This window comes from Lactuca sativa, chromosome 2, assembly GCF_002870075.4.
Source record: "Lactuca sativa cultivar Salinas chromosome 2, Lsat_Salinas_v11, whole genome shotgun sequence".
NCBI lineage: Eukaryota > Viridiplantae > Streptophyta > Magnoliopsida > Asterales > Asteraceae > Lactuca > Lactuca sativa.
Genome location: NC_056624.2, coordinates 85,600,327 through 85,672,415, shown reverse-complemented (window position 1 = coordinate 85,672,415; position 72,089 = coordinate 85,600,327). Strand labels below are relative to the sequence as shown.

At 37.1% G+C, this 72,089-nt stretch overlaps 5 protein-coding genes across 5 annotated transcripts; 2 read left to right on the top strand and 3 right to left on the bottom strand.

The window, feature by feature from the left end:
* Positions 1-6,812: 6,812 nt before the first annotated feature.
* On the top strand, positions 6,813-10,899 carry LOC111915225 (pentatricopeptide repeat-containing protein At4g31850, chloroplastic). The gene is made up of 2 exons (XM_023910905.3): positions 6,813-10,403; positions 10,621-10,899. Exon 1 carries the CDS (start codon positions 7,048-7,050, stop codon positions 10,393-10,395), a length of 3,348 nt encoding a protein of 1,115 aa, XP_023766673.1. The 5' UTR covers positions 6,813-7,047; the 3' UTR covers positions 10,396-10,403; positions 10,621-10,899.
* A 26,272-nt stretch (positions 10,900-37,171) lies between these two features.
* Positions 37,172-42,071, bottom strand: LOC111915236 (protein DGS1, mitochondrial). The gene is made up of 14 exons (XM_023910916.2): positions 41,578-42,071; positions 41,299-41,413; positions 41,030-41,233; positions 40,819-40,956; positions 40,562-40,723; positions 39,858-40,052; positions 39,644-39,744; positions 39,475-39,564; positions 38,521-38,593; positions 38,411-38,439; positions 38,200-38,323; positions 37,980-38,090; positions 37,804-37,904; positions 37,172-37,589 (listed from the first exon to the last, which is right to left on the bottom strand). Exons 1-14 carry the CDS (start codon positions 41,865-41,867, stop codon positions 37,472-37,474), a joined length of 1,851 nt encoding a protein of 616 aa, XP_023766684.1. The 5' UTR covers positions 41,868-42,071; the 3' UTR covers positions 37,172-37,471.
* A 14,011-nt stretch (positions 42,072-56,082) lies between these two features.
* LOC111915247 (cysteine proteinase inhibitor A) lies at positions 56,083-56,907 on the top strand. Its single transcript, XM_023910923.3, has 3 exons — positions 56,083-56,243; positions 56,438-56,660; positions 56,748-56,907. The coding sequence occupies exons 1-2, from the start codon at positions 56,142-56,144 to the stop codon at positions 56,630-56,632; spliced, it is 297 nt and encodes a 98-aa protein (XP_023766691.1). The 5' UTR covers positions 56,083-56,141; the 3' UTR covers positions 56,633-56,660; positions 56,748-56,907.
* A 433-nt stretch (positions 56,908-57,340) lies between these two features.
* Positions 57,341-60,896, bottom strand: LOC111915257 (4-diphosphocytidyl-2-C-methyl-D-erythritol kinase, chloroplastic). Its single transcript, XM_023910932.3, has 11 exons — positions 60,561-60,896; positions 60,358-60,453; positions 59,737-59,805; positions 59,555-59,659; positions 59,413-59,469; positions 59,043-59,243; positions 58,841-58,933; positions 58,404-58,503; positions 58,219-58,318; positions 57,794-57,879; positions 57,341-57,555 (listed from the first exon to the last, which is right to left on the bottom strand). Exons 1-11 carry the CDS (start codon positions 60,786-60,788, stop codon positions 57,458-57,460), a joined length of 1,233 nt encoding a protein of 410 aa, XP_023766700.1. The 5' UTR covers positions 60,789-60,896; the 3' UTR covers positions 57,341-57,457.
* A 946-nt stretch (positions 60,897-61,842) lies between these two features.
* On the bottom strand, positions 61,843-65,028 carry LOC111915265 (uncharacterized). Its single transcript, XM_023910941.3, has 2 exons — positions 64,710-65,028; positions 61,843-63,848 (listed from the first exon to the last, which is right to left on the bottom strand). Exon 2 carries the CDS (start codon positions 63,830-63,832, stop codon positions 61,979-61,981), a length of 1,854 nt encoding a protein of 617 aa, XP_023766709.2. The 5' UTR covers positions 63,833-63,848; positions 64,710-65,028; the 3' UTR covers positions 61,843-61,978.
* Positions 65,029-72,089: the final 7,061 nt, after the last annotated feature.

Below are 72,089 nucleotides of genomic sequence, written 5' to 3'. Positions count from 1 at the left end.
CCATACAATCATATCACATACATACTGCCAGGCATTTCTTGGGTGCCCGACCTACCCGTACGACCATTCTGGGGTGCCGACCTACCCGTGTCAAGCCATTTTGGGGCGCTGACCTACCCATGTCGAGCCATTCTGGGGTGCTGACTACCCTTCGGTCCTAATAACCGAACCTCGGGGACTATTTCACCCCTACTACTACTATCAAATATATGTAACACCCAAAGTTTTGAAGGCCAAAAATGGAAAGAAAACCTTAATGTTAAGGGGCGACTCGGCGAGTCCAAGGAGGAACTCGGCGAGTCCGAGCGGGATCCGGGTCGAGGAGTAAGTGACCGACTCGGCGAGTCGGCCAAGGTAACTCGGCGAGTCTGGTCTGTGCGTGGAAAACCCTAAATTCGGGACTTGGAGCCTATATAAACGTCTTAATCTCCTTCCTAGGGTTCCTTACTGCCTCTTAAGCCCTGGATATCAAACCCTAGCCGCCATATCCTCTATTTGAGCCATTTATTGCCTTCAAGAGTGCATTAAGCTTGGAGAAAGAAGAAGAATCTTGAGAGTGCAAGAAGGGGGCTGTAGATCCGGGATTAGGAAGACATTTCTGAGCTTTTGGAGGTATAAACTAGTTCCTGGACCCTTTTTTCATCTAGATTTATGTGTGGTTGTTGGCTCTTTAGCCAAAATGATATTATCTTGAGTTAGGAGCCGGATCTGGAGTTGCTACTTCAGATCCAAGTGTGTTATGGACTGGAGAAGCATAAAGTATCAGCCCTTGAGTCGATTTTGAAGCCCCTTGGCCTTAAACCCTAGTTTATGGTGCTTTTTTACCTAGATCTCCCTCTCTACACGTAAGGTTTGCAACTTTACGTGGGGGATAGGCTTGGGAAGGGTAGATCTACAGTTTGGAGTCCATGCATGACTCGAAAGTCCTCTGCATGTATGTAGATCTGAATGGACTCGGCGAGTCCTTCGAGTGGACTCGGCGAGTAGCTTGAAGATGAGGAGTGGGATGAACAGCTCGTCGAATCGGATGAAGATGGGCATGAACTCGATGAGTTAGATGAACAACTCGGCGAGTTGGATGAAGATTGCCTTGTGCTCGACGAGTCTGCTCTTGGACTCGACGAGTCAGGTCGCGTAGCCCCAAACCCTTCGAGTTGATATTCGAATCAGTGAGTCGGGTGGAGACTCAGCGAGTTGGTCAGGTCAGGACTCGGAAATCGTGGGACTCGGCGAGTCATGTCGCGAATGGAAGGACCCTGAGTATGTGAACTCGGCGAGTCAGTAAGTGGACTCGACGAGTAGGGTTGACCTGGAAGGGTTGACTTTGACCAGGACTTTGACTTGACCAGAGTTGGCTTGGTTGTCTGTCAGGGGTCAGTTTGACTCAGTGTTGTATTGATATTGGTAGCTCGGGGAGCTAGTGGAGCAGCAGTTCAGAGTCAGTGGTCAGGTAGCGATCAAAGGGATTAGCAGCAGCAGTTCAACAGTATCAGGTGAGTTTCCCATTGTATGAATGGATCTACGGCCACAATGCCGGCCCATGTAGTTATGAGTAGAAGACCCGGGGGTTAGCCCTAGGCACAGTATGCTAGTATGATACTCGGGACGAGGTCCAATGATAGAGGGCGGATGCCCAAGGAATGGTTTATGTGATAGTTTATACTTATTGTCTGTGTGATACTTGTATGTGCCTGGTAGGGAGGTGAGTGTGGGCGAGGTCCCGTATCTCACCAATAGCAGAGTGTGGATGGTGTTCCACATCTCAGTAGCAGCAGAGCAGGGGTGAGGCCCAAGTCAGGAAAGGAGTGAGTGTGGGCTGGGCCTGTATCTCACTACCAGTAGGAGCATGGACGGGGTTCCATGACTCATCAGTAGCAGGTCAGGGGCGGGGCCCAGAGATAGGCGAGGCCTTAGGACAAGATCCGTTAGTATGTATTTAGCTTATGTGAGATGTTTATGTGCTATTATATGTTAGTGGGCGAGGCCCTGTGATAGGCGAGGCCTACGTGAAACAGATCTGTAACCGAGCGGGGCTCGAAGCCAGGCGGGGCCTGGAGCGGCGGGGCTGTTGTAGCGGGCGAGGCCCAGGATAGCGGGCGCGACCCAGTATGTGCAGTATGTGGTTATGCATGGTATGTGGTAGGGTGGGGAACTCACTAAGCTTCGTGCTTACGGTTTTCAGTTTTGGTTTCAGGTACTTCCGGTAGCGGATGATGGAGCTCGGGATGATCGCATGGCACACACCATAGCTTAGACAGCCTGGGAATGTTTACTCTGATAACGAATATGTATTTTGGAAACTAATACTTTGTTTATGATTGAAATCGATGAATTTGCTTAACGTAATGTTTTATTAAATGAAATTTTTAGTCTTGAATTTTGGGACGTTACAATATATCATAACATAATCTATTGTCAGACATATCTGGGGTGTCCGACCTACCCTTCGGTCCTAACAACCGAATCTCGGGGACTCTTCCCCTCCTACTACCTCTATCTCATATAACATGTCATGCTAGCAGCTAAACATATCATAACATACTGTTAGGCATATCTGGGGTGCCTAACCTACCCTTCGGTCCTAACAACCAAACTCTATCACTATCACATATCATATCAGGCTAGCATATAACATATCAGGCTAGCATATAACATATCAGGTAGTAACAACACAGATGAATATCACAAAGACAAACATCTAGCATACGATTCCTACTGGTGGGCCGACATTGTGGCCGTAGACCCACCGTTACTGGAAGGTAACTTACCTCATAGTAGCTGCTGAACTGCACGGGAATCCTCTGACTGCTGTTGCTGCTGCTGCTCCGGAAATCCTCCGGCTAAAATTCCCACAAAACACTTAGTCAGAAACTGACATCTACTCTTAGGGTAAAATGACCATTTTACCCCCTGACCAACTAAAAGTCAAAGTCAACTTCTAGTTGACCTGACTCGCTGAGTTGGCTCGCCAACTCGCCGAGTCCCTATCCTTCCATTAGACCTCATACCCATCTCTACTCGTCGAGTTAGGCGATGACTCGACGAGTTTTCCTTCTAAATGAACACCGACTGAATCCTCATCCGACTCGCCGAGTTGTATGAACAACTCGTCGAGTTTAGCATCAACTGATACTCAGGTCCTATCCTTGACTCCCCGAGTTGTATGAACAACTCGTCGAGTTCATCTTCATCCTTAAGAAGATTGCCTCGGATTCGCCGAGTCTGTTCATGCACTCGCCGAGTCCCATGAACTTCCAGAACCATGGCTTAGTCCAGAACGTTGGGTCACCCCTTGGGACCCCCTTAAAACCTTTCCACACTCAACTGGGTCCTTATGACCCTCAACTGATATGGGACAGAACCTTGGACTCGCCGAGTCCAAGAACGGACTCGCCGAGTTGGTCACAACCACTCACTTAATCTTCACTTTCTGATGTACAACACTTGATCAAAATGTAGATCTATGCTTCTACAATCGATCTAGCACGTAAAGTTACAACCTTTACGTGCTTGCATGGGACTTTAAGCTCAAAAGGTCCTAAAACAAGCTCTCACAATGCATGGGGCCTTCCTAGAGTGCAAAAGCCACTCCCTTCTGCCTTGTAACCCCTCAAAGGACCTAGATCTGAAACATCAGCCTCAAACCATGCTTGCAATCATGGTTGGTGACCAAAATGGCTTAGAAAAGCCCTAAAACTCTACAAAATGGGATCTATCAAAAGAGCAAGCAATGTATAGACTTTATACCTTCTGAAGTCAGCCAATGATGCTCAAAACCGAATCCTTCTAGCCTCCTCTTGATCCTTCAAGCTTTTCCTTCCTTCCTTGGATCACAAAAGCACCAAAATCACTCCAAAAGCCTTAGATTGTTTTAATAACGGCTAGGGTTTGCTATGGGAGTCTTCTGGGAGCAAATGGGACTAAGGAGGCCGAGTTAAGGTGTTTAAATAGGGTGCAAACCCTTGGATTAGGGTTTTTGCCCAAATAGGGTCTACTCGCCGAGTCCACAACTTAAACTCCGCGCCTCATCCCGCTTCTACTCGGCGAGTTGGTCCTTCAACTCGATGAGTCCAAGACCAAGTGCAAAAATACTAAAAGATTTAATAAAAGGAACACGTACCAAGAACCAGGTGCTACAGAAGTTAGGTATGAACTCCGACAGAAAGCAGTGGTTTTTTATATCTGGTGTCAATCGCTGGTTCCAGTGGCGTGGTGGTAATAATCGCCATAGAAAACGAAATGAAATCAAATGGAAGTAGAAACAGATTGAACCTTAATTAGAATCAGAATCAGAAGAACAACTAAATTAAAGGTTCGATTTGGTCTGTACCTGAACTAGCTGATACCCAAAAGCCTTTGCGCCAACAGCGATGATAGTTAACGAAGAAGGAACATAGACATAAGTCATCAGCGACGGATGGAAGCAACAGAAGCACCATCGACGGCGACGCAGGTAGAAGAAGGAGACTTACCCGAAACTCCTTCTCCGAGGAGACTGCGAGCTACACGACGCTCAATCAAGGAAGTGGGAAGCGAAAGACTTACATCGTTTGAAGAACACACTGAATTCCCCCGACCCCGAATCAGAGTTAATATCGGAAGCTGATCGATTGTCGTCTTCATCGGCCGTCGTGATTTCGTTCTGGACCGACAACAACGACACATCTGCTGCCTTCACCTTCTTCCTCGGCTCTCTCTCTCTCTCTCTCTCTCTAATTTCATCTCTAGGGCTTTGTGACATGAAGGTTACCTGAGGCGGTGCGTTTTTTTATGGAGAGAATGGAGAAAATGACATATAAATTGCCCACCATAAATGAAGGACGAAATCTGCCAAAAAAATCCATGTTTACTGTTAAAAGAGTAACAATAATACATGGACCATTCTTGCCAAAACTCCTACAGTTAAAACTTTTCACAATCTTATTATATATAATAATTATCATTCTTCATTTATTTCTAAAACCACAATGTATAGTCATCTTTCATCTTCACTTTTTAAGTGTCGTGTTAGTTTTCCTTTCACTTATCATTACTCATCAAAAGATAAGAAATGACCATCTTTCATTACCTTTATTTTTTTTAAAAGGTATATTTTATACAAATATTATATTTGTTTTGTAGAGAATTATAACTCATGAATTTTAATATATTTTTTTAGTAATATATATATATATATATATATATATATATATATAAATTAATAAATATTAAAAAACTAAAAAAAAAGTTAAAAAAGCTCACCAATCATAAAAGAAGAGAGAGGGAGGGTAGCCTCCCCTCAAACCTTTCCCCACACCCTCTATACAACAATGACGACATGGTGTGCCAATGTGTGGTTCAATAAAAATGTACCAATTAGCCTATATATTATACTTGACATTTATTATTATTAATATTATTAAACGCTAATAATTAATAATTTTCTATGATCCCGACTTTTAACCATGAAGCCTCTTACTATCTGCAATAAAAATATGTGATATACAACATATGAAAAACCGATCAATACATTTAAACATACATCCAACAAACATTTTTTTTTTTTTAAATTTCATCATCTTTGATCAATAGATTTTAAACACACGTCCAAGTAAATGCAAAATACAAATGGGGTAATTTATAATCACGAAAAGAACACCAATGAAAATATTAACTAAAAGACAAAACTATCATAACCAAACTATTCGTTGAAAAATAGCCATTCATGAAACTATTTGCTGAAAAATAGTCATTCATTGTCTTTTGCTATTTATTCATTGTAGCATTACATGTTTTCAAAAGAAATGATTTACTGAAAATAACTATTTCTCGTCATTGCTTTGTACAAGCATACATATAGATAATATAATAAATTGATATATAATATACTCTTGGTTGCTAATTCAATGGATGAAAATGACTAGTGGAAAAAACATAAAGAAAAAATAGTGTCATCGAATATACTGTTATAACCTAAAAAAAGCCTAAGTAGAATAACTTGCATTTCATAATTATTATAATTTTTCAAAGAGGCAACTTTTAATGAGTACTACATCGTGCCGCCAAAAAAGTATAATCATTTACTGCCTACAAGTTCTACAAGTTATATATATATATATATATATATATATATATATATTCTCCATTTTTTTTTGACTGAAATGAATCTACAAATAACAAAAGATTCTTATCTTGAAGATTTAAGCTCATGTTTTTTAACAAAATATGGTGAATGTTTTTTTTTAACAAATTGATATCTTATAAAATAAGCATTCAATACCATGTATAGATTTTTTATAATAGAGACTTTGATTTTCAAAGTCTGCATAATAATACATGTTTTTATCAGAAAAATAAAATTTAGTTAGATTTTCACAAATTTGTTAGATTTTTATGAATTGACATTTACTTGTTCTGTCCCAAAATTATAGTTTATCTTTTTTTTTAGTTTGTCCCAAAATAAATAGTCCATTTCTAAAAATAAATAACATTTTTATAAAAATATCCATCATTATTATTTAACCAACTAAGCATTTACTGGAACATTAAATCTAAAGTAAAAACAAAACTGTCATTTTATAGTATAAAGTTTAGTATGTTTTTTTTTTTTTTTTTTTATTTTATTTTATGTAGACAATAATTTTGAGATGGAGAAATTATAATAATGACTAAAATAATCAAAGTGTCTAATTTTTAATTAACTTCAAAAAATGATTTATAATTATGTGATTTGTTTTTTTTTTTTTTTGGGGGGTGGGTTTAACCCTACCTGGTCTTTGATTAACTGGATTGGTTATTCGGTTTTAAACATTTTTTCGAATATATATTAACCCTGCTACGAGAGCCTATGAAGCATGAACAAAGGATTTGCCCTAACCCAAACCACAAAATTACAAATGGCAGTTGTAATACTCACCCAGGAGATAAGGATTTTAAGTGGGGAAACACAGAAATATCTTCATCCCTTAGAACCCCGCCAATCGATTGTTATCCCTCTTCCACCGGTAAGTCTCCTACCTTCCGACTCTTCTCTTTCGGACTTTACAATTCTGCTCAGCTTTCTCTTACATGGCTGTCATTACACTTTGCTCCTCCACAATTTACTGTATAAATCCCCACTACACTACCCATACCGCTAGTGATACTTCAACAAGTTATACTTTATCGCTAAAGCACTCGAAATGCTTCACATTTTCAAAGAATTCGAGTGCCTCATCAGGGTCGATGGTAGAGTGGAAGAAGCACAGGAGAAAGTTTGTGGGTATTTGTGGGTGTGTGATTAGAAGTTCATTGGATGCTGACAATTTGGTGGAAATTAGGGACAGCAACATGTCTGATGAGGAAATTACTAGGGTTCTTAAGTCATTTTCAGACCCAAATGAAGCTCTCTCTTTCTTTAAATCAGCTTCCGAGCTTCCTAATCTTGTTCATAACACGGATTCCTGTAACTATATGCTTGAATTGCTGAGGGTGAATAGGAGAATCGGGGATATGGCTGTTGTGTTCGATGTGATGCAGAAACAGATCATTTACAGGAATTTAGGTACTTACATGATTATCTTTAAAGCGCTCGGAGTTAAAGGTGGGATACGACAAGCTCCATTTGCACTTTTCCAAATGAGCAAATGTGGGTTTGTTTTGAATGCGTATTCGTATAACGGCCTGATTGATTTGCTTTTAAAATCTGGATTCTGTAAAGAGGCTTTCGAGGTTTACAAAAGAATGTTATCCGAAAAGATTAAACCAAGTCTCAAGACTTACTCTGCACTAATGGTGGCATTGGGTAAACGAAGGGACACTGGAAAAGTTATGGGGTTATTAAAAGACATGGAAGCGTTAGGTCTCAAACCAAACGTTTACACTTTCACCATATGCATCAGGGTTCTGGGTAGAGCAGGAAAGATCGATCAAGCTTTTGAAGTTTTCAAAAGAATGGATATGGAAGGTTGTGGGCCCGATGTTGTCACTTACACTGTTCTAATTGATGCTCTTTGCAATGCTGGAAGACTCAATTGGGCTAAAGAAATGTTTCAAAAGATGAAATCCAGTAGTCATAAACCTGATCGTGTAACTTACATCACTTTGTTAGATAAATTCGGTGATTCTGGCGACTTGGATTCCGTTCAGTCATTCTGGATGGAGATGGAATCTGATGGTTATTTAGCAGATGTTGTCACTTTCACGATTTACATTGATGCATTATGCAAAGTCGGAAAGATCAATGAAGCATTTGCGACATTAAACCTCATGAAAAGTAAAGGGATTTCACCAAATCTGCAAACATACAACACCCTAATTCGTGGGCTTTTGAGAGATGACAGATTAGATGAAGCATTAGAGTTGTTTTCTAGCCTTGTTTCTTTAGGTGTTGAGCCTACTGCTTACACGTACATACTTTTTATCGATTATTACGGGAAATCTGGAGAACCCGATAAAGCTCTTGAAACTTTTGAGAAGATGAAGATTCGAGGGGTTGTTCCGAATCTTGTTGCTTGTAATGCATCTTTATACAGTCTTGCAGAGGTTGGGAGGATTGGGGAGGCTAAAAAGATGTTTTATGAGCTTAAAAAGAGTGGTCTTGCACCAGATTCTGTCACTTATAATATGATGATGAAGTGTTTTAGTAGAGCTGGGAAGATCGATGAAGCGATTCGGTTGCTTTACGAGATGATGGAATCGGGATGTGATCCCGATGTCATTGTCATTAATTCTTTGATTGATAATCTTTATAAGTCTGGGAGGCCGGATGAAGCTTGGGATTTGTTTAAAAGAATGAAAGAGATGAATCTTTCACCCACTGTTGTGACCTACAACACTTTGTTGTCGGGATTGAGGAAAGAAGGTAAAGTTGTTGAAGCTATTCAGTTGTTTGAAAGCATGAAGGAGATGAATTATTTGGCTCCAAACACGATTACTTTCAATACACTTCTTGATTGTGTGATCAAGAACGATGAGGTTGATTTGGCAATCAAGTTTTTGTTTGAAATGAGTCACGGGAATTGTCGGCCGGATGTTTTTACTTATAATACAATAATTTACGGATTAATTAAAGAAAACCGTGTTCTTGATGCGATATATTTCTTCCATCAAATGAAGAAAACCCTCAATCCCGACTGTGTAACTCTATGCACGATCCTCCCGAGCATCGTGAAGTCGGGAAAGATCGATTCCGGTTTAAAAATCGTCAACGAGTTTATTCATCGTGTCGGGAATAGACCTGAGAGGGTTTTCTGGAAAGATCTCATCGAGGGAATCACAAATGAGGCTGGAATTGGTGATTCCGTCCGTTTTGTGGAAAGATTGATATCTAACGGAACTTGTGTCAATGATTCGGTAATGATTCCTGTTATCAAAACTCTCTGTAAACAGAAGAAAACCCTTGAAGCTTATGAACTGTTTGTAAAGGTCACGAAAGATTACGGGATTCAACCAACACTGGAATCATACTTTCCGATGATCGACGGTCTTATCGATGACAATCTTTACGAAAAGGGCCGTGATTTGTTCAACGGAATGAAGGATTCCGGATGTGTTCCGGATGTCTTCACGTATAATTTACTGTTGGCCGAGCTTTCAAAGTCCGGGAGAGCAAACGAGCTGTTCGATTTGTATAACGAGATGATATGCCGGGGGTGTAAGCCTAACACGATCACTCATAATATTCTAATTACGGGTCTCGTGAAGTCAAACAGCTTAAAAAGGGCGATGGATTTGTATTATGATCTCATAAGTGGGGGGTTTTCGCCTACTCCTTGCACTTGTGGTCCTCTAATCGACGGTCTTTTAAAACAGGGGAAATTCCAAGAATCCAAAGATTTCTTTAACGAAATGGTGGAATACGGATGCAAACCCAACTCTGCGATTTACAACATCTTAATGAACGGATTCGGGAAGGCCGGAATGGTGGATTCCGCTTGTGAGTTATTCGATAAAATGGTGAAAGAAGGGATACGGCCGGATTTAAAGTCGTACACCATTCTTGTGGACTGTTTGTGTCTGGTTGGGCGGGTGGAGGAGGCGTTTGGGTATTTCAAGCGAATGAAGGAAACGGGTCTTGACCCGGATGTGATTTCGTACAATTTGATGATAAATGGGCTTGGAATGGCCCGCAGAATTGATGATGGGTTGGGTCTTTTTGATGAGATGCGGGCCCGCGGGGTGTCCCCGAACTTGTATACTTATAATGTGTTGATTCTTAACCTTGGAATTGTTGGAAGGATAGAGGAAGTGGGAAGGATGTATAAGGAGCTTCAGGTTATGGGTTTGGAGCCGAATGTGTTTACTTATAATGCTTTGATTCGAGGGTATAGTGTCTCCGGAAATCCCGGCCGTGCATACGCCATTTATGAGAAGATGATGGTTGGGGGTTGTAGCCCCAACACAGGGACATTTGCTCAGCTTCCTAATCAGTCTTGAATTCATAGGTTTTTCTCCCCCTTTTTTTAGATATATCAACCTACTTTCATTAATCTGTCGTTCATATAATTAGATAGGATTTTCAAAGTACAATAAAGATTGAAAATACATTGATGTAGTAGATAGAAATGAGAGTGTATGTTTGTATTTCATGCATTTAGCCTTTTTCTTAATGTGTAGTTTACGTACAGTTTTCCTTATACTATGTTAAGTTGTTCTTTCCAGGAGTTGGTTATTAACAGAGGTGGATATCTGGATCACTGAAGGGTGTTGATCCTGTACATGTTATGTTAGTCAAGCAGAAGGTGGTTGTGGAGAAAAAAATAATGCCATGTTAATAGAGCAAAGATACACAGTTTCATATGTGAATATCATATAATCCTAAGTTTTAGGCTCACAATTCGATATATATTGTAACATGTACATGGTATGTTCTCTATTCTTAGGCTCCGTTTGGTTGGAAGGAATGGAATGAACAAGGTAATTAAATGAATCATTACACTACATAGCTGGATTGAAACGAGTCATTATTAATTCATGCTGTTTGGTGTGTGGGAAAAGGCAAATGAGTGGAATGAAAATAGTTAATGACAAAAATACCCACCGAAACAGAAAATATATATAATTTTTGTTTTATATATAATCATTATACAACTTTTTATACAATCGTTGCAAAACCACAAAAAATAAGTGGACTTCTTTTACCACTATATTTTCTAAAGATTAATCTTCAACAACTTCTCAAATGAGTTGCCAATTTTTTTGTGCTCTAGTTCGTTGGGGATATGATACAAGAAAGCCTCGTTGATTGCACTCTTGTTGACAGATTGTTGTTTCAATTGGTTGAAACGATGGCCTCATGCCTCAAATCATATATAAACCTAATGCAACACGGAACACCTAAAACTCATTTAATCTACAAAATTTCGAAAATCATTTGATAAATGCTGCATTACGTATATAAGCCTCCTGTTTTACATTCAACTATATACTCTTTTTAATATAATAAATTTCATTTTTGAAATACAAAATAAGAGTTCCCTGAAGAGTTTCATCAAATGGTTGATGTGTATACAAATTACTAGTATGTTGCAAAGGTAAACTAAACTAGGATTGGAATCTGAAAGAGAAAAACAAAACATATTGGGAGTACCGAAGCGACAGCTCTTCAAGACCAATTCCCCAGCCGTTCTTCAACATTTATTCGTGACCAATACCTCTTCTCAAAATTTCTAGAATTTTATAGTTTAGTATTAATCCTTAATGCCTCATGGACATGCATAATGATTATAAACAATACATTTTTCTAAAGCATGGTATGCTTAATAAAATAAGCAAGAATGACAAAAGCATGTACCCCTTAGGGGATCTAGACATTTGCAAGAAAAAAGAGGAGTGTTCTACACTCATTTATTTCCCAAATGTTATTATGTACATATTTAAATGACAAAATCTTTTTAGTTCAAAAGGATATTATTGATAATATTATTCTAAAATATTCTAAAATGACAAAACCTTAGAGGAGGAGTCAGTCTTCATCCTTTGGTGATGTGGGTAGAAATTTTGACCAACTACTTTTATATATTGAACTTGTAGTAACATCCTAGGCAAACCCAAGATCATGAATTTAATCAGTATCTTGGTCTGCCATTGTACTTCTTGTGATATCTTATGCATTAACTTAAAAAGGAATAAACCAAGTTGACCAAGTCAACTGCATGTGGCCAATGGCTCATGAATGTTGAAGACTCTCGAGAAATCCAGGTCAAACAAAGATCAAGGAGAATCCCAAGAATGTCGGAATTATAGTTATTCTTGTTATATATAAAAAGACTAGTTGATCGATGCACATACAAACACTTCCACTACTTCTCTAATTCTTTCAACACTTGAGTACTTTCACACTATTTCTAAGATTAGCTAGCACTTGTAATTTTATTTCGATTTAATACAAGTTCTAAGCAAGGTGATTTCATCATCTTCCGAGGTTTTATGCCTGAGATCCAAAAGGATTAAGGGCTTTCCTCGTCATTCTCTGTGTTCTTGCACTTATTTTTGTTTACTTAATGCTGTTTGAATATCATATACTTTGTAGTATCTTGGTACCTTTTGAGTATCTTAAAGCTTCATCACCCATATTCATTTATTTATTAGTTTAACACTATCTTTGTCCCCAAAAAAAATTCATTTGCATCTCAAAAATACTACACTATAATTTAATAGATCTTTGAGTACCATTATTTTCCACCCCAAATCTTGGGTACTGCTGACATATTTCAAAATCTTAAGCACTCTAGTTTTTAACATCTTGTTTCTAACATCACACTACACTTACTATTTGGTTACAAATTTGTTTGTTAACTTTTGACCAAAACAATTTGGCGCCCACCGTGGGTTTAGTGGTGTTATTATATTTTTCTCCTTAAAGTTACTCATTTTTTTAGATTTTCAATCACTTACACATCTTTACACCAAAAAATGTCTTCTTTACCAAAATCCACTTCTAGCACCGTTCCATCCATCTTAGCTTACCAAAGCCTACCCCTACTTTTTGTAATCAACTCGCAAAGAAGGAATGTTAAGATCCCAAGAAGGATTGTTCCAACATCCTTGCCAATCCAATACTCGGGGAATGCAAATCAAGGAATACCCATTATGATCTTAAAAAATGAGATCATATCAATGCTGACCAAGATGGACTGACACATCACAGAGCAAAGCGAAACCAATAAGATGTTGTTTGAAACGATGGAGACATTAGGCTTAAGCTTGAGAATAACTATGGAAACTACCCTAAAACCATCACGATCTTACAACCCAGGATCCTGAACTTCGAGACTGGTACATCCTCAGAACGACAAGCCTGAGACTTCATATCCAGGCTCCCATCTTCACAGATGGAACAACTTCTAATACGAGAGGTACTGTTTCCCAAGATCTTGGAGGGATATTCAACAATCCGTCTAATACCCAAGATCCCGGGATAACTCCGATCATGGAAAAGGAACTTAGGAAGCTAAGAAATATGATCTGAAGTGTACCAGGTGTCATTCAACCAATACTAGAGGTGTCATCTGTCAGCCATATGATTTCAATATTTTCACCCCCAATATGCAACATTGAAGTTCCCTAGAGGTTTCAGGCACCAAACATGAAGATGTATGATGGGACCATAGATTCTAAGGAGCATATGGCCTACTACAGAGAATACATGGAGATAGTACGAATTCCACAACATCTTAAGGAAGCTTGCCTATGTAAGGATTTTGGTTCAACCCTTACAGGATCCACACGAAAGTGGCCCTTAAATGTTCATTCTTACTTAATTACTTCTTTCGCACATTTAGTTAACTTATTTAATAATCGGTTTTCGTGCAGTAGAACTTTTGAAAAGCTAACAAGTGATATTTATAGAGTAACTTAGGGCTTTAATGAAGCCTTGAGGTATTATGTGTGACATCCCCATTTTCACGGTCAGAAAAGACCGATTTTGTTTATGCTTTATAAAAATCAGAGTACCTCTTTAATAAAAATGTTACGGAATTTGTTCCTAGTAAAATATGATAAATACGTTATCAAGGCATTTCCGAAGAAAAATATTTTTATTCATTTAAAACATTTAGGATGTCATCGTCAATACAGAAACATAAGCATAAACAGAACTTACATTCATTATCACTAGTGATTTATATCTCCTTAATCTCTCAGTGTAATGTGACTTCATATCAACACATGTGATATAAATAAACTGAGTGGGTCAGGTTGGGAAACCTGGTGAGTACATAGGGTTTTCAACCCACAATAATATAATTATTATGTTTAATCTTTAAACAATTAATCAACCCAATTACTCATCCCCATTATCTTCTTTACTCTTAAGGATCTACCCTAAAAATCAGCTATTCCCCGTTCATTTATTCCTAAGGGTTATCCTAAGGAATTGGCACGAAGTCCATCATCACTGGGTTTAGGCACTAAGTCTGCATAGTCGCCAGGGTTTATACAACAGGCATTAAGTCTGCATAGTCGCCAGGGTTTAGGTACTAAGTTTGCATAATCACCAGGGTTTAGGCATCAAGTCTGCATGATCGCCAAGGTTTAGGCACTAAGTCTGCATAGTCACCAGGGTTTAGACATCAAGTTTGCATGATCGCCAAGGTTTAGGCACTAAGTCTGCATAGTCGCCAAGGTTTGGAGTACACCGAGTGAACACATCGTTCACAACACCTACAGGTTGCGAGCCTACCAGTGTTCCACTGGACTGTCTAGAACAGTCTGTGGTTGTCATCCATACTCTGCTAGATGACGAGTCCATCATTTGGGTAAAAGGCTTCTCTCATTGTTTGGCCTCTCGCCCTTATCTAATGGTCTATATCACCTCTCATCTCATCATCCGACTCATATTTCATCTACCCATGTTTTACCCAACATATTTTGTAGATATAAAAATACATTTACAGTTTAAATCATTTAAAACATGTATAAAATCATTCATCCATCATAGATAGCAAGTATACAGATAAGATGCACACATAGCATGTAATTTATATTAAATACTTCATATCTATGTGTAAGATGAAAGTAACTATGCACTCACAACACGTAATTTATATTAAATACTTCATATCTATGTGTAAGATGAAAGTAACTATGCACTCACCTGATAAGGTGGTGATGCAGTTCTCGGACAACACTTCATTTACTTTAAAACAATTTCCTTCGAAAAAACCTAGTACCACTACCACTAGAGTTTTGTCTAACGTTTTACCGAGACTAATTAATAGTCTAGCTATTATCACTATTATATAAGCGTTAAACAATACTATTCACCCACTACGTACAGATATGGGCCAGACATGAAACACCGGAGGGCAGGATCATTTTGGCATATAGCAATTCTGAATCCAGCAACCCAAGCGGCCCTCCAAACCAGATTTCCCGTACCGCGAGTGGTTAAAAAGATATTACAATAACACTTATAGAACCCATAATAATAGCCCAAATAATTACCATAAGGTCCTAATAACGTTACTATAATTAATTAAAAGTTATATTAAAAATAGCGTAGGCGTAGCTCACCTACAGCGGGTTTTCTCGAAAATCGAGCTTCGCTTGGAGCAGCGTTTCCGAACCGAAATACCCTTTTTCTCAGGACTCTGGGAGCCTTGTGGCTTCCTTCGGGTGCTAGGGGTTTACCTAGGCTTAGGGGGGTTAGTGGGCTTAGAGAGAGAGAGAGAGAGAGAGAGAGAGAGTAGAGAGAGAAAGAGAGGGTGAAATGTGTGAGAAATATGAAGGATTCACCCTTTATTTATAGGGGTTTTATCGTAGAGTAGTCTATAAGCTTCGTCCGTATCTTCCACGTACGAGCTCCGTTTTCTATGTTATTTATATCCATGTGTTGGTATTTATGAGTACTACAACTTTCGTTTAGACCTCGCCGGCTAATTCTCATTCTATCTATGATTTACAAAACTGGATCAAATTTATCGCGCTCAAAGAGTGGGGACTAAGTTTCGTCCATATCTTTCGCATACGAGCTCTATTATTGACGTTATTTATATCCACGCGTTGGTATTTACGAGTAATACAACTTTCATTTAGATCCCGTCGGCTAATTCTCAATCTATCTCAGATTTACAAAACTGTATCGAATTCGTCGCACTCGAAGAGTAGGGACTAAGTTTTGTCCATATCTTTCGCATACGAGCTCCGTTTTCGACTGTCGTTTTATCGTCGAACTCCTATTAACGATATCTTCATTTCTCATTTAGACATTTTTGGTTAAAAATCGACCGATCTAAAATTCAAATTTCGGGTTGTGCATTGCTATACTAAATTTAGAAAAATCATAACTTCCTCATACGAAGTTAGATTTGGACGTTCTTTTTATGCACACTCTCGGTTTAACATATACTATGAATTTCGTTTAGATTTATAAGGCTAGAAAGTATTTTAGCGTAAATTCACTTTTTACGAGTCCCGGTGTCATGCCGGTTTTGCCGTAAAACTTCGACATGTCATAACTTCTTCGTTATAACTCAGATTTCGGCGTTTTTTATATGTACAGAACCTTTGTTAAATATACTATAACTTGGTTAAAATTATTTATTCTAAATAATCTTTTATCAAAAAGTCATTTTTGACGCTCTTTGTCTCTAAATTGACTAGCCCGAATCTACAGGCGTTACATTATGTTAACATGTTTGTGAAAGAAGTCCTAGATATCCCACATCTACATGTGGCAACAACCATGAAAGCTTTCAAAATGCAATTAAAGAAAGATTATACATTTTTTGAGGATCTTTTCATCACCCCATGCAAGAAACTGGATGAAGTCAGAAATAGCCTTGAGATTCGTCATGCTAGAAGACGATAAGAAGATCCAGAAGAAGATGAACAAGTCATATGATCATCCTAAGAAGAATAATGAATCCTCTATCCAAAAATCCTATAGAGTTACTCAAGATCTAAGAACTATAAGGTCAATACCCTAGAGGATGAAGAGGAATATGAAATTTATCTTGAGATATATGATTACTATTTTTCTATTAATGTTTCAAGTCTACTCAATGCAATGCAGAATCTTGGGGACAATGCAAGATGACCTAAGAAAAGTGAGAAGACCCGAGGATGGAAACACAAGTCCAAGTGGTGTGCCTACCATGAAGACTTCGAGCATCTTACCAAAGACTAATTCAATCTCAAAAAATAGATTAGCTATCTATTGAGTAAGGGACATTTGAAAGAACTATTATGAAGAGAAATGACAAGACTGCCCAAGGATCCAAAGATAGAAATTCTTCTGCAGAAAATAGCATCTCCCCCCTCAAACGACAAGGTAATTAACTTTAACTCTCGTTGATCTGACATCTGTGGAACATCTTATTCTGCAGCCAAAAGATATGTAAGAAGTTCCAAGATAGAGAAAAAAGAAAAACCAATAAAGAATGCATTCTTGAAAAACAAGAATGAGATCTCCTTTGACGAAGATGACCGGGAGAATGTTCAAGATCCACACCATGATGGTCTAGTCATAACACTATATGTGGCTAACCACTTCGTTCGAAGAATCATAATAGATGGTGACAACTCAGTCAAATAATCCTATTAGAAACACTCAATACAACGAACATCCAAGAATTTGAGATAACCCAAAGATCCTCAGTCCTGGTAGGATTCAGTGACAAAACCAAGAACACCATTGGAGAGGTCAAATTGCCAATATACATAGAGGGAGTTAACTCTATCCAATGTTTTTGTGTTGTTGATTCTTTGTCTTGATTCTTGATATACTATTATCTAAGGCATGCACCGAATCCATGAAATGAAATTCATCCCCTCAAGTTACCATTAATGTGTGAAGATGCCAACACCATGGGGAGTTGTCAAGATCAATAACGACCAATAAGAAGATAAAGCTTGCTATACCACTTTAATGAAAAACTCAACTACTCCTACGCAAACATAGCAATTAAAGAAAAAGGAGTGAGATATTTTGGATGCCAAGGAAGGTGAAGTCAAAGAAGTTTGACTAAATCTTGAGGAACTTGACATCAAAGTGCTAGTGGGCATAGATATTAACCAAGATCCTGAGCAAGATCTTAAATAGTTCCTAAAATATAAAAAACCAACTTTCGCTAGGAAACAATGAAGATATGATAGGTATATCTAAGAATGTAACTGTTGGATTAGGTGTCTAAGCCAATAACTAAATTTGTATATACTTGAATTATTAACAAAGTCCTTATGGGTTTCCCTCAAATCTGGTAATTGAATATGATAACTTTTAGAGATAGAGATTGATTTATTGATTTATTATATGATAGCAAGAAGTGATTTATTAATATATTATGAGAGTAATATATTAATTATAAATAGCATTATTTAATTAAAAATTAATCAAAAATAATTTTGGGATTAATTTGATAAATTAATAGTGCAAGAACCTAAGCTGTAGTTATTCAATAGTTAAACAAAAGGGGTTCTAGAACCTTCCACATGAGGGTGGGTAGTTTGGGGTGTTTCTAGGGTTCTAGAATATCCCTTGGAGATAATTAGGAAACCAGATAATTACAAGAGTTAAGATATTATTATTTTAATAAAGTAAGGGTTATCTAGGCTTTCTTGGTCGGCATTAAATAGGGTCCTCCATCCTCTTAATTTCGGCCAACCCATAAGGTAAGAAGCCAACCAAAAATTTGTTTCTCCCTTGTCCTCTCTTCAAGTTTCCTAGCTGTTAGGGTTTGTGTAACACCCATAAAATTCAAGCCAATTTTAAAAAAATTTACCCATTCAAAAACATCAGGTTATTACAATTTGTTTTCAAAATAGTTTTAATATTAGAGCATTCCCAAAACCAATCACAAAACTATGGAATGTGAGGAGCGGTACGATCACGCATTTGCCTTGCCAAATTTTGAGTCATAAATATAAATAACCCAAATTCAAGGTTGAAAATAACATTTATTTTCAAACTGGACTAAAAATGTAAATTTTCCAAAATTAGGCCGAAAGTGTAAATTTTTACAAACAAGGGGCTGAAAATGTACTTTTTCTACGAAACAGGGTTCTAAATGTGAAAATATAACTTTTTGGGCTAAATCCGTGAACATACAAACATTTGGGGGGGCAAACTTACAATTTTTTTTATAAATTATGGACTAAAGTGTTATTTTTACAAAACTTTGGGCCCTTACTAAAAATTGGAGTATTATTGGCCAAAATGTCATTTTTACAAAATGAAAGCTTTTTATCATCAATCTATTAAACATCGAACTAAACAAACAACAAAATAAATCAAACGAACGAAATACGTCAATAAATATTTATTGGGCCCAATATTCACATTTCTTGGCCATTGGGCCCTAAGGGCCCAGGTAAGTGTATATTGGCTATTGGGCCTTAAGCGCAAGAGAGACAAATGATCGGGTGGCACCTGAGTCGAACAACACCTGTACTGGAATACCGTTCACATGGAACGATCCTAACGCATATATACAGAGCACATATCAATATCATAATATCATAAAAATAAAATAGAAGGAAAGAATCATACCCGTCACCACATCGGGTGCGGCGCGTGCCTCCTCGGTAGTCAGCTGAAATGCCCGACTCCTCACCACTGGAGCCTCTGCCTTGCCCTGCCAGCCATCAGTGATCCGCAGGGTCGCTGTAGCTGGCGCCTTCACTGGCGTTGATGCTGTCAACTGAGGCCAATTGGCCTTCTTGTGGCCCCTCTGGTTGCAGTGGAAACATAGCAACTCAGACGTCTGTATCACAGGTGCAGGGGCGGTACAATCCCTGCTGAAGTGCCCTGACTTGCCGCACTTATAGCAGCCTGACGAACCCAACTTGCACGCTCCCTCGTGCGTCTTGCCGCATTTCCTGCAGCGGCCTCGCCCCTGTTGGCCTTTTGGCCCCACATATGGTCCATTGGGCTTCTTCCCCGAAGCCCCATAACATGCCCCTCTTCCGCCTTCCTCTTCCGGATGTGCTCCAGATCTATCTCCCTCTCCGTTGCCCTGACAATCATAGAGTCCAGAGTAGGACAAGCTGAAAAACTTGTTGGAATAGTGTCTAAGGCTGCAACTATATTTGGCAAGTATTTGACCCGATTGTGCATGGTCCTTTTGGGTTGCCTTCACCATAGCAACTTGACAGGATGATTTATAATGAGAGAAGAAATATTATTAATATATTATGAGAATAATATAAGGAATAATAATATTGTTATTTGATTAATATAAGTCATAAATTAATTAGGAATTAATTTGGTGACTTAAAGAGATTAATTAAATAAAAGGGCATAAATTGTCAATTGTATGATAGTTGTACTTTGGGCTATAATTCCTTATGACTAAGGGGGTGGACGGTTTTAGGGTTTAGACGGACCTAGAAATCGTCCAAGGCTTATCAATAAGGAGATTGGATTGCTTAGGGCCTAAGTTATCCAATTAGGGTTTAAGGGTGAAACCCTAGGAGGCTCACTAGTATAAATAGACCCTTAAGGCTAAGAAAATTGACACTCTTGCTTTTGAAGAAACCCTGGCCGACTTTTCTTACCCTCCTCTCTCTCTCTCTAATCATCCTCTTGCTAAGTTGGTGTTTGTAAGCCATTAGAGGAGTGACAATTGTGACTCTAAGCTCAAAGGACAAGAAGATTCAAGCAAGTAATTCAAGGTAAACTTTCAGATCTGATTTCATGTGTTATGATACGAATGTTTTCATTAGATCTATCAATCAAAGTATTGGATACATTGCATGTTCAATTAGAGAAACCTAGATCCAAGCATTAGGGTTTGTATGTGCACATAGGAATGTTCTTATGGCTCAAACCCATCAGTGGTATCAGAGCCTTGATTGGTTTCTATTGAATTGATGCATTGGTTGCTTGATTGTTAATTGCAAAATTCGATTTTTGTCCTTCTGCCTGATGAACTTGGCGAGTTTCATAGTGGACTCGGCGAGTAGGCCTCAACTTGGCGAGTCCATTGTGGTACTCGGCGAGTTCGAGCGTCAGAATGAGCTAGTTTCGGGATTTCTTGCTGTTTATCTTATGGAAACTTGCCTTTATCTTAATAGGTCAATATAAATCCGATTTTAACATATATTTGAGTATATCCTTGACCTAATTCAAGATATTTATCAATCAATTGAATAATAATTTCCTTATATGATAATTGATTGATTATTTTAATTGAATTGGTAAATTGTTTTGCAAGAAACATTTAAATAAATCAAATATAGATAATTATGAGATTAAATGATTAATTTGAATTATCTGTTATTTGATCCCTTATGTTTTGAAAAGTTTAAAACTTGTCCTCAAGTTTTGAAATTTATGTTTTATGATTAAAAGTTAATTTAGACAATTTAAATTTCAAACCCTAGGATTTTACAAGTTTAAAATTCAACCCTATACTAATATAATATTACAAGATTAATATGTATATATGTATAATTAAAATGCTAGTCTTACCGTTAGTAGGCCTCATTCACGAAGCCGGTCTATAAGGTGGGTATAAGGTTGCGGCCTATAAAATGGCGCTTAATGGGTGTACACTCACACCCACCGCTTGCTTGATCGGTGGAGGGTCGTTAGCCGAACGGGTAGGATAGGGCAACCTCATCTCCTCATTAAAAGTATAATATTGAAATACAAAGTAACTACATGTTTTCAAATTCCCAATCCTAGTTACTTTAGGAAAAGTTAATTGATGTAATCCCATGAAATTACACTTTGCACCCTTGCTAAGAAGTTAGTGGAGCGTGTGTGGTTTACCGACACACTAATTGGTTCTAAGCAAAGGTGGCAAAGGGTGATTCATTGTTTATCATAGTTCGGTGGAGCGTGTGTGGTTTACCGGCACATCGAATAGGTGATTGTTACAATGAAGGCACCATGTAGATTTGCATGGTTATTCACACCACTTTGTGATCCTTGACATCCCAGTCACAAACGAGAGGGGCATATCGAGATTTAAACATGCCATTGAAAAGTTCAATGAATCTCATCGAAACCTAGGAATTCTCAATACATTTAGAACTTAAGGTTATGTTTTCATGGTGGAGAATTAGTGAATCGTCATTCACTTACCTTCAAATTGTTTGCATGTTGGATTACAACATCCCTTTTTCTAATATGTAAATATTGTTGTTGGATCCTAGCCCTAATTTTTCTTATTGGGTGATAATTAGGGATTCAAATTCTAATCTATCTTTGTCCTTTCTATTTGTAGATGTCGAACGTGAACAACGTTGCTGCTAGTTCATTCACATTGATGAGCCTTTGCCAAAAGGTGACTTTCGATGGAACGGACTTTAGCGAATGGATAAGATACATTCACACGATTGCTCGCTACGAGGACAAGGAGTATGTCCTTGACGAGAAGCTAGAGAAGATCAATCCAGAAATCGCTACTCCGACTGAAATGACTGCTTTTGAAACTCATGAACGTGATGCGTCGAAGGTTCATTGCATCATGATAGCCACAATGAACGCCGAATTCCAAAAGTCCTATGAGGACATATATCCGTACGAAATGCATCAAGACTTATTGGAGAGATACCATCAAAAAGCGAGGCAGGAACGTTACGAAATCTTCATTAACATGATCTCCGCTAAAATGGGACATGGAGAATCTCTAACCGTGCACCTGCAAAAGATGCAAAGGTATGTCGATCGTCTTCGCAAGTTGAATGTCGACTTTGGGGAAGATTTGGCTATCGGCATGGTGCTTCATTCCTTGCCTCCGTGTTACAATCAATTTAGGATGACCTACCACATGAACAAGGAAGAGGTCACCCTAAGTAAGCTCCAAGGTCTCCTAAGGGTTGCTGAGAGCAACCTCAAGGACAAGTCTGTTGCACCAACTCCCAATCCACCCATTGCTCCTGTTTTGTCAATTGGGCAAGGAAGGGGTAAGAAGAGGAAGGCTCCATCTAAGAGCCACCGCAAGGGAAAGTCTCGAGATGGTTCCTCTTCTAGAGGGACCAAAGTTGATCCTGCTAAGCCTAACCCTAACCCAAAGGAGGCAGAGTGCCACCATTGCCAAAAAATAGGGCATTGGAAGAGAAGCTGCCTAGAATACCTGCAAGCCATCAGGGAAGGAAAGATCAAGCCGTCTTTCGCAGGTATTTACACAATTAAATCTAATGACTCATCTCATGCTATTTCTTGGGTCCTCGATACCGGGTGTGGTTACCACATTTGTTCTGAATTGCAGGGACTAATAAGAAATAGGGATGTGGAGCGTGGAAGAATAAATCTAATCATGGGGAACAGAAGATCGTCGCCTGTGACCAAGATTGGAGTGTATTCTTTAGTGCTTAGTAATGGATTATGTTTAGATTTGAATAATTGTTTCTACTTGCCAGAAATGGCAAGAAACGTCATTTCGTTTCATGGTTTGTTTAGACAAGGATTTAGATTTTCTTTTAATAATGAGAATGGTTCAATTTATGCTTATCTAAATGGTGTCTTATATTTTGAAGCAATGCCATGTAATGGAATTTATGAAACTGTTATGATTGTAGATAACCTAGGAAATGATGTTTTATGCACGGATTCTTCCAATAGTATGGATAGAGCATCCTTGTGGCATTGTCATCTTGGACATGTCAACAAGAAGCGCATAGCCCAACTCCAAAAGGATGGAGTGTTGGAGTCATTCGACCTTAGGGAAGATGACACATTCGAGTCTTGTTTACTTGGAAAGATGACCAAGTCACCCTTCACTAGCACATGTGAAAGGGGTGAGGGTTTATTGGACCTCATACATACCGATGTATGTGGACCTTTTAGATCAACCACGAAGGATGGGAACCACTTCTATGTGACTTTTACGATGACTATAGTAGATATGGGTATATCTACTTAATCAAGCAAAAGTCAGAAACGGTTGAAAAGTTCAAAGAATTCAAAAATGAAGTGGAGAATCAATTGGGCAGGAAAATCAAGATGCTTCGATCCGATCGAGGAGGAGAGTACCTAAGTCTTGAATTCCACGACTATCTCAAGGAATGCGGAATAGTTTCGCAATTAACGCCACCTAGGACACCGCAGTTGAATGGTGTGGCAGAAAGGCGTAATCGAACCTTGTTGGACATGGTTCGTTCTATGATGAGTCGTGCTTCACTACCTATCTCATTCTGGGGGTATGCCTTAGAGACTGTCACCCATATCCTTAATCGAGTCCCTACTAAGAAGGTTGCCAAAACACCTCACGAGATGTGGATAAGGAAAGCTCCCTCGTTAGCACATATCAAGGTTTGGGGTTGCGAGGCTTTCATAAGACGAGATACTCATGACAAGCTCGAACCACGTAGTGAGAGATGTATTTTCATCGGCTACCCGCAGAAATCCTTTGGATATCTCTTCTATAGACCGAAGGACAATGTTGTCTTCGTTGCAAGGAGAGGAGTTTTTCGAGAGCGAGAACTCATAAGCCAAGGAGACAGTGGGAGGCAAATTGAGCTTGAAGAGATTCAAGAATCGATTGATGAAGGAACCTCTACCGCTGGCGCTCAACCCGAGGAGGAAACTCCGGTTGAACCGATTGACGAGTCCTTACCTCTTATACGTTCCGAAAGAGTTAGAGTTCAACCCCAGTTTTATGGTTTTCATATTACTACCAAAGGGTACACGTATATTAGTGATGGTACACTAATAAATCTAGATGAACCTAATAGCTATAAGGAAGCCATGGCAGGCTCGGAGTCTGTAAAATAGAAGGAGGCAATGGACAGCGAGATCCAATCCATGTATGACAACCAAGTTTGGAATTTGGTTGATAATGTGCCCGGACGTAAGACCGTTGGGTGCAAAGGGATCTTCAAGAAGAAGACCGACGTGGATGGAAACGTACACACATATAAGGCGCGATTGGTTGCGAAGGGCTTTAATCAAACTCCCGGAGTCGACTATGATGAGATTTGGAAAATGGATGTCAAGACTGCTTTCCTTAATGGGAAGTTGACTGAGGATGTTTATATGGCTCAGCCAGAGGGTTTTGTTGATCCGAAGCATCCAAATAGAGTGTGTAAGCTCGAGAAGTCCATTTATGGACTTAAGCAAGCGTCTCGCAGATGGAATCTTTGCTTCGATGAGAAAGTCAAAGAGTTTGGATTTGTACGAAGCGAAGATGAATCATGTGTATATGTCAAAGCTAGTGGGAGTATAGTCAGCTTCCTCATTTTGTATGTCGATGACATACTACTCATAGGAAACGACGTCCCGACACTGCAGGATGTTAAGTCCTGGCTCGGGAAGTGCTTCGCTATGAAGGACCTCGGAGAGGCTTCCTATATTTTGGGAATAAGGATAGTGAGAGAACGAAGTAAGAGACTAATAGGTCTTAGTCAGAACACTTACTTAGATAAAGTACTAAAACGCTTTAGTATGGAAAATTCGAAGAAGGGAGAATTACCGATACAAAGTAATGCCAAGTTGAGTAAGACTCAAAGTCCGAGTACCGAAGCCGAAATAGCATAAATGAGCCGAGTACCATACGCTTCCGCAGTTGGCTCAATCATGTATGCTATGACTTGTACTCGCCCTGATGTAGCCTTTGCTTTGAGCATGGTTAGTAGATATCAAGGGAACCCTGGCAGAGCCCATTGGATTGTGGTCAAGAATATCATTAAGTACCTTCGGAGGACCAAGGAATGGTTTTTAGTCCTCGGAGGGAGTGATGACTTGAAGGTGTGCGGGTATAATGACGCCAACTTTCAGACCGACAGGGACAACTACCATTCGTAGTCGGGCTGGGTCTTTACCCTGAATGAAGGAGCAGTAACTTGGAAAAGTTCCAAGCAGGAAACCGTAGCTAATTCAATGTGCGAATCAGAGTACATTGCAGCGAGCGAAGCGTCGAAGGAGGCAATATGGTTGAAGAACTTCATCGGTGATCTTGGAGTTGTACCTGCCATAAAGGAGCCTATGGAAATTTTCTGTGATAATGAAGGAGCGGTTGCCTTGACCAAGGAACCAAGGGATCATGGTAGATCTCGACATATCGACAGAAAATATCACTTTATTAGACATCGAGTAGAAGAAGGACAACTCGTGGTTAAGAGGATATCATCAGAAGATAACCCAGCAAATCCGCTTACAAAGGGACTGAGCAGGGTTAAGCACTTGCAGCATGCTAGGAGTATTGGGCTGAAGGATGATATTAGTTTAGATTAGATAGTATTAGAAACGTGTAATAGATAAATGTAATTAACATTTGATGATTAAATAAAGGAGTATTATTTATGAGTAATGTTATTGTCTTATGTTAATTGTTTAGTTATTGTTTCACTTTGCATGTTTTGACTTCCAGAATAATTGAGTTTATTAAGAATAATCGAATTATTCAAACAATCCACAATCGTTCATATGTTGGAAGTAGGTAGGAATGAAGATTGTCATGAATTGGTGTGTAGATTGTCTAAATGGTATTAGACATAGCAAAAGTTTGCTGCAACGTTCATGAGTGCTTATGAACTAGTTTTGAGCATTGGAACAAACCCGCGCTTGCTGGAATCACCTTATGGAATGTGACGAAAAGGTTGATCGCAAGACGATAATATCATATGGTCTTAAAACCTAGATATATGGTTTGTTATTTGTTAATTGGTTATACATTGATAATGTGAAACCGCATCAGTAAATTGATGTTATAAAACACATTGTTGTGTACAGTTGATTAATGAATAAGTAAATGCATATAAGTCGAAGTTTATCTGTTACTTTTATCCTAAGAGGGTAAAAGCGATATCTCAGCCGCTTGATGATTTGATTTGACTTATGTGCCGGGCCCGGTCAGAACTAAATTGATGTGTTCGATTAAGTTCTATGTCAAATAAATCTGAGATCGAGAAACCAACTGCTGGACAATTGGTTCCATAGAATTGTCCGCATGATATCTAAACAAAGGACTGTACGATCCCTTATCTAAAGGACAGGACTGATAAGATCAGAGTTTGACAGCGTCTTTGAGAGCTACAATTGCTAATCGGATTATGCTTGTGTATATAGTTACTAGACTTATCCAAGTGGGAGACTGTTGGAATAGTGTCTAAGGCTGCAACTATATTTGGCAAGTATTTGACCCGATTGTGCATGGTCCTTTTGGGTTGCCTTCACCATAGCAACTTGACAGGATGATTTATAATGAGAGAAGAAATATTATTAATATATTATGAGAATAATATAAGGAATAATAATATTGTTATTTGATTAATATAAGTCATAAATTAGTTAGGAATTAATTTGGTGACTTAAAGAGATTAATTAAATAAAAGGGCATAAACTGTTAATTGTATGATAGTTGTACTTTGGGCTATAATTCCTTATGACTAAGGGGGTGGATGGTTTTAGGGTTTAGAAGGACCTAGAAATCGTCCAAGGCTTATCAATAAGGAGATTGGATTGCTTAGGGCCTAAGTTATCCAATTAGGGTTTAAGGGTGAAACCCTAGGAGGCTCACTAGTATAAATAGACCCTTAAGGCTAAGAAAATCGACACTCTTGCTTTTGAAGAAACCCTAGCCGACTTTTCTTAACCTCCTCTCTCTCTCTAATCATCCTCTTGCTAAGTTGGTCTTTGTAAGCCATTAGAGGAGTGACAATTGTGACTCTAAGCTCAAAGGAAAAGAAGATTCAAGCAAGTAATTCAAGGTAAACTTTCAGATCTGATTTCATGTGTTATGATAAGAATGTTTTCATTAGATCTATCAATCAAAGTCTTGGATACATTGCATGTTCAATTAGAGAAACCTAGATCCAAGCATTATGGTTAGTATGTGCACATAGGAATGTTCTTATGGCTCAAACCCATCAAAACTGACATGCTCCCGAATATTAGCTCGTAGCATGTCATGATAGCGGGTCCTCCTCATGTCTTCGTCACCCGCGTACTGGGGCACCAACAATGCCCTCTCTCGGAACATGGCGGTGATCTCCGCCACAGTCTCTGTCGTCAGCCTCATGTCTAAAAACTCCCTGGCCAGCTGTTGAAGCTCGACAGCCGGCGCAAACTCTGCCCTGAACCTGGTCACAAAGTCCGACCTGGTCATTGCCTCAACAGCCGAGGCTCCCAACGAGTCACCAACGGACTCCCACCAATCCCTAGCTCGGTCTCTCAAACATCCTGCTGCAAATCTCACCTTCGACTCCTCAGGGCAGAAGCTAGTCAACTGTGCAGACTCAATGTCTGCAATCCATCGCCTGGAAGCTATGGGGTCCTTCGCCCCATGAAAATCTGGCGCACCATTGCCCCTGAATTCCTTAAAGGACAGTGTGCGAGATCCCGACTGGCCAGATTCCATGTCGCTCCTGAACGCCCTGAGGCGATCCTCCATTAACTCAACTATCCCTTCCTTGATCAACCCGAAGATGATGGGGGTCGACTCAAGGATGCCTCTGGTGATCTCTGACGCGATAAAATCACATAGCCCCTCATCTACTGGCTCGGAACCTGATCCCGAACCCGATCCCTCTCCTGAACTGCCAACTGTCGGCCTCGGTCGTAGTACCACCATTCTGCAATACATAAATAACACCTGTTAGTGATACTAATACCCCTTGAGGGATCACACCCGCAATAAGTTCCCCGGTCTCGTCTCGGCCTTCCTTAGTTCGGATACGGATCCTCTGCTTTCAGTAGTACGGGCCCATACTACCTTCCACATCTATCCGTACCTTCTTCAAGGACTGCCTCGACTCCACCAGATCCCTTTCACTATTGTTGATCACTGCTATCCTCATCCTAGCCTTGCCCTAGGGAAATCTCTGACTCTACCCTACCCAGTCCTCAGCTGCTGAAGGCCTCCTTGTAATGCAAATTAGCCATTACCTGAATACCATCACATGTGATGAGGCTCAGATAATCCTTCAAGTAACAGACTCGTCCTTACAACGGTTAGACTCAAACAAGAGATGTGCAATAGGGTCAAATCCAGCACTCTAAGATTATTCAACCCTGATCACATGTGGCGTGACGTATTCACCTAATGGCTAACTCCCATCACCCAGAGTCCCACAAAGCACAAAGCAAGCAGCATTCAGACAAAAGGGAACAATCTCAAGCAATTCCATTCTCATAGAGAGAAAAACTGAAATAACATACAATGCTAAACTCATACTATCAGGCATAACCTAAACAGGCTATCCTACTGTTGTCTACTCAATTCTAGCATGCAATTTTCATACACTGAAGCACATAAAGAAGGCACATAAGGCATCACTCCTAGATCCTTAGTCCTATTCTAGCATGCTGTTCTACTGAAACTGATAAACATAACATAAGCTTGTATGGGTACTTTAGGGAATACTTACTTGAGCTCGGTCGGTCGCGCACATCACACACTTTGTTCCTTCTTAAAACTCTTTACTTAACCTCTTAGAAAACATTTTCTTTTTCAAAATCTTTTAATCCCTCGATTTGAGTTCAGACACCCCTGAAGGTGTGTCCGAATCCCTCAAACCAGGGCTCTGATACCAACTTGTAACGTCCCAAAATACGGGCCAAAAATTTTCATTTTTAATTAAGTGGTTTGCAAAAGATGGTAACAAAATATCATACAATCATATCGTTTAATAAAACATGTCTCGTGACTGTAAACCAAAACGTGAAGCATAAAAATGTCAGAGTATAAATCCCAGAATATCTCATAGTGCGGAAAACGAAGAGCATGTGTGTGATGAGCCGCTACCGTGCCAGCTCCTTCCCCTTGACTGAAGAGGTACCTGAAACAACAACTGAAAACCGTAAGCACGAAGCTTAGTGAGTTCCCCCACTGTACCACATAACATACCTATATTGTCAGGCATATCTGGGTGCCCAACCTACCCCTTCGGTCCTCTCGACCGGGTACTGACTAGCATATCTGGGTGCTGGCCTCCCCTTCGGTCCTCTCGACCGGATACTGACTAGCATATCTGGGTGCTGGTATCCCCTTCGGTCCTCTCGACCGGATGCTGGGGACTATTTCACCCCTTACTACTACCACATAACACATAACACATAATCTATCTAGCATGGCTGGGCATGGCCGCCCCTTCGGCCCTATCGACCGGTAATCTGGGGACTATCTCCCTTTACTGTCAGTAGCATATAGCATCATGTCATACTAGCACATAAACATATCACAGGTAGTAGCAACCCTAGATGAATATCACAGAGACAATCATCTAACATACAACTCCTACTGGTGGGCCGGCATTGTGGCCGTAGACCCACCGCTACTGGAAGGTAACTCACCTCGAAAGTAGCTGCTGAAGTCTGTTTGCTAAGCGCCTGACTGATGAATCGGAAATCCTCCGGCTATAAATCATAAACATAGATTAGCCTCTCATACACTCCCTTAGGTCAGATGACTGACCCACCCCTGGTCCAAGGTCAACTCCTTGGTCAAGGTCAACTTCCAGTTGACTGGACTCGCCAAGTCATGGCACCGACTCGCCGAGTCCTTCTCCCACTAACCTGGTCCCATTCTACAAGTCCCTTTTTCCACTCACTGAGTCGACCATGACTCACTACTTGGGACGATAGAACCGACTCGCGGCCCGACTCGCCGAGTCCAAAAACAACTCGCCGAGTCCATGCGATCAGTCCTCCCACTCGCTTCCAAATCCTCATCCGAGCATCATTCATGAGGATTTGGGTTTCTGGGACTATCGTAACACGTTAGATTGCTAATTCTACATGCAAACACGAAGGGTTGAACTTCCAACACTTAAACCTCTCGTACTCAGTAACAGTTCATACGACTCGCCGAGTTTGAAGAACAACTCGTCGAATGCCAGGCAATCTTCATAGGACTCGCCGAGTTGTTCATCCAACTCGCCGAGTCTAAGGCCATCTTCATAGAACTCACCGAGTTCCACTTTGGGACTCGCCGAGTCCCTTGACCCATTTTCCATATAGGCCAAATCTGAGACATGCAACGCTTCAAAACCACAGATCTATGTTCCTAGGGCATGCTTATCACGTAAAGTTGCAAACTTTACATGCATGCATGGCCCTATAAGCTCAAAAAGGCAAATCCAAGCTCTTTAAGAGGTCATACACTCAATGGGGACCTCAATCACTTCAACCACAGGAACTTTATGCTTTTAATACGTCCATAAGGTCCAGATCCGAAGTCCTTTCGGATTATTAAGCACAAAAACATGGAGTTTGGTGTTTTAGGGCTTGAAAACCACCAAATTGGGACAAAATGGGATCTAATGAACTAAAGATCAAGGTGGGAACTTTTCTACCTGAATGGAAGCTTCTCCCAGTGTAGATTTCGGATCTACTCCCACCCTTGCACTCTTCAACCTCCTCTTTTCTTCTTCTAAGCTTCAACTCCCTTCACCAAGCAAAAACTCACTCACAAGAACAATATGGGGGCTAGGGTCTCTCACTACAGCTCTCTGGAAGTGTTAGGGACAAGGGAGGCCGAGTTAGTGTGCTTAAATAGGGTCTCAATACTCAGGTTAGGGTTTTAGTCCAAACAGGGCCTACTTGCCGAGTCGGGGAACCGACTCGCCGAGTCCAAGGCTCAAACCTCGCGTCTTATCTCGGTCCTACTCGGCGAGTCGGTCCTTCAACTCGCCGAGTCCAAGGCAAAAATGCAAGAATTATGAATTTTTTATTACAAGAATTACGTACCGGGAACCAGGTGCTACACTAGGCAAGTCTAGGGCGACAACATCCTTAGCAAGACCGACAGTTGGAAAAATACCAAGACGGACGATCTAGTCATTATCATGCATGGTTATAACGGCTCAAATAGTGATTCAATACCAAAAGTTTAACCTTTTGAAGATAAAGTTTTTGATTGTGTCAATGCAAAACAAACTATTTAATGATATAAGAATCTAGACGTTGTTATAAAACAGAAAATATCGGATTTTCTGGGGAAATTATTTATATACATTTATCATTTATTCAAAATACCATGAATCTAAACTTCACTTCTATAAGTCATAACTATGAAATTCACACATACATTTATACTTGATTTTCACAACATTTTCAAACATTTTACAGAAAATATCGGATTTTCTGGGTTTTTATGAAAGATACAAAGAATTTTACTCAAACATACTTATGAACTCACCAACATTATATATGTTGACCGTTTTCAAAATAACTTGTATTCTCAGGTAATCGTTAAGCTGGAAGATTCGCAAGTGTGTATGGTTTTTGTTTATGTAACAACACTTATCGTATTTTTAACAATTAGAACTTATGTATTTTAACAATGTACTTGATGTGAACAATGTTGGTTGAATTATGTAATGTTGGTGATGTATGTGTTATGTTTCACGTATATTCATTGTGATGATTATTCAATTGTTAGTCACACGAGCCCCCGGATGTTTCCGCCGTCTGGTTCGGGGGTGTGACAATCTAGTGAAAATCCAATTCGTTACCTTTTTCTGGTAATTTGAGTAAATTGAAGTAATTCATAATCTTAACACCCGTAAATAAATCAAGATTGAAGGTCTAAAGAGCAAGCAAAATTGGTATCGATCACATGTTTATACCCTCTGGATATTTCATCTTCGCTTTCTCATAATCCTTCCCCTTTAGAGATGGCATTGTATGTTATTAACCTATATTAATTATTCCTTTTACTTTCACTGCCTTTATTGTGAGTGTAGACTTTTTCTGATCAGAAACAAGGAACCTATTTCCTCAATTAATCATACTATGGCTAAAAATCATGAAATGGATTCAAGAAGAATATCATTTTAACAAAAAATAGGAAAACATAAACCCAGAAAATCAAAATCAACCTTCAATAAATGGAAAAGAAAAGTTTTGAATCCGGAAAAGATGGATGAATTTACCTTGTATCTGTCGAAGTATGGTCAAAGCGGTGGAAGCACGTTGGTGCTTTCATGGTTCCTCTTGCAGAAGAGGGGAAGCAAGAACCTTCTGGGTTCGATTTATGTCCTCTATCTCTCTCTGGATTTCCTTCAACCAAATACCCTTTTTGCCCATTTCCTTCTTTGAATCCGTTGGGTTTGAGTTTATAAAACAAATAATAATTAAAGAGAAATAGAAATCAAACATGCAAAAGAGAAAGTAATCAACGTAGCATGTGACCCATAAAGCAGCAGCGATGATATTATCGAAAGAGAACGTCATTGACTACGAATCGATTGACGCAAAATTGAGGAATTACAACCCTAATTGAATTGGGAAGAATGGATCGGAGAAGGGATCACAAATTTCACTCACCTCGTCCGGTGGTAGCAATTTTTTGGGTAGAAGAAAATAACATGAACACTACAAACATAAACCCTACAAAACGGAACAAAGCAAGAAACAAAACACAGACGAGAGAAAATGGAGAAGATGTAAATTAGAGAAGTGGAGTAGAATAGTGGAAGGAAGTCGAAAGTTGTTTCATAAGGATGGAGGGAGTGGTGCCACCGAAACCGCACTCCCTTCACCGCCACATAAGCGCCACATCATTTTTTACCACACAAGTGTGGTTTCTTGCCACACCAAGGGAGTGGTGTCACACTTTTATTTTAGTGTTTTTTTTTGTTTCTTTTTAACTATTTTAATTTAATAAAATTTCTTTTGTAATAAAAAAACATAATTTTAAAAAGATAATATTTCATTAATTAAAAATACAAATACCATACATTGCTTAACTTTAAAAAAAACCTAAAAATGTAGAAAATCCGATTAGAAACATAAAACATATAACTTATTAAAAAAACACACCAAACGATCAAAAACTTGAAAAAAAAAACTAGAAATTAACCATGATTTGCGTAACGTTTTTTCACTTCCTCCTTCATCGCCAAAATAACTTGAAGCTCGTCCCCGGTCATATGCGACATGTCCAACGATAGTATTCGCATGTCGTTGTCCCTTTGTTTCCGCAGCTCTCTTTCAGAAGCAATTTGAAAAATCTTGTCCATTCTATATTTTATACCCTTCATGTCGGCCCCCATTTCTTTCAATTCATCTGAATCTGACGCTTTGCATTTGCCTTTGCTTTTTGTTTTGTCCCTTCCCATTGGTCGGGAAGGTGGTGAAACTGGAACAAGTTCATCTTCGTTCATATCAAATTGAAAACGAGCATCCGATGTAGTGTGGTTGGACTCAGATGTTCTGTTGCGTTTTGAACTACTGTTGATATGCTCGTCTGATGTTTTTCTACTTTGCCATTTCTTGTTATCTTTCACAAAATTCCAAACTTCAAGAAACTTGAAAGCCTTCAAGTTTTCTTTTTGATACACTTTCAGCGCTTTCCTCAAAATCACATCATCGCTTTCTCCACTTTTCCATTGACGTTTCATGTTGTTATACAAATCATTAAATAACATGACTTCCTTGGTCATCTTCCCCCATTTCAAGTAAACTTGATGTTTTGAACGGTATTCTCTACGGTTCATTCATTTATGGAACCTATGTAAAACGTGAATCCAAAAGCGGTCATGCTTTTGGTCTTTTCCAACCATCGCATCTTCTAAAATATCGATCCAAGATTGTGCCAACACTAACACTTCCAAGGGTTCCCAACATTTTGCCTTCGTCTTCTCTTTTCTTTTAGTTGCTGCTCGAGTGGGCTGAGTTTCTGTAACGAATTCCGGTTCGGAATCAGAAACGACCGTTTTTTGTTGTGTTTGTGTTTGTTGAACAAACTCGGGTTGAGACAAAAAATCAAATGGATTAAAATCTGTGTCGGGTTGTGGTAGTGTTTATGGTGGTGGTTGTGTTGGTCGTTATGGAAAATACGGAAGCATACCGCCATAATGGTAATAGGGAGGTGAAAAAATCGGTTGATCAAATAAAGGTATTGGGGTTGTGTTATGACAGGTGTTTTTTCTTTGCTGGGCCTTTTGGAAAAAGACATTTTCAAAAAAAAAAAATTGGAGGAAAAGAGAGTAAAATTGTAAGGATTTTGGTTGGAAGTTATGTAAAAAAAGGGTAAGTATATATATAAAGTAAAGTAAAAAAAATTAAAAAAAATAAATAAAATAAATAAAATAAATAAATTCAGTCGCAAGGACCGTTCAACGGTCAACATAGCACGCGGTCATTTCTAGTCACACTGCGGCCAAAACCGCAGGAAACCGCACCTACGGACGATGTTTGCGGTCCATGTGGCAAGAGTGCGGTTCCAAACCGCAGCCCACTCCCATCAGTCTAACAATCGAGAAGATGAGAGGCTGTGGGGTAAGGTCGATAAGATAAAAGGCGGTGGGGGTAACAGAGGAATTAAACTAATCCAAGTTAAACTAACCAGGTGAATAATACTCCATTGATCGGGTCAGGTACTATTTATAAGGGGTCATGTAAATTAATATATATATAATCATATAATCATATTAGACCCATCAAATCGGAAATTATTTAATTTTAAAATAAACACTAATAATTTGTCTCTAGCAATTATATGCATGTTCACTGGGTTGTTATGGTAAACCATTATTACCACTTGAAGAAAAAAAAAACTTTTGTAAGCATCAAAGATTTTTCACGAAGTTTTCCTTCATCACATGACCATCCCAAGAAAACTCTAATCATGGATTCTCTTAATTAACTGGCTCTTTAAATAAATAAATAAAAAATAAATAAATAAAACTGTATTGGAAGATCTTGTTTCAAAACTTAAAAAACTTTCTCCATTAAAAAACTTTCAAAAAAAGCTTCTAATACGTTCTAAAGTTGAAAAATATGTTCTAAAGTTCTTTTTTTCTATAGAAGAAAAAAGGTTTGTGAAAGTGTTTTGTACAACTTTTTCACTATTTGAAAAAAGTTGTGTTAAAAAAAAGTTTGTGTTCAAATAAAAAAATAAGGATAATATGATATGATTAAAAAAAAAAAGTTAAGAAGATTCATAGCAAACATATGTTAATATTAACTTTTATAAATAAACTTAATGAAAGTGTAATGTGGCAAAAGAAAAAAAATATGGAATGATTTGATGGTTCACTACATATAAAAGAACAATTTAAGTATTTACAGATTTTCAATAATATTTTTTTTTGTTTGTCATTGTTTGTAAATATGATCTATATATTTTTTGTTACCATAATTTTACAAAAAAAAAAAAAGTTTAAGATTAGAGGAATTTTTTCATTAATTTAATTATCATCGTACAACGAGTGAGATGGCAAACGGGCAACAAACTGCACTACTAGACCTTTTGTATGGCAAAACTAATTATTTTAAAGACTACATCTATAGATAATTATAACAAAGATTAGATATTCACTCATTAAATATCAAAGTTTGCTTTATAATATGATAATTAATCTAAAACTAATTACATGTTAGTGTTAAATTCACATTACATGTAATTAGTTTCAGATTAATTATCATATTTTATTTATCTTTGATCTTTAGTTTTATTCAATCAAAGTAGTTATTAGACATCATCCATATATCTACTATAACTTTAGAAGTATTGAAAAGTTAATAAAAAGAACCTTAACAAAGTTCCAAAACATAAAAGCTAGATTGAATATATATATATATATATATATATATATATATATATATATATATATATATATATATATATATATATATATATATATATATATATATATATATATATCATTAATTATATAAACCTAAATCTATAATTTAAAGTTAAAAATAAAAATGTCACTCTTAATTAAGTAAACTAAAAAATCATAACATTCAAATTTAAAATAGTAAATTGTGAGAAAAAGGTTCTAAACCAAATATAAGTAGTAAAACATCAATTTCCCCAAAACCAAAATGGTAGATAAAACACCAAATTTGATGTATGATATTAGGATTGTACATTCACATTGTTATCATTCAAAAGCATTTCAATATTCCATATACGTTATCATTCAAAAGCATTTCAATATTCCATATACATTTATAGAGACACACCGTTACGCTCCATTTGACATGTATTAAATTGGTCAATCAACAGTCTGATGTACAATTTTTTTTTCATATAAAAAAACCGAAACAATCTTCTTAAAGGATACAGACTCGCTTCTAATCTTTCTCATTTGTACAAAAGACTATTATACTTCATTTGACATGTATTAAATTGATCTATTATAAAAAAATCTGTTGTATAGTTTTTCACATAAAAAAACCGAAACAATTTTCTTAAGGATACAGACTCACTCTTGAACTTTCTCATTTGTACAAAAGATTTATCACTTAATAAACCAATCTAGTTTCATCTGATTATGTCTCATATAGAAAATGCAACCTACAAGTAGGGTGATAGAGACACATGGTAAAAACGAACACCAACAAGATCAAACATACACATTCATAGAAGTCGAATTCATGGAACTAATACAAAATAACAATAACAATAACAATTACAATAATTGTTAGAGATTACAAAGAAATTGATGGCATGCAAGCATTTAAAAGTAAAGAAATAGAAAAGCTTTATGATATTTTAATTTGTCCTTATGTTAGAGGAAAAGACTATCCAAAATTTTGCATCACATGACAAAAAGATTAAGCAAAATTTTGATCTATAACAAAAATAGGTTGCCTTTTCAAAGATAAAGTGAAGATTCAGATCTTTTGTGTGGTTTATGAGGGTATGAAATTGAAATCGGTTGACTAATGGCGCATTGAGGGAAGCAAGCAATCGTACATATGTGCCATTCGTGAGGTCACTCTGAGCTTCTCAATAGTCACAAGGTTGGGTTTTGCCAAATTGTTGATATCCTCTCTCAAACTATTCATCATACAACACCCATAATTAATCACATCTTCAATATACATAAAAAAATGATATAGTGGTTAAACCGAAAAAAAACAATTAGTTAAACTTGTAAACTTTCATAACATCTCATTGATATGAAGCACTACCTAAATTCTTGTCATTCCCATAAAACTATAATTAGTTAAACAATAAACTGATATAAATAAATAAATAAATAAAAACTAACCTCTGCCACTCGCCAGTTGCTTTTGCATGTCTCTCCACAGCTCTATAAAGACGATCCAAGGTATACAAAATCAATCCATACATACATTGCCCATCTTTCTCCTGCACAAAACACACACAATAAGCTCATAAATTTGGACTTATTATTAGTAAAAAAAAAAAAAAAAAAGTTTTTACCAGCCCCTGATCAATGCAAGATTGGAACTGCACGATTTTCTTCTCAACTTCCACAATTAATAGTCTTCTTTGCACTCGAGCAATTTTCCCTTTGCCTTGTGCCCTTGTGTCCTGAAACAATCAAATTACAAGATAACTGGGGTTATTTTGGTCTTTCCATTAAAAAAAAAAATAGGAAGAATGGAACTGAATTCCTTCCACGAGAATATGAGATACCTACTTGTTTAACCCAAGCACGCAATAGCATGAGAACAACTAGTGAGAGAAAGAATGCAGGTAAAGCAGCAAGTATGGCAAAGTTTATCTCATTCGCCCTCAATATCTGATTAAGCTCAAGCATTGCCCTGTTTGTAATAAATTATAAATATATTCGTTACAAAAACCTTATTCTATTATCAATAAATAATATTAATTTTATAACCTCAACTCACGTTTCAATGTCGAGTTTTAGCTTCTGAATCTGTCATCACAAAGAAAAAAAAAATCTCAATTGTAGATTAACAACTACCAAATTAATAATGAGAGAGTGTTAGTGAGTTACTTGGATAAGCATTGCACGAGCAAGCTCTCCACCAAGAAGATTTTGGATTGGATGCATAAGCTCCAACTCGTATCTACATTGATTCAAAAATCAGACAATAATAAATAGTGGATCACTGGATCGTGATAAGTGCAAGAAATAGCAACCTACTTTCGTTTATTTATGTATTATAGCATCCGACTTTCATTTCTTTCTATTACAACATTGTACTTTCAATTTTTACTTTTTGGTATTACGGCATTGTAGTTTGAAAATCTACCAAGTATAACATTGTACTTTTGATTTTTTTTTTTTCTTATTAGGATGATATTGCTATAACTGGGTGAAAGTCTCAAAGTAAAATGTTGTAATAGGAATAAATGAAAGTAAGATGCTATAAGAAACAAAATCAACGGAAGTACATTGTTAGTTTTTGCATCGCCTATATAGGTGGAGGGTAAAAAGTTCTATGACTTAAAGTCAACTAACACCTCCGATCCTCAAAAATGTTTTAGTGCACAAATAATTTAATACAAGTGTTTTAGTGTATGACTATTATATCAACAAATAGCAACGTACTTCCATTTATTTGTTTATAATAGCATCTTACTTTCATTTCTTAGTATTACAACTTTATACTTCCAATCTTTTTTTCTTTTTAAGCATTATACTATGAAAAATCTACCCAGTTATAACATTGCACTTTCGGTTTTTTATTATAGAAGTAAAATTACCTTGTATTTGGAGTTTTGGACAACATTGCTATAATTGGGTAGATTTTCCAAACTACAATGCTCTAATGAGAAAAAAAATGTATGATGCTATAATAAATAAAAGTACATTGCTATTTTATTGCAACTAACATATAAAATACTCCTTAACAATTGACAAAATAGAAAAATCACAGAGACAAAATAGGGCGAGCAATTTTGTTAATAATATTTTGTAGTAGCTACTAATGTCTAATACTATTACCTGCCCATAACTATTTCAAGCATCTCCTGATCGGATGCATTTTCTGGAAACTTTTGGCCTTTAGTATTCTCACTGAATGCCAACAGCATTCTGCAAAAAGAGTATATGAAGTTTCAAATTTGGAAAATAGTAAAACATTATATGCAAAATTTTGAAGCATGGGACTTACCTGTGTAGTGAATTAGAAGTTAATTGCACTTCTTCAAGTTCCATTACTCCTTTGTGCCTCTTCCTGAATGTCTCAAAAAGCTCATCTCTTATAGCAATAAGCTGACATATCATCATCATAAAAAGGAATCAGAATACATACAAAACCAAAGAAGAAACTAGGAGATTAACAATGAAGTAGAAGAGTAGGAATTGTAGAGTATCACAAGTCTTACAGGTTGCTCTACATGGTGATTCAAAAAGTCAGTGACAGAGGCTTTTGCATCACGAATCCAGTTGTCAATGTCAGGACTTCCTGCCAATCTGCTATGACCTACAAGCCATACTGAAAATAATGAAATTCCTACAGCTCCAACAGTGTAGCGCATCCAATGACGTGTCATTGTCCTTGGCTTTTGATGTTTTGCAACCTAGGACAAACCATACCATATCTTAGTTTTCAAAAATATATATCTATATCATCTAATAAAGGTAGGTACCTTACAAGCCTAATCATTAGATACAACATAAAGTGTAAAACTCTTTTCAATGTACCAGTTTATTGAACTACACCAAAAGATGACATTTTCAAATGCTTAAATGAGTCATGATTATCATCGATTGTTTCATCAACCAAATGCTTAGGTTGCTGTACTAAAAATGTTTTGAAGGTTGTACTAAAAACTGCATAGGCTAAAGTGTTGGTAAATGTCAATCATTCAGCCTCCAAATAAGCAGAATGTTTTCTAAAGCAAAAATATAAATGGAAAATGTCACGGGTTTCAATCTTTTTTCCCAATAATTTCCCTTTGAAGAGCATGGCCAAAACACAGTGTATGCTTGGTTTCTTCTAAAGAATAAACTATGTCCACAGCCATACAATCGAGTTTGAATTATCAAAGGATTGTATTTATAAGTGGGGAAAGGGGAAAGATGTTACCAAGAGTGATAAGTAGACATCCAGCTTGTTTAGATTCAAATAAATCAAGTTGATGGCATCTCTGATCTCACAATCAGTCCACTGAGAACTTTCTTGGTTTACATCTGGCAGTGTCTCAAACATCAAAGGAGACGAGTAACTCCCATCAACAGAAGATCCAATCTGCAAAATCCAAATTTAATTGAAACTTACCAAACACAACCTAAGTTCTCCATTGTCTACTTTTTAAAGTAGCGTATGAAATGGAGGGTACTTACCTGACGTGTTGCACTGAAATGGCCAATTGCTGCTTCTAAACTTAAAAATAAGCCATTTATAGTGCCTAGTAATGCAGCCATTGACTTCCCAGGCTCCTTAAGTATCTGCTCCCTTGATTTCTCAACCTCCACGTAGACCTGATAAGTAATAAAAGATAAAAATATGATTCGACATTGAAATATCAAAAGAAAGGTTTCAACTCGCAGTGACCTGTGCTAAAAATGTAGCCAGTGAGTATCTTAAGCTAGTTAAGACACTTATCCTCTCAGAGATATGTACAGATGCTGAGGATGAAACTTGCTGCATGCCGGTACCATGGAAAACATAGTCATGTAACAACTGGGCTGAACCATCAAGAAATGCTAAAGGCCCTCTCTCAAAAACCATGAAGTATACTTTATTAGAAGTTGATCCCTGATACAATACCACAGTAAGAATTCACTATGCAGGTGCTATTATGAGCATAGATTGTAATATACCTCTGCTCTAGCTTCCCAAAAGTGTAAATTCTTCTGGACACTATGCAAATTGAAGAAAGTATGCTCCACTATGTCCCCTAGAACGTCATATACTCTAGATGTCTCAGACGTCTGCCTGTATAGTTGAACTTGAAATTCTCATAAACCCAACATAATAATAGAAACGGAGATTAGGTAAAGTGTAAGTTTGTAGGGGAGGAAGTAAAATTTGATCAGAATCTAAAGACAATTTACATAAGCAGTTACAAGCACACCCCTATTTAGAATGTACATTCATACGTGAAAGGTTCGAGAGATGCCGAAGGCAGTGGAAGAGGTAGACACGTCCCGCGCTTTCTTCGTGATGTGGACGGGATGATTCTCCTCTTGTAGAGAGTAGAAATTTTTTCGAGAAAAGTGATTTTTTCGGGGAGATTTAAATTGGATAGAGAAGGGATGCAGCCGATGAAACGTTGGCGTAAAATTCTCGAACAGTATTGATAAGAAGATGCGAAAATGGACGACGGTTCTGGTGCTTTGGCGGCGGCCTGGGCGGAGGAGGATAGCTGTTCCGGATTCCAATCATCCATCGGAAAAGTGTTGGAGGCAGGAAATGTGAGCTGTTCTGGATCAGTCGTTGCCGCAGTTCCACCAGAAAATGGCACTTCAGTGGCGTCGGAATATTGTCTGCTTCACAACAAGGGTTTTGTTTTTACGTTGACTTTCCGGTGTTTAAATTTTGATTGCCGTGCAGCCTGAATTTTCCATTTTAGGTTTAGATGTTTTGTTTAGGTTGATATTTGGGCACATCACTATGATATTAGGTTTTTAAAATTTTTTTTATTTATAAAGCAACCGTATTTCCATCAAATTTTATTAATTATATTAAGAACAAATTACTGAAATCGTCCTGGTGGTTTGTTAAAAATTACAAGTTTGGTTCCTAATTTTTATTTTGTACTCGGATCATCCTTAACATATTATTTTGTTTCGTTTTTAGTCCCTTGCAGAGATAAAAAGACTATATTATCCTTTGTATTTTCTTTTCATTTTTTATTATTATCTACTGATTATAAAAATAAAAAATAAATAAATAAATAAATAAAAAACGATACACATGGGTCCCACCTTCAACCCCAACCCCACCCATCTAACCCTATCATCTCTCACCTTATCTCTCATTCTCATCTTAGTTGAAGAAACTGGGGCTCAACTCACCATCGTCGGAGCCCCCGATGGAGCCACCGGAAACACCCCCAGAACCCACTAAAAACCCACCAGTACCATCTTAGTTGAAGAAACTGGGGCTTCTCTCTTCCTGTCACTTCTCTCTGCTCCATCTCTCTCGCCGAAAAAAAACCACCAGTACCATCGTCGATTATGTAAAGAGTTTCCCGTCGATTTTTCTATACTCTCATCTGACACCCTTCGATTTCCTTTCACTCCATCGATTTCTATCTACGTTGATGCTTCTCTCCATCCTTCATCAACTTCATCTTCTCCAGAGGTGGATCTGCCCGAAGGAGACTAACCTGAAATCGATTTTATCTAGTGGAGCTTCCTTCAACGGTGATAAATTTCTCTCTCTGGTTCATTTCTTTTTAAAACAAAATTTCAAATAATGTGCATGAATTTCGATGTGGAATTGAGGTGCACAATGTCGATGGCGTTGGTTTGGAGAGAAGATGCTGGTAAACAATAATGATTTTCAGTTTTTTGTTCATTTCATTGGGGAAAGATGATAAGATAGGAAAGAAACTACATAAATCAAAAACAATTGTATTTGTATCCTGGTCTGAAGCCCAACGCGAACATTAGGTGGAGTTTGGTTTCAGATTTGTTTTCAAGAGGACAAACCCCAAAATTACAGGTCTCGGTGATTTTGTTGTTCATTTGGTATTAGATTTGTATTTTTATAACCGATCTGGGTTTTTATTTTTGTATAATATTGAATCTAATATGTTGAAAAAGGGCAAGGCAGTGGTCTTGTCGGAGAAGACGAATGGGCTGGTGGGGGTTTGTCGGAGGGGAAGAGTCGGTTGTAGTTGAGCTGAAATATATGGATGGTGGTAATGTTGGAATCAGCCGGTGGTGGTTTTCGATAGCCGGTGGTGGTTGTTGGTGGCCGGTGGTGGTTGTGTTACAAGTAAGAGTATGAGTGGGTCCCATATGTCTATAAATCATGTTATTAATTTTCTTTAGTTAATAAATAATAAAAAATAATAAAAAAAACTGGAAAAAAAATACAAAGGACAATAAAGTCTTTTCATGTTGGGAAGGGACAAAACACGCAACAAAATCAAACTATGAGAACGGTCCGAGTGCAAAATAAAAGTTAAGGTCCAAACTCGTAATTTTTTACAAACCATAGGGACGATTTCAGTAATTTGTTCAAAAATTAATTCATAGCAAGTTAAGTATCGGTCATCCGAAAGGAAATGGCCTATAGGACAACCCGTAAGAGCCAAAACAATCGAAAGACTACATGAAATCATGGTTGGAAAAATCTTGATCTTGATCTTAATATTTTTTGATTTTAAGATTCAACAAATGAAAAACGATCCCACTCATACTAAGATTTTGATCTCATCTCCTTAGATTTGTTATATAGTTGAGTCTAAAAATTTCGTCTATTCAACTTGAAATGGAGCATCACATATTACAAGAAGTCTTGTAAAACATGATCATTTCATCAATTCATCTCGAATAAAAAATAACGCAACAATGATAATCCATCTGTGATATTATGTCTTTAGTTGTACATGATAAAATGATCTTTTTTTCTAATTAATATGTTTTTTTCTTAATTTTTAAGGTGTGTGGCAACAAAAATTATGGTTCATGCTTAAAAAATTAAAGTTGATTCAACTATCGACGTCTTAATCAACATTAAGTTATAATGCATACTTCACACCTATTATCTTGCAAGCAAATTTGAATATGAATTTGTCACACCCCCGAACCAAGGATGACGGAAACGTTCGGGGGTGACGGACTTCATGTATAGTATCACAACAACGAGTATAATAATGCTCAAAGTAAATACAACCATCATAAATATAAATGAAAAAAAAATCACACCATGGTATGAGTTTACATGTTTCAAAAATCAATTACACTATGATGACAAAATGAAATGTTTGACGATTTAACGTCCCATCCTCAAAAGTTGTTGATTTCCTGTTTCACTGATTTCTCCTGAGAATACAAGTAATTTCGAAAGAGTGTCAACAATTAAGTTGGTGAGTTCATAAGCTTTTGGATGTAGAATTTGAAAACCTTTGTTTGTAACTGGATGTATACTTCAAGAAAATCCAATGTTTCCTTATAAAATGTTATGTAGCTTAAATCCTAAGACTGAATGTATGTATTTTGTACTGGTAACGTGTTTGTAATTGTAATGTATACCCAAGAAAAATCCAATATTTTCCTTATAAAATGTTATGTAGTCTTAAATCCCACGACCGAGTATATCTGTGTGTTTTGTACTGGTAACGTGTTTGTAATTGGTATACCCAAGAAAAATCCAATATTTTCCTTATAAAATGTTATGTAGTCTTAAATCCCAAGACTGAATGTATGTGTGTGTTTTGTACTAGTAACGTGTTTGTAATTGTAATGTATACCCAAGAAAAATCCAATATTTTCCTTATAAAACGTTATGTAGTCTTAAATCCCAAGACCGGGTATATGTGTGTGTTTCGTACTTGTAACGTGTTTGTAATTGTAGTTTTGTAATACCCTGTTTATTTATTAGATAAATAAATAAATTAATGAATAAATGGTAGCCCTAAAATAAATAATTACATATCAAAGGATGGTCTCGAGGAGCTAATTGTCGCAAGTTTAGAAGATGGAGGTTAAAAGTGTAAAAGATGGATTTAATTTGTAAGTATTAATGAAGTCAGGGACTAAATTGTAACTTTTGGACTTCATTTGAAGGGATTTTAGAGGTTTAGGGGTTGTATTGTAAATTAAGGGCTTTATTTTGTAAGGAATTATGGAAGGGAGGGCTAAAATGCAAGTTTTGGGTTTCATTTGAAAGAGAATTGAAGGGCAGGGACTATTATTGTCGTTATGGGAAACTTGTAGATGGAGGAGGGTATTTAAAGGGTGTGTAACCCTAACCCTTGAAGATACCAGTCGCCGCTCCCTCCTTATGCCTCCTCACCAACCGCCGCTCCCACTTCTTCACCTCCGATCGCCACCTCTCTCCTCTCCTTCTTGTTGCCGACGACAACGAGGACCACCCGCTCCCGAGACCGTTCCACAGCAGCCAACCTCTCTTCGCCTCCGTTGTTGAAGCTGAAACCACCGTGTTCGTTGTCGCTGTGGTTGTTGCTGATGGAATACACGTCCATCGTCGGGTGCCATGACCTTCTCGTCGGAGGAACAAACTGGGGAGGAGCCCCTGCTGTTGGTCGAAGTCCGTCGCCGCCGTTCTGCTTCTTCTCTGCCGTTTTTGGGTGCCGCCGCCGCTGTTAGTCGCCGTCTCTAGGGTTCCAGTCGTCGCCTGCCACCTGTAGCGGCTAAGTGGGAGATGTCTCGGTCTTCAGATCATGTTTTTAAGTGTGCACATATGTTTGCTTGATTGGGAATCAAGAGGACCACCGGTTGTCATCGTGAACCACCACCACTACCGCCTCTCCGAGGTTTTTGCCGCCGCCATACGCCGCTAGATCGACGGAAGGATCCGTTTTCAAGAAAGTATGTGTGTGTGGGTGTTTATTTGGTCGAAAAACACATCACCACCACCGCAAGGTGGTGGCTGCCACCATACACCGCCATGTATATGTGTTTACATTAGTTAGGGTGTGTGTGTGTGCTTTGGTATTTCATTGTAAATTGTAAAAGGAAATGGAATAATGAGAAAGAAACCATAACCACCACCGTGAGGTGGTGGCTGCCGCCACCGGCCGCCGTGTCGGGTGGCGGTGCGTTTTGCCTCTTGTGATTGATTCGTTTGGGGTGCTAGAAACCCTAATGGGCCCAAAGAAGCCCTAATGGGCTTAGTGAGACCCTAATGGGCTCAAAGGAGCTCTAATGGGCCCAATGAAGCTTAATGGACTCTATAGGCCCAATAAAGCCCTAATTGACATAAAAGGCCAACAAATTGATTATGGGCTAATAATTGGATTGGAAAACCCTAATGCCAATGAAAACCTAACGTTAAGAATTAATCGGGTCACACACACAAGAATTATTTAATAACTTGGAATATTAAATAATAATCATTGGCGAAAATTAATCTAAGCAATATTGGACTTAATGGGTTAAGTCCTTAATGGATTAAGTCTTTAATGGGTTAAGTAGGAAACTTAACCCTAATCATCATTTTATGTGAAACCCTAATTTTACTTGGGTTTATTGTTGGGCCTTTCTATTGGGCCTTGATGGTTGGGTTATTAAATGGACTATCCAAGATCAAGCATATGGTCTAGAGTAATTTAATGGGCCTAGGGTAAGGCCCATGTGAGGGGCTTGGGCCTAATTTGGAAAATTGGGCCATAGATGGGCCATAGTTTGGCCTTAATGATTATATGATGTTGGGCCTTAGAATGAGACCATGTATAGGCCTAGGCCAAATTTGGAAAATTGGGCCATATGTTGGGCTTTGATTCCTAATTGACATTGGGCCTACGGATTAGGCCTTGGGCTTGAATAAGCCAAGCTTGGGTAATGTAATTATCCAAAGTAAGTGTTTATGGTTATGTAGTGGGACCCAATTATTAATTGGGTGATGTTTTGATATTGACAGATCGGGAATCTGTCATCCAGTAGTTGGGGTTGAGTCTGCGGGACTTCAGCAGTGTGGGATTGTGTCTACGGGACTTCAGCAGTGTGAGGTGAGTTACCTTCCAGTAACGGTGGGTCTACGGCCACAATGTCGGCCCTCCAGTATGAGTTGTATGTTAGATGATTGTCTTTGTGATATCATCTAGGTTTGCTACTACCTGATATGTTATATGCTGGCATGATATGTTAGATGTGATAGTAGTAGAGTTCGGTTGTTAGGACCGAAGGGTAGGTCAGACACCCCAGATATGTCTAACAGTATGTGATGATATGTTTATATGCTGGCATGATATGTTATATGTGATAGTGGCAGTAGGAGGGGAATAGTCCCCAAGTTCGGTTGTTAGGACCGAAGGGTGGTTCGGACACCCCAGGTATGTCTGATAGTATGTTTGTGTTATGATACTTGTGATAGTAGCTGAGTGTGGGCGAGGCCCGTATCTCAGAGATAGTGGAGTGTGGGCGAGGCCCGTATCTCCTAGTTGTTCACTATATGATTGTGTATACTTGTATGTTATGGTTTAGTAGCTGAGTGTGGGCGAGGCCCGTATCTCAGAGATAGTGGAGTGTGGGCGAGGCCCGTATCTCCCAGCTAGCGGAGTGTGGGCGAGGCCCGTATCTCCATGAGTGTGGGCGAGGCCCGTATCTCCTAGCTGTTCATTATATGATTGTATGGTATGCGGTATGATGGGGGAACTCACTACGCTTTGTGCTTACGGTTTACAGTTTTGGTTTCAGGTACTCGTTTTCAAAGGAAGGAGTCGGCTTGATCGCAGCGCATCACACTATGTTTTCCGCACAAGAGATCTTTGGGATCACACTCTGATATGGTTTTACGATAAAATGCTTTGATTATTGACACTTTGGTTTTGACATGAGATATGAATATGAATGTTTTATTACTGATGGTCTTATATAATAATGTATTTAAAAATGAAATTTTTGGCCTTGAATTTTGGGATGTTACAAGTTTCGAAATAGATAAAACCCCTTTTTAAAGTAGAAATTCCCGTAAACTATATGTGTCGTTATCTCCCTATGTGACTCGCTATAACCATACTATAACAGAGATATTTGCTGCGTCGTTCTTCAGGCGTCGGAATCGAAATGACATTTGTCACCCGTAGACCTGCAGGTCCCGTTGGTGTGGGGAGTCAATCCCAATATAGATCTATACACAATCACCACGCTCTCCCTACAAGAGACTCTGGTTATAACTATTTCAAGAATTTTAACCAGTACTCTAAGAGTACAATGAAGACGTGTCTCACAATTTACGATAACGAGTTTACATGTAGTATGCGTGTAAAACTTTTTCTATGGTGGAATTGAAATCCCATTTTGTGTAGTATGTTTGTGTAACGCCTGTGTTTCTGGGCTTGCCATTTTTAGCAATGTAATAGTCTAGGTTAACCTTTGTAAACTAATTTGAAATAATAAGAATGTATTATTTGTGAATTATGTGAATTATGTGTTTATTTTCTTAATTATTATAATTTAATGAATTAAGAATAAAATAAACGTCAAAATTAAAGTGTGAGATATGCCCGATATCTTTTCACGAAGTTGTAGTGGCCGAAACGAGGTTTCTGAATATATATAGAACGCCCAAATCTGACTTCGTATGAGGAAGTTATGATTTTCTGAAGTTTCGACTTGGTAGTATGCAGCCCGAATACTCGATTTGAGATCGAGCGGTTTTTAGCCGAAACAATCTAAACGAGAATCGAAGATCTCATTGTTAGTAGCGAAACGATGAAAAGTTTGGCGAGAACGGACGTCGGACGAAGAAGTTATGAATTTATAACGAAGTTTTCCTGTCCCGGCCTACTAAAAATAAATAATAAAAATAAAAGTCAAAATTAGCCGATGGAGTCTAAATGAAAGTTGTAGAGTATGGTCTGACCTACGCGTGGATATAAAGAACGTCGAAAACGGAGCTCGTATGCGAAAGTTACGCAATTTAGAAGTTTGACGAGTCAAATTACGCCGAGCGTAATTTGAGTACGCCTAGTGTACTCAGAGGGGTGCAAGTTGCTTGACCAATACTCGAGTGCCACCAAATGACGCATGCAGTGATGTCGAAGTACGCCCAGCGTAACCAAATTACGCCCAGCGTAATCCCAGACCCAACAACCTATAAATAGAAACCGAGATCAACCATTTTCTCTTATTCAAACTCTTTATTCTCTCTAGTTTTTGCCTCGATTTGCATGCCAATCATATCCCGAAGCCCCGGTATCATTCGCAAGCCTCGAAGCAAGATCCGAAGCCCCGAGGATCCCGAGAAGTGAGATTTCCGAGTCGAAGCCCTGCCCGCGAGGAGCCCGGTTTTTGTGAAGATCTTCCAGATCTACCGGAGAAACACTACTTCTGCAAACCGTAGTGCTGTCCGATCATCTTCTGATCAAGTGAGTGTGTAGTCATTTTCTTCTAACACATTATTATGAAGTATTTTATACGAAATACGTGTTACGTGTATATTTTGTTGATTATATGTGTGAAGGTATATTCACTTTCTTCTATCTCATAGATCTGATTTTATTCTCAATGAAATACGTGTTATGTGTGTGTGCCTCGTCTGTTATGTGGAAAATGTATTGATTGAGCATGCTATACAGGTTTTAAACTATGTATAAAAATGTATATTTTTATCTACTAATATGTTGGGCAGAACATGGGTAGATAGTTGGTGTGTAATAAACAGATGAGAGGCCTCGATGTTGTTGTCGTTGATCTAGTCATTCAGCAGAGTATGGATGACGACCACGGACTCATTCTAGACAGTCTTGTGGAACACTTGCGGGCTCTTAACATGTAGGTGTTGTGAACGATGTGTTCACCGGTGTACTCTATCCCCCTCATGGTTGCCTTTAGGATATTTATTGCTAAGGAAGCCCCTTCGCAGTAATGTCCGTCCCGATTAAAATCCTAGATTAGGTCCCTTATAATAGATGTTGTTTTAGGGACGTAAAGTGAGGATAACGGAAATGGGTAATCGGGTTATTGTTGATTGTTGAATTAAATATAAATATTTATTGTGGGTTGAAAACCCTATATGCTCACCAGGCTCCCAAGCCTGACCCACTCAGTTTATTTGTATTACAGGAAGTGGCGCAAGAGCATAAAGATGGATTGAATCATTTTAGCATGATCACCTAAAATGATCAATCCTAAATTAGGTGATAATGCTAAAAAATCAAAAATCAAGTATTCATTAAGCATAAAATTGAAACCACTAGATAGAATCACAAAGTAAAAACCAAAATCTAATGATTAATCACATAAAAAGTACTGATCTTTTTCAAAATTGAAATCTAGGGTTTTTAGGCAAACATGGATAAAATCAGTCTAAAACTATGAAAAGAAATATTAAACAACTAAATCTTACTAAACTAATTGAGACAGTTGTTCCACAATCTTCAGATCTTCAGAAATTGATGAAAACGTGCAGAAATCTCCCTCAAAAATTGTTTGTAGTCGTTTATGATTTTAACTGAGAAGATAAGAGAGTATTTATACGCAAGCCTCATCATCGATACTAGGATCAAATCGACCAACAACATTTGGATTAAAAAAACACTCTTTTATTGGCCTCCATAAATCTTCATCTTAGTCAGTCAAATAATCCTTTATATGATCAAACCATTGATCTTAATGATCGGAATGTGAGATTGGAGTTTTTATAGAAGAATCTAGAAGATTAGCATAGTTAATCATCGTACTTGTTCCATATATGTCTGCTTTGACTCGAATGAATGTTCTGAAGAAACCTCATAAGTGTTAAATTTTCTCATTGAATCAAGTAAACATGATCTAAAAAATTCAAAGAACTTTGAATAAACACATTTCAAAAGCGGAAAGCATGTCTGAGAACAGTTCAGATCTATAATGAAATATGAATGAAATTGTCTAGAGAGATGAAAGAATCCCTCTCTGGTACCACTTGTTGAGCGTTGGATTCAAGAACAATTATACAATCAATGCAAAAGTATGGACAACGAGAAGTAAATACTATGTTATGCTCTTTGATTAGATGAAATAAATGATTACAATGAATAGCACGATTAACAGTGAAGTTATGAGCAAGAAAAATCATGAAAAATCAATTACCTTTCTAAATAACAGTCACCATATATAGGCATAAGTGTTAAAGATACATCTAATCATAAAATAAAACGTGGACATTGATAGTTAAGCACAACAAACTAGTTTAGACTAACATACACACTTCGGACAACTTGATAAACATATATGTTGAAGGAACATAATAAGTTATACCAACTACTTCAACGTAGACAACACTTCATATGATATAACTTTGGCAACCTTCAGTTTCGGACACTTCACAACAAAAAATTATACCCCAGCGTACATGTATGTGAATATGTACTAAAATTCACATGTAAACAATGAATTATAATTTTGAAGAAGAATATTTTTATATATCGATATGAATACTTATTTAGACGACACAATATTATGAATTTTAACATATTTAGACTTATTTGATATAAAATAATCCCTAAAAACATTAAAAAAAGAGTTTTTTCCTTTTTATGAATTATAATTTTGAAGAATAATATTTTTATATATCGATATGAATTTTAACAATCACCATATGTAGGTTCTTTGATTTTTTAGTTTAGTTTTTTACTTTTTCTAGTCTCATTACTATAAATAATTGTCACATTTCTTAAGATATATTATCCATTTATTTCATGATGCATTAAAAGCACGTGTTTTGTGTTTATATGTCATATAGCCTTTGTAATCTACAAATACATTAATGTTCATTATCTATTGATAATTATTATAAGGAATACTTTTCTCCACAAATTACGAATGATATTTATTTATAGACAAAACAACTAATATGGCATATTAAAAGATTAAATAATAATAATAATAATAATAATAATAATAATAATAAACTCTAGTAACTACTTAAAAAAATTTTAGGTTATTATTAAAAGGTATTTTCGTATTTTTTTTACATTCTTATTATTATTATTTTTTTGATACATTTCCACAAAGCAATGATGGTATTTTGGTCAACATTACTTCTTCTTTGCAATATAAAGATCAAGAGATCATTATTTCACCTTCCTTTAAAACATCTCTTCTCCTTTGCTTCTTCCTTCCTCCATTAACATCCACCACCACCGCCCCTAATATAACACCTCATTGGTATTATCAAATATAATTTTTGCACATAAACTGTATACGTAGGGATTTCATCCCAACAATTAGCCTAATATCTGCTTGAGGAATCTTTTCCAATGTTTCCGTAGGAAATTCTTAACAATGCTTTATATAGGAAACCTATGACAACATTCCCGGTGGAACTACAAAAAAAATATTCCATTAGGAATAGTGTGGTAGGATTCTCGTATCCTTATTATTGTAGGAATCATATATTCAATATTCCCGAAGGAATCACATATTCAATATTTCCGTAGGAATCATATAACATTATTCTCATATTAACCTTTAACCATAAATCCATTTGTTAGAAAGTAATCCCTTTCTAACAAAGTCATAGGTATAATATCTTCAATAAGCTCCTTGTAAATAGTAACCCCTCTCAACAAAGCCATACACAACCATCTTACCAGAAAGTAAATATTTCTAAATAATTTCATTGCTAAAGAGTAACCCCTCACAGAAACATATATAAATAAATAACGTCTTTTTAAAAACATAAATACGGTGTTTAGTTAACCATATTTTTCATGTATAATTGCGTTTTTCTGCATGAATTCGTATACATGAAAAAAAACATATTTACGGTACAATTTAAAAGAATTGCAAACTTAAAGGTTTTCTTACGAATTTTATTTGAAGGCAACCTAGAAACCTATAACAGGTAACAAAAGCAAAAGTGGGGAAAAAACGATAATGAGTTATAAATGTAATATAGTTTGTTTTTGTATACAGTTAGTCACTTGTGTTTTTTTGTACATATATGATCATTAAACTTGTTTGAATTGTTCATAAAATACAATTATGACCAGTTGGCGTATGTTTTCCTTGCAATAATGTTTTGTTTTTGAGCACATTTAGTCACTTATGTTTTGTTTTTGTACACATTTAGTTACTTATGTTTTGATTTTATACAACTTTAGTCACTCATCATGTGTATGTTCATCATGTGTTTGATTTTTTTAGAAGTTCAAGAACCGAGTTCATGTGTTCATCTAATAAAAAATACATAATTCATGTGTTTATCTAAAAAACCGAGTTACTAAGCTCATATAGAGAAGAAGAATTGATTATCTTGAGAGGTAATGGATCCGGGGAGTAAATAATGGGACATGGTTTATGATTATGCATTCTACAATGACTTGGGAGATCCCAACTATGACCTAGATGATGCACGACCAGTTCATGGAGGGTCATCTAAGTTTAATATATGATGAATTTTTGTTATTAGGCCTTGCTTTTATTGTTCAAATGTTGTTTATGAGTTGCTAATAGAGCTTTCATTGTTTACAATTCCTAGATTTGAGAGTAGTCTTGCACTTATTAATAACTTAAACATATATGTTCTAAGAGATGAAAGATTTAGGCACATAAAGTTGCCTCGCTTTCTTGGTTTGGATTGAAGTTAACTCTTCATTCCTTGTCTCTGAACTTAAGGCTTTACCTAATAGCACTCCTGATGAATTTGATTCTTTTAAAGATGAGTTCAAGGCTAGTATCAACCCTCTTAGCATTTGTCTTCTCAAAGTAAACTCATTTGGCTTGAATATTTAGATATGCATTACTATGACTAATAATTTTTATTTGTTTGATTGATAATTGATAAATTTTGCCACTAAAGTATATAGGAGTTTCCTCCAACAAGCAAACTAGATTTGAAAGTCTATGGTAATAAAAAAAGATCCATAAAACCTTACCATATTGAAATAAAGCTCCATGGATTGGAGATAACACAAACTTTTCTATTTTTGAAAAAGATGGAAGTCTAAAAAAAACATATGTGACTATATGTATGCAAAAGCAAAGCATAAGTGATTAAATGTGTATAAAAACAAAACATAAATGACTAAACGTGTAAAAAATCAAAACATCATTGGTCGGAAAACATACATCAACCGGTTATAATGATATTTTGCGAACAATCCAAATAAGTTAAGTGATCTTATGTGTATAAAAACAAACATATATTACCCTTATAAGTCATTATCCCAAGAAAAAAAAAACTTACATAGTTCCGCTTTTAACGTCCCAAAAAATAATGTTAGGATAAAACAATTTTTTATTTTGAAAATTTTATAGATGTTTTTGTAATTTTCTGTAGCTTTAATGGTCACACATATACAAACTCTATAGTTTGTTGATATTTTTTGTACTAAACAAATTGAATTGTATTTTTTGTATACTTTTGAAACTTTATTCTCTTTCAAGTCATTTTTCTATAAAAATTGCCAACTCAGCTATTAACCTCCTATAATCGATTTGTCAGTGATGGAAAAAATGTTTTTTTTTTTTTTTTTTTTTTTGAATAAAATGATAATTTTAGTGGTCATGTTTATTTTATATTTTTTTTTCTACTTAACAAAACTGAATATTCTTTTGTACAATTTTTGAACTCAGTTTATGCTTCCAAGTCGTTTTTCAAAACTAAAAGTTAAAAAAACTATCATATCGACATATCGTTGTCGAACATACCTTAGTTGCCCTTATATTTCTTAATTTGGCATTTAAGGGCCGCTGAATTTTCTATTAGTTGCACTTCAGCTGAAGCTCCAAGTCCTTGAACATTCAACTTCTTTCCTACTTAGTCCCTGTGACAAAAAGCAAACAAAATTGTTACAATTTATTTGTATTTTTGTTTCGATTGTTTAAAAGGAGATCGGAAAAATATAAAACAAATCAGGTGACCCAAACTTGCTTGTTAAGACTTCATGTTGACATCCTCGATTCCTCGTAGTTAAGACTTCATTTGCGCGTTAACGAATCAATAACTTCCTTGTTAAGACTTCATGTTGACATCTTTTTGGTGTTCTACTCAAAGATATTTGCATAGATTTTTCAATGGAATAAATTATATTGTATAAAATACAATTTATCAGGTAGCATTAAATTTCCTTTTTTATATCATAATAATTTACTTAGTTTTGACAATAATATGATATATCCCAAAAGATTACAAAAACCTAAAACTATATCCATGTTATATCTTTGCCAATATATATGATCACCAATAAATTAAAAATAAAAAAGATGTAAAAATCAGCTCAAGTTAATGAAAGTTTTGTATAAAAAAATAACTAATTATAAAATATAACAAAATATGCATAAAAGTAGGGAAATTGAGTATACCAACCAATATAAATGATCATTTTTCGAAAAATAACCATTTTCTTCTGAGATTGTTTTTCAAATTTTGTTTTTTTGGGTAGTTTTAAAAGAAACTTCTTTACTTATATCTTAAATGTCTATTTCGAAGCATTTAATATTATCGTTTTTCCAATCAAATGCTTGATTTTAATCCATGGTGTCGTATATATTATATATTTATTACGTTTCTTTAATTCTTTTTTAAAATTTTAGTAAAAAACGAATTTTTTTCTCGAAATTTCGGAATTGTTTATCGTATTTCGGACTTGCTCTTTTAACTTCCTAAGTTTCTTTTGTTTTTTTTTCAAAATCCGAAATGTCAATCTTGAATGCGGAATGTCAATGTTAGAAAAAAATCATTTTTGTCGGTCCTAAATTCTCCATTCCGAACTTAATGATTATTTTACCAAAAAAATCTTTAAATATACATTATGGTTAGATTATTCAATTTTTTGTTAAAATTTAAATAAGTTAAATCATATAAAAAAAAATAAAAAATAAAAATAAAAAGCATAGAACTGAATCTTTATTTATGAAATGATTTATAAGTCGTTGGGCTAAAAATATATTCTGTAAATGGATAATCTTTACCGACATAAAAAAGATTCCCACGCGGAAACTTTGAACATACAACCCTTTATAAATCACCCACTCCATTTCTGTGCTTTCAGAATACGCTTGCTTTTGATCGTAACAAGCAAAAACCTGAAAAACAAAAAATGGCACCTCTTGGAGGAATTCGCGAGTCTAAGGGAGCGGAAAACAGTCTTGAAATCGACAACCTTGCTAAATTTGCTGTCGATGAGCATAACAAGAAACAGGTATTCCTCATCTTTTCTCCAGTTAGTTTTACAAGCGCAGATTTCGTTAGATGTCAATTTTTGAATAATCAAGGGTTCGAGATGAACATTCTGATCTTCGATCTGTGCCTATTTTAGGATATGATGTTTGAAATTAGGATTTTTTTGGAGCAAAATCTTCAGAAGTTTGATCGTATTTGAATTGTGTTTTGCAGAATTCAGTTTTGGAATTTGAGAAGGTAATAAGTACAAAGCAGCAGACAGTATCAGGCACTATACACCATATCACACTGGAAGCAAAAGATGGTGGTGCGAAGAAAACTTACGAAGCCAAAGTGTGGGTGAAGCCATGGATGAACTTCAAGGAAGTTCAGGCTTTTGGGCCTGTTGATGCTGCAACTTCATCTTAATTAAATAATTAACTTTCCTCTGGCTCTGGTAAATTCCTCCTATTCAGTGCTTAATTTTGGTTGATTGGGATTGGGGATTTGGGATATTAAGCAGAATTTGTTGGTCCAAATGCAGGTGATCAGAGTGCTGACGGTGTAAAGCTTGAATTTATTCAAGTCGATGTTTAAGTATTTCTAATTTTGTATGAATATTGTGTAAGTTTGGATTCTGTTGAACATGTATCTTAAAACCTTCTGTTAATGAAATAATTAGTATGTACGTGTTCTTAATTTCACATTGGTTCTAGATTATTATACCATGTATTCTGTTTATCGGTTATTAAATTAATTAAGGGGCCCGATTGAATAATGGTTTCCCATGACATGACCCATCGCATGCTGGTAAAGGCATATTCGAACAGGCCCGGTCTTAAACGGCCTGGTTTTTTGTAAATCCCTCCTAAAGAATGGTGGACAAAAAGAAAAATCTTAACTTTTTTTTTTTTTTTTTTTTTTTCTTTTTCTAAAAACAACATAACTTTTTATTTTTTCCATTTCTTTTTTCTTCAAGATGGCTCTTTTAACAAATTTACCGGTAATCTTTTGGCTTTAAATTAATTTTCTTTTCAAAAAAGTCCTTAACATTTTTTTTTTCCAAAAAACCTTTAATATCATGGACCAATATAAGGGTCATAAGGGAAAACATATAATCAACGTGTGGATCAAATGGAAAACCCAAATCAATTTTCTTGCTCAACAACACAATTGATAAATACTGAAATATAGCCGTGGATCCTAAAGGATTATTACACTTACAGCAACCATATCCATAAACAATGATACAGGCTATCCGACACAATTGGATTTGTCCATATGTGAAGTAGCATTTGATGATGATGGCTCTGTGTACCATTGTTGATCTCCACGTGTGATGAAGGTAGCTTCTGCATTTGCAAAAAGTCATGGCATAAATGTAATAATCATATGGTAACAGTAAAAAACACACAGTAACAAGTGTAATAAACAGCTAAAGTCTTTGGCTGTTGTTTGTAAGAATGAGAATGATCAAATATGTAATTTCTAGGTTTTACTATACAAATTCTAGCTACAAGTTATTAAAAATTAATGTATAGTCATAAATACATGCATACATATGTATACATAGTAGTAACACTGACTTACCGGATAAAAAGACGTCCTTATAATCTTCTTCATCGTATATAAATTGTGGGGGATCAGGAGAACCAACCCCTACTATAGTGCTTCCACTGCAAAATCAATATGATGAAAGAATGTAATGTTGATATTTTAGCAATAATTTTTTTTTATTAAAAGAGACTCCATGAAGGGTACAATAATTTGTGGTAATTAAAATTTAGAACTACTTTGATTTTTTTTTTCTTATTAGGACATTATATACTATGAAAATCTACCGAACTATAGTAGTGAAAATTGGTTTGGATATTGCTATAATTGGGTAAAAACATTTAAAGTAGAATGCTATAATAAGAAGAAATGAAAGTAACATATGCTATAATAAAGAAATAAATGAAAGTATGTTGCTATTCTTGCATTTAATCCTTAAGTAGCGATATAAAAGTCGGTACCTTCCGGACATAAAAACCGCATCATATTTCCCACGGCCTGCAGCAAGGATGCGTTGTTTTAGTCTTTTCAAAGATGGAAGCACTTCAAATGCAGGAGCTTCTGTGGAGAGCATAAATGTGAAGTCAAATCAATCATCTCATTCTCATCATCTCATCTATGGAAGAAATTGATAGTGACTTCATACCTAAATCGTTTACACAAACATCTTGTGATATTCCATTTTTTGAAATCTTCTCCAGCAAAGTTGAAGGTTCAATGGTACTTGATACATCCAACCGGAAACGCTGACAACAAACATTTCAACTTTTAACAATCTTTTTTTTTTTTTTGCTATCTAATAAATATTATTTCTTTGTTACATGGGACATGGCATAATTCACAAAGACATAAAACAACTAATTTTAATAAAATCTCAATATAACACAAATAAGATTATTGTAAAAATAGGGCATATTCCATAGTCTATAGAATGTTTGATTATAATTAACGAACTTTTTATTTACAACATTAAAACCTAAAACGTAATAAAAGCTCATTAAAACACACATAGACTGTGACAAAAAAAATTTCTAGTTAACTTTAACAAATAATATAAATTACATAAATAAAAAAAGAAATCACCTTGTAGACTTCAGCTGTTGAGCATGCCTCTGGAGGCTTAATCAGAACCATTGGCAAATCGAAAGGTACAGGTGAGGGTATATCTTGAACAATCTGAAATCAGCAAATTTCATTAACTTTTTTTATTTTTTAAAGCAAAAATCATCCCAAAAATTACAAAATTGAAGATTTTGGTGGCATGAGAATTGAGTGATTGACATACCTCGCCTCTACCTGTGCAATAGGCTGCTCCTTTAGAGAAGAAGAAAGGGACATCCGACCCAATCTCACCTGACCATTCTTGAAGTTCCTTTTCAGTCGCCACCCCACCACTGAATCGGTTTGCCGCCCAAAGAGCCGTTGCAGCATTACTGCTTCCACCGCCAAGCCCCGCCCCTGTTGGAACTCTTTTATCCACATGAACCTGCCACAAATAGTAACCTACTTACATTTTTTTTTTCATTCTATTACAACATTGTACTTTTTATGAAAAAAATCAACGATAGATAGATTTTTCATGATTGTATTATTGTAAACCCATTACTCTCTTGTTATTGTTTATATGATCTAACTGCTAATTTTACAGATCTTACCCAAAAGAATTTGTCACTTCCAGTCTTCTTCCGGTAAAGGTTCAAGGCTTTGATTATCTGAATGCATAAAACACGTGGTAAAATATGTACATTAAACAATAAAACGACAAAAGAATAATGAAAAAAAAAATTAGTGATTTACTAAATTTCTTTCATCAAGTGGGATTCCAGGCACATTAGTTGATAGGCGATCTTTAGATTTTGATGGGGACAAGGAGAACTTTATCTTATCTCCTAAGCTGATTACCTGAAATTTTCAAGTTTCAAAATTGCCATCAAAAATATTATAAAAGTTTAAAAAAAGCAACATATTGTGGAACTTACATGAAATAGAGATGCTAAGTCATGAAACCCGTCTGGCCTCTTACTCGTTATTCTTAGAAAAACATTGATCTGCGTTTCAAAACAAAAAGTAGATTCAATCCATTGAACTCATAAAAAATGGGTTAAATGCAAGAAATAGTAACACATTTTTGTTTATTTGCTTATTATATCATCCTACTTTCATTTCTTCCTATTACTATGGAACTTTGAAAACTAACTACCTATGGTAATTTAGTTAATCAATTTCATCTGAAAGAAAAAAAAAAAGTAGAAACCTATGCTGTATAATGAAGGAGCCTTAGAAATTAAGAAATCATAAGAGTTTTACTTGTGGTCAAATGGGGTATTTCACATTCAAGATCCGTAAAGACTATCTTCAAGTTGCCTACATCAAAACTTTTAAAATATTCTTGAATTCTAACAAATTCCATATAAATTTTATATTCTGAAACTACTAACATACATCCTTCCTTCCCAATTTCCATATTTTCTATCACAACTATTGCTAAAAATATAAGTAGGGAATACCAATTAAATCATAATTTTACTTCCAATTTCATTTTCCATCAAGAAACACATGAAATAAATATCACAAGTAATCAAGGAATCACATTATCTTACCTTGCAAGGAGAAAACAGAGAGAGCCTTGACAATCCAGCGTTCATATCCACCTCATCAGCTAATCTATTTAGCTTTTCATCAAGATTATACACTAGCTAAAATTCCCACAATTAGAAAAGAAAATAATGAGACTTAACGACAATAAGCACAAAGGGTAGCAACAAAAATCGCTAATTAACCCAAATAATTTGACGAAATCCACCTCCACTTGTTTTCTTTCATGTTTTGAGCTATCGGATATTGCTTTGACGATATGAGTTCTCGAATTTCTGCATTTCGTTTGAAAAGATGAGAGCCCTTTTGACTTATGGGAAGAAAAATACGGTCTTAAGCTTCCATCTCCAAGGGGATTACTGAATTTCGATATGCTATCGCTGGAATAGTTCATGTGGTGACTACAGAAGAAGTGAGAGGCAGCCATTGCCGCCATGAGAGAGGAGGATTATTAGGTGATTCAAAGATCAAAAATGGCGTTTTGAGTTGACGAGGAGTGATTTTTTAGGTGAGAAACGGAATCCAAATGTAGGATGGGTATGGATTCTTTGGCGTATTTACGTTTAACGTTTTCGAAGGCACTTCTTTAGCCAAATTACACAACACTCCCCTCGATTTTTTTTTTTTTTTTTTTTTTTAAATATATAAAAAGAAATCATTTTCTGTAATGTTGGACAAAATTTACCTTCAACTTTTTAAAAAAAACATCGCGATTTAAACTGTTTTGACCAACAAATTGTAATAAGAAATACAATTTACGCACAAAGAACACTATTAATGTATGCAAATTATACTAAATTGCTGTTGTTGACGAAATATACAAATATATGGACTAACATGAAACAAAGCTTCTATTAAATGAAAAACAAAAGTGTGTTACTAACAAGACACATTTGGACCCGAACACTTTTTAAAAAGTCAACTTATAGTTAACTACTTATAATCAGTTTTTTTGGATAACTACTTATAATCAGTTTTTTCGGATACAATGTAATTTCAACCAATAAAAATATTTCAAAATTAATTTAGGGTGTTTTTTTATCCAATCCCAAAAAAATACACTCTCTTCCGTAACAAAACTTGTATTTTATAGGTCTTTTGGTTTGATGGTTATGACTCATCAGAAGGTTATTGGTCTGCTTTGGTGTAAATGGATCCATAAAAAGGTGGACCATCTAAAAAAAACCTTATAAAAGTTCATTTCATGGAATGAAAGGTTTCTATAACATAATTTATTTACAAGAGCAAGATTAAGGGACTATGCCAATCAAGTCAACATTGTATTCCTCATTTGAAAAGCAGTTAGAACATTACTTAGTGATGCACATTAATGAGCTATTAAATTGACGAAACGAAGAAAAACAGGCCAACCATTCACTGTTCGACTGATTATTAATCGTCCAAGAATTTTTTTTTTTAGTGTGGAGAATTTCAGTTAAGGGTGAAGCTTTAGTTTAGTTACGGAGGCAACTAAAGAAAGAATAAGCAAATAAGCAATAGGGAGACATCATGATTGAGAAAAACAACAATCAACACCACATATTTTCAAGTCATGTTTTTTCCTTTAGATCTTTCATACCCTTTTTTTCTTTTTATCTTATTCTTTTTTCAAACTCCCCTCTCCCACTACAGAGTGGGGGAAGAAACAAACTTTCTGGGTAAACTAAACAAATCCTTCTCCTCAAACGGAGACGACCATTCCCGAGAACCGCCACCCACCGCCTCCGAACCACCACCAACCACCCCAACCCCGTCAGTGTGGTGGTGCAGCAACCCATTAGCTGCCACCGGTCTCACCGCCATTTTACTCCCAGAACCACCCATCCACATCCCGTTTGGTCTCAACGAGCTCGGTGATGGGATCCGATTCAAACTCCAGTCAATATTTGTGTAATCAAACTGCGAGGACCAGTCACCATTCCAATCTACATGAGCCGCCCCCGCCCCCGTCGTGCCGCCTGGAGCTCCGCCTGAGCCCAGACCGGAAAACAGCCCTAGAGAAGAAGCAGCCGCCAGAGTAGGAGTCGGCACATAGTGCTGTGGCAGCGGTTGTTGGCGGTGCTGATAATGAAACTGGTTGCCATTGCCATAGGTTGTGGTGTTATTAAAGCTTCTTGTGGTGGTTGGGGTTGGCATATGAGGAGGATTCCAATCAGAAAAATGAGATGAAGAAGATGATGGAGATGGAGATGGAGATGGAGATTGAGATAAAGATGAACTCATACTTGTGGTTGGTAATGGTATCTGCTTTGATTGGGGTCGTTGCATCATTACAACAGATCCCAGCTGTAAACCTTTAAACTCATTTCCAAGAATTTCACTTTTTGAAGCTGCTGGTGGTGGTGGTGGTGCCGCCATTGTAAAGGAAGCGGAAGGGCTCATGCTCAGCCCATTTACCGACCATCTTTTTTCCGGAGCGGAAATGGGTTGTTGTGGTTTTACCCAGTCGGAGATGGGCTGGGGCTGTGGCTGAGCTTTTTTCAGCAACTGAATGTTTTTGGTGCCGGATTCCGCCAACAGCCGCCCTGCCGGAGCAGCCATGGATGGGTAGTTGTCGTCCAGTTTCTGTATAGGCAAAGCTCCTGAAGATAAAGTTCGTTTCGGTTGTACCTTCGGAGGAGTGGGTAGTGACTGTTTACCACCACCACCGCCACCGCCAACAACAACCGCCGGAGGTTCGGTGGACTTTAGTGGTGGAGGTTGAGATTCTTGTTTCTGGAGTTTTATCAAGTTTTCAGCCGCCCGTTGAAGGTCACCCTCACATGCCACAACAGCTCGTTCAACTTCTTGTTTTGAGCATTTGAATTTGATTTCCATTTCAGAAATTTGAGCAAGCTCCTGTGATATGTCAACCTTCAAGTTACCACCACCAGTATCAAGGTTGTGGTGGCCGGAATCTTCACTGCCTTCAAACAACCACGCCACTGACTCCTCTACTCTTCCTTCATTCATAATCAAAGCCATTGTTGCACGTTCTGAAGTAAACCCCATTGCAACAAGCTTTTGAGCAAGTGCTTCTAGTTTTCTTGACATTAGATATCCACAGCATCGATCATGGAGTTCTTGAGCTCGTCTTTCTTTTTGTCGTTGATGTTTCTTCTCATTTTTCTGCCGGATTTTTTCCCGTTTCTCACTATCAACACCGGAAACTGCCGCCGCCTCCTGGCGGGAGGCGGTGCCCTGAGAAGATTTGTCTTTTGGATCTTCTGACTCGCCGGACCAGCTGCCATTGTTGGAAAGACAATCGTAGTCCACCCCTATGCCCACCGCGTTGCCGCTAGGGTCATCGGTGTCATCAATATCCCGGAAACGGCCATTAACAGGCGGCACAGTAGAAACTGGGGTGGTTTCAAGTGTATGGAAGGTCCCCAGAAGTGGATTGTAGCCGCCAGCACCAGCGGTGGTGGGTTTTGCAGAAGGTTTCAGTGGCTCTTTTCCGGAAGCTCTTTTATCCTTGGCTTTTGATCTTGATGGAGACATTTCAAATACTTGTTCCCTGCAATGTCAATGACTTTTTCAAATTTCTCAACTCCTTTTGACTTTTTGTATAAAACAAATTATTTTTTAATCTCAAAATCATAAGAACTGATTTGAATATTTGGAAGGATCATATGATTTGTCAGTTTGTAGGATTAGAAACATATTGGTCTAATTCTTACAGACTAGATTTCATCAGCATAAGCAGATTTTACAAATCCTAATATCACAACTGTCAAACCACCATGAAAGAGAAGAGATATGCTATTTACTAACATCTTACAAAGCTATAACCGCAAGAGAGGGATCTCATTTTCCAAATCCAATGTAGAATCAAGTTTACCATATGAATTACGATCATCCACATATATTATAAAAAGTTACAAACACAATTGCACTTGATAATAAATGCAGCTATACAAGTTTAAGCCAATAACAGCATGTTCTCATGTTAAGAAATGATGTTATGAGGATAACTTAGAGTTCTGAGAGTTTCTTGGCAGGAAATGTTAGCTGGCAAAGAAACTACCGACAGCAAAACTAGTTTCTTGGTGTAGCATTTGGTATAACGATACTTGTTCATCCAAGCTCTGAACATCTTACAAAGCTATAACTCAAGTAAAAGCGATTCAGTAGGGTTTACAAAGGAATTTCATTCAACGCGCTTTCTCTCCAAATTATTTCAAGTAGTTTTGCCTTGTTAATCTCTGTAACCGATTCAATTTAACTAACTTTCAAGGATTAAAAGCTAAAACGCATCAATTGACCAAAGAAACACATAGACATCTTCCAATTGGAAAGAAATGCTCGTAGAAAAACCAAGACACATTGCGAAAAAGTCAAATGATGAAAATGAAAACAAATTAATCGATCAACTCACCACCGTTACTGCTAAATCGATTTGAAGAAAAAGCTTGGGCAAAAAACAGCGCCTCTGGTGAATTGTTAGGGTTTTTGCTATTCGATCCTTTTTCTCCCCTTTTTCGATCGATAGGGTTTGCAAGTCGACTTTTCGAACGTAATATTTCCCCTTTTTGTTCTTCTCTCACTCGCTTCTATATCTATCGCTCTCTGCACCAAAGCGTGCACCACAATTCTTACGTCGCCGACTTTAGCCCGTTAAGAACGTAATGTGGATTGGGCTTATCATGAACTTAGTTTGGCCCAATTCTAAATGTCACTGTTCGGCTAATATATTGTGAATAGATTATTGGCAAATTCAAAAAAAAAAAAAAGTTCTTTTAATTTTTTGTTATAATCGCTATTTTTTTTTTCGGTTTAGTCTTGTTTTTTATTGCAAAAGTTATTGTGAGGTTTTTTCAATCGAAACGTTTGGGAAGAGACCGAAGAGTTTAAGACTGTGTTTGGCATGCCACAGCTAGCTGATAAGCCAGTTTATTTTTTGAGCTTTTTTATGTTGTCGTGTTTGGTAAGCCAAAAAGTAGCTTATAAGCCAGCTTTTTGAAAAGCTACTTAGACTAGCTTTTTAGGAGTTTTTTTTTTAAATTTTCCAAATACACCCCTTAATTAATTATAGAAACACATACTCTTACATGTCTTTTTATGTACTTTTATATATTTCAGCTAGCTTTTCAGCTAGTTTTACCAAATGTTATTTTTTATCAGCTAGCTTTTCAGCTACCAGCTAACTTTTTAGCTAACTTTTTATTTAACAGCTAACTTTTCAGCTATCAGCTAGCTTTTCAGCTACTACGCCAAACATAGCCTAAACTTGTTATAATGTAATAATGTAATGTGTTTTCAATGTCAATAAAAAAACAATCCGTAACAAGAGCTTTTCTAGTTAACCATGGATTTTTGTTAAAAAAATGAATTTTATTGGTTTCATAAAAAAATAATTATTAGAGTGATTAATTGAAAAGAAAAATCATATCGTAGTGTTTTGTATAATTTAAAGTTTTATATAGTATTTAATTTAAATAAATAAAAAAACCAGTGAGAATGATGGTCTTGATCGAGTTAGTTATTTGGATCTAGATTTTGTGTTGTATAAGAAAGTTAGAAATGATGTTTTGACAAAATTTTGGAAAGATAGATGGTATGTGTAACACCGAAAATTTCAAACAATTTTTCATTTAAAAATAATCGTTTAATTCTTAGAAACATTTGTTTAAAATCTCATTCATAATCGAATTACAAAACATGACTCAATTTTCACTTGTATAGAAAACCAGGATCCTCAAAACATGACTCTTTCACTGGTGTGTACAATCAAGCCGGTGCCGTCCCGTGGTCCTGAAAGAAACCTGAAACACATACATAAAACAAAACACTGTAAGCACGAAGCTTAGTGAGTTTCCCCAAAATACCACACACACCACATATTAGCCACACGAGGCTATAACTCTGTGGGTCCGTGGACCCTGCTCTGTGAACCCTCTGGTTCTAACTCTGTGAACCTTCCGGTTCTAACTCTAGGAACCCTCCGGTTCCAACTCTGAAAACATGCACATCATAAATCACATAGAAATAATGCAGTACAACACATAACATACATAGCATACAAATACTCTGTCACATAACTCTGGTTACCTACTAAAGGTAAAGTATAGTGAGAAGACTCACCTGGCAAGCAGAAAGCAGATATCCCCACACTTGAATCTCGAACTCGCCGCCGCCTAACACGTAAGGCATATAATCTCATGAATATAACTCTCGAGACTAGAATCAACCCTCTCATGGCACCCTTTTAAGGGTAAAAGACTATTTTACCCCTCTCTTGGCCCAAAGGCCACATCGCTGACCAACCCCTAAAAGTCAACGGTCAACTCTTGGTCAAAGTCAAAGTCCTCAGTCAAAGTCAACCCTCCTGGTTGACCCTGCTCGCCGAGTCAACCCGTCGACTCATCGAGTCCCCATGCTCAGAACTTCCCCAATCCGCGACTCAACTCACCGAGTCACCCCGAGACTCGCCGAGTCCCACAACTCTGAGTCCACTCGCACACAACTCACCGAGTCATCCCTTGACTCGCCGATTCTCGACTCAACCAGAAAATATTGGGACTCTTCGACAAGACTCGCCGAGTCCAACAGCAGACTCGCCGAGTCTAAGGCTATCTTCAACCTACTCGCCGAGTTGTTCATACAACTCGCCGAGTTCCAGGCCATCTTTATCCAACTCACCGAGTTCCAGGCCATCTTTATCCAACTCGCCGAGTTCCAGGCCATCTTTATCCAACTCGCCGAGTTGTTCTTCCAACTCGTCGAGTTCCAGCTCATCATCAAGCAACTCGTCGAGTCCACCCATGTGACTCGCCGAGTACCACCGGTCTGAACTCATACAGAAGCATTCCAGGCCATGCAATTGATCCAAAACATAGATCTAGCCTCCTACAACTCATCCATCACGTAAAGTGGCAAACTTTACGTGAATCCAAAGAGATCTATGCATTTTCACTCTAGGGTTTGGGTTTGGGACAAAATAGCTCCATCAACCACTCACAAACAGGGACTTTCATGCATTCCAACCCTTCTCCATTCCAGATCTGAGGTAGCAACCTCAGATCTAACCTCTAAACTCCAATACATCCAAGGATATGGTCTCTAACACCCCCAAAACGATGCATCTAAGAAATAGCAGCTCAAAAACGAGATATTACCTCAAAGGAACGCCCCAACTGCAATGAAACTCGAATCCAAGCAAAGCCCCTTTGCTCCAAGCCTCTTACCCTTCATGATTTCCTCAACAATTGCTTCTCCAAGCTTCCAAATGCACTTGATCCACTCACACACAAGGGTTAGGGTTTCTGGACTTGAGGATTAGTAAGGAGGCTGGGGGAATGGATGTTATGTTCTTTATATAGGGCTCAACCCCGAGAATTAGGGTTTTCTCCACTCAGTGCCTACTCGCCGAGTCCATTACTCTGACTCACCGAGTCGGCCACTTAACACGCGACCAAGTCGCGACTCTACTCGCCGAGTCCGCACATGGACTCGCCGAGTCGCTCTTTCCCAATTTACTCTTTTAGCCCTTCAACTCTACTCTTGATATTTCGGGATGTTACAGTATGCTAAGATAATGACTACTAGATTTCTCAGGTTGTTCGTATTAGAATTTAATAAAGATTGTTCCATTGCTATAGAAGATATAATGTCTATTGGAATTGAGATTGATGTCATGAAATTTAAAGAGATATTGAGTTTCAACAATTTTGAGATTTGATGGAGTGTCTTCATTAAGTTGTTTTTAATGATAAACATGATTATTGGTGGTGGGAGATTGGGAAATAAGAGATTTTTACGATTTAAGATGCTACCGGATGGATTGATTAAGTAATTATCCTTTTGTGTAACCGGAAACCACTTTGAATCATTTTGTGCCTAAAAAGGTAAATATTATTCGGAGAGTTTTATTGGATATACTTCATACCCGTTTTAATTTGGCAAAAAGGGGGATTGACGTCCCTTTGGTATTATACTTGATTTGTGATTTACATGTCAAACAACTTGAGCATCTTTTTGTTAAGTGTGAGGTGGCAAGTAAAATTTGGAATGAAATATTTCATTGGTTGGAATTGATTGAAGTTTGGATTTATTCAAGGTCTCTTTTCCATAATGGATAACCTTGCTATCAATTTCAAAAAGAAAGATGTTGTGGATGCAATTTTTGTACTACTATTTGGTATATTTGGAATTACATGAATAATATGGTGTATGAAGCCGGAAAGATGAGGAAAAGTGTTATCATAGGCTCCATTAAAGATTTTTTTTTTTTGGTTTTCTAATATAAATCGTGAATGTTCTTTAGCCTAGATTAGTTGGTTAACGAATCCTTTAAACCTTTGTAAATTTATGACTACTTGTTATATATATATATATATATATATATATATATATATATATATATATATATATATATATATATATATATAAAGTTGATGCAATTAAACCAATGTTGTTAAAATCATAATCCTGACGTTGGATCGTACGATCGTACGATCCCAACTAGGTAAATTGATATTGGTCTTACTATGATCATTTTTTAGTAAGATCGTGGTACGATTGTAGGATTGAATCGTAAGATCTTAGAATCGATCGTAGGATCGTTGCTATTTAAAAAAAAAAATACTTTTTTTAATTAACTACGTAATATACCCTTTTTGAATTGTTTATACTAGATGATGTGCTGGATATGCATTTTTATGTTTTAAACTATTTTTTGTTAACTGAATGATTAACAAATGAATGAAAATGTATTTAAAATTTAAAATATTTTTGGTAGGATCTTACGATTACGATTTTGCAAAGTGGAAAACAATAATATATATGATTCCGATCTTGACAATCATTGACTAAACCATAAAAAAAAATATGATGGTTAAACAAAAAACAAACTAACATACAATCCAAATATTTGAATGTTTTGTTTTTAGCAGACATATCAATAAGAAAATTATAGAACAGATTACTGAAATTGTCCCTATGGTTTGTTAAAAATTGTGAGTTTGGTCCCTAACTTTTTGTTTTCCACTCGGATTGTCCTTATTATTTGTTTTTGTTACGTTTTTTTTGTCTCTCGTTGATATAAAAAGACAATAATACCCTTTGTATTTTTCTTTTTCATTTTTTATTACTTTATTATTATTATTTATCAACTAAATAAAGCCACCCCACCTTCATGATGGGTTTTGAGCATAATATACAATCTTATGTGTGCATGTAACTTGTAACATCCCAAAATATGACCAAAATTTTTTTGTTTAATCATTACTAAAATCATTAGATCAATACCATAAATAAAAACCCATACGTCAATATCTCAAAACCTTAACAAAGTATCACGAGAAAACTGTATCAATCATATCTACGAAAAACTAGATTAACTCCCAGGACAGAAACTGAAGCTGTCGTATGTGCGATGCCATCAACCCGAGCTCTTCCCTTTACTTGCGGAAGTACCTGAAACCAAAACTGAAATTGTAAGCACGAAGCTTAGTGAGCTCCCCCAAACTACCACATACAAAACTATATCATAAAAACACATACTGGGCCTTGCCCACTGCATCGGACCGAAGCCCGGAACTAACCAGGGCCTTGCCCTCTGCATCAGACCGAAGCCCGAAAATTGCATCGGACCGAAGTCCGGAGCTAACTGGGACCTTGTCCCCTGCATCGGACCGAAGTCCGGAACTAACTGCATCAGACCGAAATTCGGAACTGACTGGGACCTTGTCCCATGCATCGGACCGAAGTCTAGAATCTGACTGAGCATAACATGGCATAGTATAAACATATCAACTAGCATAAGCACATATATTGTATACTGCATCGGACCGAAGTCCGGAACACATAACACAAAACATGATTGAATCACAAAGACATCAAGCAATCTAACTACTGCATCGGACCGAGGTCCGGAACTACTGCTAACTAAACGGGCCGGCATTGTGGCCGTAGACCCGTTCCTACTGGAAGGAAGACTCACCTCGTAGTCTAGCTGTTGAATGAACTGCTCTGGAATCTGTCTGTTGCGGCTCCAGTTTCACCCCGGCTACAATTTCCATAAGTACACTCAGTCAAATACTGATAACTATACTGAGGGTAAAATGACTATTTTACCCCTGGTCCAAGTCAACCTCTTGGTCAAAGTCAACATGCAGTTGACCTGACTCGTCGAGTTGGGCCGCCAACTCGCCGAGTCCCTACTCTCATTTCTCATTTCTGCGCGCTACTACTCGTCGAGTTTGGCATAGACTCGACGAGTTCCTCATTGATACTAACACTTAGTCAATCTACATCTGACTCGCCGAGTTGTGTGAACAACTCATCGAGTTCTCCTTCAACATATGAACACTCCGACTGTGACTCGCCGAGTTGTAAGAACAACTCGCTGAGTCTGTTCTTGGAATAAGAAGATTGCCTTGGACTCGCCGAGTTAGGGCATTGACTTGCCGAGTCCCTCTATGAATGAGTCCGATCTTCGACTCACTAAGTCCACCTACAACTCACTGGTTCCACTCAGCATAATACACAGAAGGGGGAAAACTTAAGGACTCGCGACCCCACTCGTCGAGTCTGAAGAACGAATCGCCGAGTCGGTTGCATGCAACTTCTATACAATCGATTATGCTCAAAACCACTACATACAAATTATAGATCTGGGTTCTTAAGGCTTGTTTACCACATAAAGTTTCCAACTTTACGTGTATATATGCATGAAGAGGGATTTAAAGGCTCAAAAGACTCTTAAAAGAGTAGATCTAGGGCTTTCATGCAAAATGGCTCCATAAAGGTGTTAGATCTTCGTTTTTGGAACTGAAACATGGCTAGATCCAAAGGCTAATCAACCCAATGTGATCTCTCTACTATGCACAAGCTAAGAAATGGATAAAATGGCCTAAATGTGCTCATAATGGCGAATCAATCATAGAAACAGAAGGAATTCGATTATTACCTCAATAAACTCTGTAGTGGATGCAAGATCTTGGATCTTCTTCTACTCCTTTGGATCTAGCCTCCTTCTTCTCTCCAAAACTTCAAGATACACACAAGAAATGCTCAAATGCTCAATGAATGGATAGGGTTTGCTAAATGACGTTATGAGGGTGAAGGAGGCGAGTTTGGGGCTCATAACATGGTTTAAATAGGGTGCAAAACCCGTGGATCTAGGGTTTCTTCCAGACTGGCGGACTCGCCGAGTCCAGGATATGGACTCGCCGAGCTGCCAACTTAAATGTGCTCAAATTCTCGCCTCTACTCGGTGATGCGGGCCTACAACTCGCCGAGTCCAGCTAAAATGAAAAAATACTTAGATTAAAATACATACCAGGAACCTGGTGTTACACCCTAATGAAGATCTATGTTCATGTTCTCTCCAATTGAACATACAACATGAACAACCAAGTGTACACCCTAGATCTTTAAGGAATAATCGAAAATAATATAAGAAGGGTTATGATACATACCTTTAAGATTGTTATCGTAAACAATCTTGAATCATTGCTTGAAGGACCTTTGGTAGCAAGCGTCACAAGTGTCGCGCCTCCAATGGTTCACAAACTGACCTAACAACCAATGAAAACAATATATATATATATATATATATATATATATATATATATATATAGAGAGAGAGAGAGAGAGAGAGAGAGAGAGGAAAAGCCTAAATTTTGTCCAAGGCACTTAAAAAGAAGTCATGGCCGAAATCTAACCCTAAGGAGAGTTTATATAGGTGTTAGGAAGACATTGGAGAAGATAATTATCTCCAAGATAACCCTAATCCATTAACTTCCTCCCTAAG

Coding starts and splice junctions, on each gene's coding strand:
- LOC111915247 (XM_023910923.3), top strand. CDS start 56,142: ATGGCACCTCTTGGAGGAATTCGCGAGTCTAAGGGAGCGGAAAACAGT. Junction 56,244..56,437: donor ATGAGCATAACAAGAAACAG/GTATTCCTCATC, acceptor TGTGTTTTGCAG/AATTCAGTTTTGGAATTTGA.
- LOC111915225 (XM_023910905.3), top strand. CDS start 7,048: ATGGCTGTCATTACACTTTGCTCCTCCACAATTTACTGTATAAATCCC.
- LOC111915257 (XM_023910932.3), bottom strand. CDS start 60,788: ATGGCGGCAATGGCTGCCTCTCACTTCTTCTGTAGTCACCACATGAAC. Junction 59,660..59,736: donor ACTTAGCATCTCTATTTCAT/GTAAGTTCCACA, acceptor TGAAAATTTCAG/GTAATCAGCTTAGGAGATAA. Junction 58,504..58,840: donor CAACAGCTGAAGTCTACAAG/GTGATTTCTTTT, acceptor GTTTGTTGTCAG/CGTTTCCGGTTGGATGTATC.
- LOC111915265 (XM_023910941.3), bottom strand. CDS start 63,832: ATGTCTCCATCAAGATCAAAAGCCAAGGATAAAAGAGCTTCCGGAAAA.
- LOC111915236 (XM_023910916.2), bottom strand. CDS start 41,867: ATGGATGATTGGAATCCGGAACAGCTATCCTCCTCCGCCCAGGCCGCC. Junction 40,724..40,818: donor ATTTCAGTGCAACACGTCAG/GTAAGTACCCTC, acceptor TGGATTTTGCAG/ATTGGATCTTCTGTTGATGG. Junction 37,905..37,979: donor CTTGCATTGATCAGGGGCTG/GTAAAAACTTTT, acceptor TGTTTTGTGCAG/GAGAAAGATGGGCAATGTAT.